Source organism: Cynocephalus volans, chromosome 4, assembly GCF_027409185.1.
Source record: "Cynocephalus volans isolate mCynVol1 chromosome 4, mCynVol1.pri, whole genome shotgun sequence".
Lineage (NCBI taxonomy): Eukaryota > Metazoa > Chordata > Mammalia > Dermoptera > Cynocephalidae > Cynocephalus > Cynocephalus volans.
Window position 1 is genome coordinate 20,120,911 of NC_084463.1, and position 72,089 is coordinate 20,192,999.

Below are 72,089 nucleotides of genomic sequence, written 5' to 3' on the forward strand. Positions count from 1 at the left end.
TGCTGGGGTCTGTGCTGAAGTCTGATGCTCACATTCTTCTCCTTTCCCTACACAGAGAGTATCTCTGTCCTTGCTATGCTGTCTGGGATTGAGAAAGAGGTGACACGAGTAAAGTAAAATTGTCCTTCCTACTCTCTTCTTATTTCTATGCTCCGCCCAGGTGCTGTCACTCAAATTCCTTAGCTCCTGTAAAGGTATTTCTCTGTGTCGATTGATGTTCAGTAACAGGATGAGTGCTAGAAAATCCTATTTTTGCCATCTTGCTGACATTCTCTTTGTATTATTTCTTACAACTACTTGTGAATCTACATTTCTCTAAAAATAAAAGTTTAATATAAAATGAATGTAAAAGTAAGAGTTTTCCAGAAATAACAAAGCCAAAAAAGTTCATTTCCAGAAGAATTTTAGTGCAAGAAGTGTTATAGAAAGTTCTTTAAGACACTGAAAAATATTAGTATACTGAAACCTGTATCTACACAATAGAATAAAGAGTACCAGAAATAGTAACTACAAATAGTACCAGAAGCGGAGACTAGGTAGGTAAATATAAAGCCATTTTCTTATTATTTAATCTCTTTTAAAAATAGTTACCTATTCAGGCCAAAACATAATAACAATGCATTGTGAAGTTTTTAACACAAGTAGAAGTACAGTCTATGACAACAATCACTCTGGTGATTTTTATCAAATATTTGGGGAAGAAATAATGCCAATTCCAGAATGTTGAAGCCTAGAGTACTTATCATTTCCGTTTATAAGGTTAGTATTATTGATACCAAAAGCAGACAAAAAATGCAGTAAATGAAATCCACAAACCAATATTCCTCAACACCATATATTTATAAGCATATGTAACACTTTTAATATATCAAAATCAAGAATATTTAAAAGGATCATACATGGTGATCAATTGGAGTTTATTCCAGGAATGCAAATTGGTTTAACATTGAAAATCAAACACTGTAACTCACTATATAAATGGACTTAAAAAGAAAAATTATATGATCATCTCAGTAGATGAAGAAAAAAACACTGGGCAATATCCAACATCTGTTTCTAGTAAAAACTCTCAACAAATTAGCAATGGAAGGGAATTTACCCCATCGATAAGGAACATCTCTGAAAATCCTACAGCTGACCTCATATTTACACATAAAAGCCTAGATAATTTTTACTAAGGTCAAGAATAAGGCAAAGATAGGAGATGTTGGGATGGAAGATATTGTTATCATCACTTTTGGAAAATCCCATCTGTCTCAATATTTTAGAAGTCAGTAAATTTTTAAGAGAGAGAGAGAGAGAGACAGAGAGAGAGAGAGAGAGAAAGTGTATTGTGTGTACAATAAAGAATGATTTAACTTAAAGGATTCCTGTTCAAAGACTGGAAAATCCTTATCTCAGAGAACCTCTCTTAAAGTGTAGTAAAACTGATTTCTGGGACATTTGACTCCAAAGATTATAAATGTTTACAACATTCCTGGGCAAATATTTCCCCTTTACAGTGTTTTTACAGTTTATAATTCCCTGATTTTTGTGTTTTCAGACATTTATTCTAATTTATATGGCAGAACTATTAGTAATAATTAAAATGGGAGGTGGATGTAAACTTGCCAATAATAATGTTAAGTAACAGAGTATTTGTTTTTTTTTTTTTTTTTATTCTATTTTTTTTTTAATTTTATTTTGTCGATATACATTGTAGCTGATTAATGCTCCCCATCACCAAAACCTCCCTCCCTTCTCTCTCCCCCCTCCCCCCCAACAATGTCCTTTCTGTTTGTTTGTTGTATCAACTTCAAATAATTGTGGTTGTTATATCTTCTTCCCCCCCCCCCCGGTTTGTGTGTGTATGTGTGTATGTGTGTGTGTGAATTTATATATTAATTTTTAGCTCCCTCCAATAAGTGAGAACATGTGGTATTTCTCTTTCTGTGCCTGACTTGTTTCACTTAATATAATTCTCTCAAGGTCCATCCATGTTGTTGCAAATGGCAGTATTTCATTCGTTTTTATAGCTGAGTAGTATTCCATTGTGTAGATGTACCACATTTTCCGTATCCACTCATCTGATGGTGGGCATTTGGGCTGGTTCCAACTCTTGGCTATTGTAAAGAGTGCTGCGATGAACATTGGGGAACAGGTATACCTTCGACTTGATGATTTCCATTCCTCTGGGTATATTCCCAACAGTGGGATGGCTGGGTCGTATGGTAGATCTATTTGCAATTGTTTAAGGAACCTCCATACCATTTTCCATAGAGGCTGCACCATTTTGCAGTCCCACCAACAATGTATGAGAGTTCCTTTTTCTCCGCAGCCTCGCCAGCATTTATCGTTCATAGTCTTTTGGATTTTAGCCATCCTAACTGGGGTTAGATGGTATCTCAATGTGGTTTTGATTTGCATTTCCCGGATGCTGAGTGATGTTGAGCATTTTTTCATATGTCTATTGGCCATTTGGATATCTTCCTTAGAGAAATGCCTACTTAGCTCTTTTGCCCATTTTTTAATTGGGTTGCTTGTTTTCTTCTTGTAAAGTTGTTTGAGTTCCTTATATATTCTGGATATTAATCCTTTGTCAGATGTATATTTTGCAAATATTTTCTCCCACTCTGTTGGTTGTCTTTTAACTCTTTTAATTATTTCTTTTGCTGTGCAGAAGCTTTTTAGTTTGATATAATCCCATTTGTTTATTTTTCCTTTGGTTGCCCGTGCTTTTGGGGTCGTATTCATGAAGTCAGTAACAGAGTATTTGTAAAGAAATGCTATTTATTAAATTCTTGCACTGCCAATGAGGGAAGACACAGTTATACATTTTACAGATTTTAGCATAATTTAAACAATAGCCTGAAATCATAAATCACTTGTATATTCATTATTTAAATGCAGTTGTTAATGTGGCAGTCTTTTATGCTATGAGGATATTTAGTCCCCTTGATTACATCATAATTTTGCATCATAATTGCATTATAATTTCCTTTGTACATTTCACCTTCAAGGGTGTTTTTCCATGCCATAAGATGGCCAATAATAAAAATGTTTAGTCACTCTTGTAGCATGTCCTTCTCTGAAAATTATCCTGTCCAAATAACAGTTTTGTTTCCTGTGCATTTGACATATATTCATCATGAGGAAAATATGAGTTTGTGTACTGTTTGCATTGTAGAGAGACTGGGAAAATTATAAGATTTCATAGCTGTACACGTTTTGTCAAGTGTTTTATATTTTAATTAATAGGAATTAATTCTATGGTCCATCTTCCTTTAAATTTCAAGTAAATCTGTAATCATATAAATACATCAAATCTCCTAAATCTTGAAATCAAAGCCAAGGATAGAAATGTCTGAAAGGAGAAACAATTGGAATTAACTATTTACCTTTCCTCTACAGGATGCAAAACAAATATTCCTACTTGGTAACTTTATTGTGAAGAATGTGCATATGTCTTGTTTTATTTCCAGATCCTGAATACTATATCAACCAAATATTTTACTGTGTTAATATTTTAATGAGTTTCTGTGTTTGGAACACTTAAAAGGTATATAAGGTCTTTGTTCTTAAATTTTTTACAATCTACTTATGCACATGAAATATTTAATAACAATGTTAGGCAGGATATCAACTTGTGCCATGTTAAAGGCCTATCATAAGCCAATGTGATGGAGAATCCATGCTGCAAAAGAGATGGATATGAAGACAGAGGAGCAGAATTCAAGAGAGTGAAGGATTCTTACTGGATAGACAGATTTAAAAGTGTTAAGGCCAAAGTCAGGAAAAAGAGAATAATATAAGACTGGATCTGCATAGACACAATCTTCTTCCACAATTTATCTTTTTATTTCTAGAAAGCAGACACTTGACAAGATTGAGGGATGGTGTAGGACAGGACCATAGCTTGTTTTAGCACTATCTCCCATTGTATATTTGAATCTCCATATATTCTGCCTGTGCTTGAAGCCTACTCTGATGAGGATGAGTTTGCCTGAGTTACGTTTTGCCTTCCTACAGATACGTCAATAACTCTGAGATACTAGAACAAGGGAGAATAGCTCTGAATTCTGGATGAATGTTGCATCTTCACTGCATTTGTTTCACTCTTTTTTCTATGTATTTTTCCTTTCCAGAAATGCCAGGTTCAGGCCCTGTATTTACAGAGGACTAAGCACTATGCAAAGATCAGGGCACCCTTACTTCAAAGAGGACCAACCCTTGGTTAAATATCTAAAACAATATTGAGACCTCTAATACATTTGGAAAAGCAATGGGAATGGGATTTGATAATCTCTGAGGTACCATTGTGTAATTGAAATGTGTGGTCTTTGAAGCCATACAGATTTGAGTTGAAACCCTGGCTTCAACTGTTATTAGGACGGCCTTGTAAAAGTTACTTTATCTTTTTTAGTCTTGGTTCCCTCAGCTGTATAATGTAAATACAAATAAATGTATTGCCTTGAAATGTAGTTCTCAGGAGGATTAATATAGATAAAGCAACTAGCACAGTGCCTTGCATATATGGACATCAAAAATGATTTTAGTTACTATTCCCATTCTATTTGTCTTCCAATTTTTCCCCTTTAAATAACCTCTTATGTAATTATACAAAAAACCTTCCCATCTCCAATGTTATCACCCAAATTTAACAATTTCTTTTCTCACTTATGTCTAAGATGTTATCATTCTACCATCTGTCTCTTTTTCTTTCCCTTCTCTCATTTATCATATGATTTAGCATTTAAAGTAGCTACTCAAGATGTGGGTGTTCCTATAGATCATGAGGAAAAGAAATAAAGAAGAGTGAAGCCTAGGGCATAATCTACATTTTAGTTTGGCCTTCAAGGCCCTTTTCAATGCATAGTGTAGTTTAGAATCATTTATTCATTTTCTTTTTTTTTTTTTTTTTTTTTTGTCGTTTTTTTTTTTTTTTTTCGTGACCGGCACTCAGCCAGTGAGTGCACCGGTCAGTCCTATATAGGATCCGAACCCGCGGCGGGAGCGTCGCCGCGCTCCCAGCGCAGCACTCTACTGAGTGCGCCACGGGCTCGGCCCATTTATTCATTTTCTGAACACAGCATTAGTCCTCCCACTTCCGTGGCAAGCTGCTTCACCTAGATCCTCAAGTCACCTTTTATCTCCTCCAAGTCTTGATTTGTCTTTTTTTTTTCTGTAGTTGCTCTATAAGTGCTTGTTCAAAGAAGACATCAAAACCTTGCCAGTCCTTTAGAGACGGTTGAAACTTCGCATGTATAATAAGCTCTCTCTGATTTCTTTAGCCAGCTTGGTAAGAAACTAGAGCACCTATTTTATATGAGGCACTTAATATAATTATCTCATTTAGTGTTCACAGAATCCTACCAAGTAGTTATTTTTAATCTTACTCTCAAAAGAGGAGACTGGAACTCTAAGTGTGATAATACTTGTACAAAATTCTACATCTGTTGACTGGTGGTCAGAACGAAAATATTGGTAGTTCCAACTGACTCCAAAATTCATGTTATTTCTACCACTCAGTATGTCCTTCGTGATATACTACTTTGAGAGGGAAAGTAAAGATAATGACACTTTCTAAGTGACTTTTGGCAAGTCCCATTTCTCCTCATAGTTGTATTTCATCATTCTGAAAAGTGTGGTTTCTTTTTTTCTATCTGGGTTATATGTATACAAAAGTTCATTTTATTGTTTGTACCTTATATTTTTGTTTACAGTATTCTTTAATGTGTTTTATATATTTAATAAAATTATTTTATAAAAAGTAAAGAAATATATATTTTCAAAATAAATGAGGATATGAATAGCATTTCACATACCTCTGACCATAGAACTTAGATTTTGGAGAAACTCTAGACATCACCTAACCCAGTCCTTTCATTTTATAGATGAAGAGTTTGTGATGGTGACATTGAGGCAGGTCACTTGGCCAAAGGATGGGAACTGCTGGTGGTTGAGCTGAAACTCAAGTTATTCTAACTTCCACTTGCATGATTTTCCCTGCTCATTCTGGAATGTGAATACTTGCATTCCTGGTAAATTAAAAGAGTAGCACCACAGGTTATGGGGGTGGGCTGCCTGCTGGAGCTTCTTGGGAGCCTTGGCACAAAAGCCTCATCAGAGCCCTCTTCACCTCTTTGTTCCGCAGAGTGTAAATGAAAGGGTTGAGCATGGGAGTGACTATTGTGTAGAAGACAGCAGGGGCCCCAGCTCCTGGCCCACTGGAGTGAGGCTGTAGGTAGATACAGACAGGTGGCATGTAGTACAGCAGCACCACCACGAGGTGGGCAGTGCAGGTGGAGAAGGCGCGCTGCCTGCCCTGGGCTGTGCGGATCCGCAGCACAGCTGCCACGATGAAGACATAAGATGTGACGATGAGGACCAGGCAGCCTGCAGCCACAATGCCAATGCTGGCAAGCATGACAAGCTCGTTAATGGTGGTGTCTGCACAGGCTAGCTTCAGCACGGGGGGGATGTCACAGAAGAAGTAGGCGATGTGGTGAGGCCCACAGTAGAGCAGGCGGAAGGTGAGGGAGGTATGGATTGCAGAATGCACGGCACCTATGGCCCAAGTGATCCCAGCCAGCCCTGCACACATCCGCCTGTTCATGGCCACTTGGTAATGCAGGGGTTGACAGATGGCCAGGTAGCGGTCATAGGCCATGACTGTGTACAGAAAGCACTCGGTGCTGGCCAGGAAGTGGAAGCAGCAAAGCTGTACAGCACAGCCCTCAAAGGAGATCACATTCCCATCCAGAGTCACCAGGCCTGCCATGACTTTGGGCACTGTCACTGTGGACAGACATGCATCCAGGAAGGATAGGTGTCCCAGGAAGTGGTACATTGGGGAGTGGAGGTGAAGGTCAGAGCCCACAGTTATGAGAATAAGTAGGTTCCCAGTCATGGTTATGCTATAGATGAGGAGGAAGAGGAGGAAGAAGAGGCTAGAATGTTCAGCTGTGTCCATCAGACCCTGCAGAAAGAAGTGGCTCACCACAGTCTGGTTCGGGTACTTTGTCTCCATGGCTGTCTTCTTGTACAGAGTGGTTAGGTATTCCTTGTGCAACAAAACTGACATTAACAGAGTAAATATCTGTTTCTCTTTCCTGGAATATCATTATGCATTGGGCCACACCATCTTGGTCTTGTCCCATAAGCAAGAGAAAGATATACAAGTTCAATTCCCATTCTTGGTCTGTTCTAGTGTTTTCTGGCTGTTTGTTCCTTCATAATTAATCTTTCAATATGAGATCTGTGGTCTTCATGAGGCACATAAAAGACTGAAAAGATTATTTGCAGAAATCCACTCCCTAAATAATGGCAATATAAATATGGATTATAAATCCTGCTCTCAATGAGTGCATATTTTTTGCTTGTATTCCAGAATTGTGATGCCTCTGCCCTCCTACTTTCCTCTGCCATGCTGAAGATGTGGATAGGCAGGTTCTTATTGCTGTGCATCACCCAGGAATAGCAACCTACCTTCAAGGGAGCCTTTCCCAGAGTTTGGGTGCGATTACATCAGCCAGGAGCACACAGCCCAACCCATTCCTCTCCCAGAGGGAGTTCTTTGAAATTTCAACTACCCGCAACCCTCAAGTGTATGACAATGAGGCCTTGGAGAGTAGACTGAGTAATTATCAGGATGATTTGTTCAGTGTATTTATGCTCCTCCTTAAGCTTTGTCTCCAACTTGTGGGAATTGTTTGCCTATGACTTTCTTATTGAGCCTATCCACTGGGCCAGAATAGAAATTTAAGAGTTCTCTGTGATTCTATCTTTTACCTCTTAAACCTAATTAGATATTGCATTATGCAAAAATTGTCTTTAAACTGCTTTTTTTTTCCTCCTGTTGTCTCTTCAATTCCCATGGGTTTTACCTAACCCTGCCTCTGCACGTCTTTTACCCAGATTTCACAATGGCATTTTATGTCTCAGCTCTCACTTACTCCCTAATACATCAAGTGATTCTGTATCGAATTTCTGTCAGTCTATTTAAGTCAACATATTTAATATATTTCTCTTTTTTACTGTTTCCTATTGTCTAAGAAATAAAATATATTTCTCTCTGATATTCAAAATTATGTGTAAATTGTTTCAAAATCCACTATAAAAACTCCTCTTATCCAAGGTGCGGTTTGCCTCATTTTTTCTTCATTTTGCCATAAACTTTTTCTAATCTCTTCACAGCATTTTATTTTCAAACATGAATGGAATACCTTTAATCTCTACCTCCTCAAATCTATTCTCTATGGTGAAGTTCGAACTTTAATTCCTGTAGGAGCCCCATGTAAATATTTTCTCTCACACTGACATTAATTCCTAACACTTAATTGTATTTATGATAATTATTAATAAATACTTAAGCATGTAATACCTTGGTCTCTTTTAACGATTGATGTGTATATGTCATGTCTCTCTAAGAGGAACACAGGAAAAAATCTCCCACCTTTTCTAGTTTCCCACCAACATTTTTGGGATAGGGCAGTAGAAATAGCAAAAAGCCAAGTTTATTTGGATTCCTACAGACTTAAGTTTAAACCCCTCATCAACCACTTATTAGCTGAGAGATATGGATCATGGTACTTGATTTCTGTTTCTCCATTTCTAACATTTAAAATGTGGATATCATCATTGGTGCTTCATTTAATGTAGCTATTATTTTCCTTTGGATAGAGTGGGGCACATATTGTAAGACCTTAAATTTCTTCATAATCAGTAATTTTTCGATGTAATGATATCTCCTGTGGTGCTCCTGACAAAAATTATAGAATGTCTGCTTGAACAAGTCCTACTTCACAAGAGATCCCAATATATGAAAATGTTATTTACAACAGTTGTATACATGAATCCTGACATGTCAAATAATTAGGTTTAAATTTTCCCTACTCATACCGACTAGAATGAGTACAATTAAAAAAAAAAAAAAAAAGACAAACAGTAAAAAGTATAACCTGAGGAACCGAATCCCCCATACATTGCCAATGGGAATGTAAATTGAACAGCCCACTTAAGATAACATCTTACAGTTTCTTAAAAAGTTAAACGCACACTTACCATATTACCCAGCATTTACGTTCCTAGGACTCAATACAAGAGAAATGAAAACTTCTATAGAACACTTGCATGTGAATGTTCACAGCAGAATTATTCACAATAGCCAAAGCCTGGAAATAACCAGATTTGCTGTTCACCAACTGGTAAATGGATAAGCAAAATGAGAATACCCATGGAGTATCATTCAGCGGTAAGAAGAAACAAAATGTTGATACAGTGTATAAAAAGAATGGACCTTAAAAACATTAAGCTAAGTGAAAGAAGCAAGACAGGAAATATTTATGATATGATTCTATTTTTATGAAATGCCCCGAAAGGTCAAATCTATAAAAAATGATTAGTGTATGCCTGGAACTGGGAGCAAGAACAAGAAATGGCTACAAATATGCATAAGAGATCTTTCTGAATGGATGAAAATGTTCCAAGGTTGGATTGCAGTAATAATTAGACAACTTTTTAAATTTATCAACAAGCAATGAATTGCACACTTTAAACAGATGACTTTTATGGTATACAACTTATATCTTAATAAGCTGTTATAAGAGAAGGAAGGAACGCAACAGAAGGAAAGTCTGTAGAGTGACACATGTTGAAATAAATGAAAAGATATTCCTTGCTCAAAAAATGAGTATGATATTTAACTTTCTTCTAATTAAAAAATCTTTTTCTATTTTGAAATGTTAAACTTACAGAAAAGATTTTAAACAAGATCAGTTCTTATATATACGTTGATCTAACTTCTTCTGTTAACTTTCAAGCCACAGTAAAATTACAGAAATCAGGAAATTGACCTTAGTACCATATTAACTCAACTACAGACTATATTGAAATTTCACCAGTTTTCCCCAATATTTTTTTTCTATTCCAGGGTCTAGTACAGGATCTTACATTGCATTTATTTAAGTTTTCTTAGTCTTCTCCAATCCATGACAGTTCCTTATTCTTTTTTTGTTGTTCATAATCTTTGGCCTTTTGATGAGTCCTGGTCATTAATTTTATAGAATGCCTTTCAATTTGGGTATATATGATGTTTCCTCCTGAGTAGATTGAGATTAGGTATTCGCTAGACCATGGTATAGAAGTAATTCCATGTTTTCTTTTTGTACTTTTATGTTTTCATGTTTTATATTTAGATACCTAATCCATTTGCAGTTTATTCTTGTGTATAGTGGATGAGATATAGATCTAATTTGATCTTTTTCCAAATGGCTATCCAGTTATCCCATCACCATTTATTTTTTATTTTCTTAAATTTTTTTATCCATCACCATTTATTAACAAGCCTATCTTTATCTCACTAATTAATATGACAGAATTGTCATATACTAAATTTCCAAAAGTACTTGGAGCTGTTTTTTGAGTTTCTATTCTATACCACGTCTACTGTGTGTTCATATGAGTACCACACTGCTTCGAGTTAGAGGCTTTATCATGTGTTTTAACGCTTGGTTGGGCAGTCCCCCTTATAGTTTCCTTTTCCAGTATTTTATTGTAAGTTCTTGCATGTTTGTGTTTCCATGTGAACTTTAGTATCAACTCGTCAAACTCCATAAATGACTTGTTATTTTATTAGGATTGTGTCAAATTTATAAATTAATTTAGGGAGAGCTGTAATTTTTATAACTTGAGCTCATACTATTTAAGAACTCAGGATGTCTTTACATTTGTTCATATATATCTTTGTGTGTTTTTAGAAATGTTTTACATTTTTCTTCATATAGGTTTGTGTTTCTTACTCAACTTATTCCTGTGCATCAAATCTTCTTTGTTGCTTGTGTAAATAAAATTTTCTCTACCAACATTTCTTCTCACTCTTTATTGTTTGTGCATACAAGGATTTTGATTTCTGCATCTTAATGTTAAATTCTTCTTCATTAATGGATTCTTTCATTTTTGGGGTTAGCTCTCTGGAATTTTCCAGGTATACTATTATATTATTTGCAAATAAAGATAGTTATAGTTATTCTTTACCAATTCTTATTCCCCTAATTTATTTATCTTGCTTAATTTTATTAGCTAATATTTCCAGTACAATGTTAAAAGGTAACTGGGAGAATGAGCATCCTTGTCTTGCTCCTGTTTATTGAAAATGCCTCTAGTGTCTTTCAATTACATGATACTATTCGTTGTAATACTAATACACATATGTTATCATGTTGAGCATATTATATTACATTAAATATTTCTCATGTTCTATTTTCTTGACTAAAGTTTTATCATAAATGGGAGCTGAGTTTTGTCAAAAGTTTAAACATATCTGTGAAGATAACTATGTAACATTTTATATCTATTAATATGACATATCATGTTAATGGATTAACTAATATTAAACCAGTATTGTATTCCTGCAATACATTCTACTTGGTCATAGTGCATTGTTTTCTTTATGTGGTGTTGGAATCTGTTTGCAAAATTTTTAGTAAGTTTTAATTGACAATTATGAGTAATAATACTCTGTAATTATTCCTTATTTGCACTGTATTTGGTTTAGTGTCCTGTTTTTGTTTTTGTTTTTTTTCTGACCAGTAAGGGGATCGCAACCCTTGTCGTCCACACCACGCTCAACCAGTGAGTGCACCGGCCATCCCTATATAGGATCTGAAACCACAGCCTCTGTGCTACCAGCACTGCACTCTCCCGAGTGAGCCATGGGGCCGGCCCTAGTGTCCTGTTTTTTAATTTCGTTATTTGCTGCCAGGTTTATCAATTATTTTCAGTGTCCTTTAAAGTCCATCTATTAGCTATACAAAAACAAGATTATTTTCCTCCTCCCCTCATTCTCCCCAATCTCTTTTATTTGCATTATTTTACTTTATCACAATATGTAACATTTGTACATTTGTTTTCCATTTTCATCCCATCTTTGTTTTAGTTATATATACATTCATGTAGTTTATAGTGTTCACCACCTGTCTTTTTCCCATTCATCTCTTGGTTGGTTGATGTTTATTAGTTAGTAGATTCCTCATGAAGGGCTGATGAATAAGTTATTCTGTGCTTAACATTGTTTTCACATTGCCTTCATCTTTGAAGGACTGCTTAGCTGAAAAAATCACTGGTCTATATTTTCTTTCACTGAATTTTGTGAAAAATGTTGATCTGTTGTTGCTTTGCTTTGTATGTTGGTTTTAAAATGTCTGATGCCTAGTCTAGTTCATTTGGCTTTGTCAGGCATTTGATCTTTTGGCTGGAGGCTTGATGATTTTATATTTATACTTGAAATATATTAGTTTTACTAAGATATGTCTCAGAGTTGACTTTACAAAATATTTCAGAAATTAGATTTTTAAATTTTATGTTTATAAAATTAACATAATCTTGACATCAATTCAAAATAAAGATACTAACTGAAAATATATAGACAGCATTTATAAATAGAGATGTAAATAATAGAAGCAAGTACATGTCATAATGTAAAAGTATATTTGCTTGTAATATAAAAATACTTTAATACCACAAAACTTTTTATTGTAATTTACCACCTTAAGAAATTAATGAGAGGGGAAATCATCCAATAAATTTAGAAATGCATTAAATGATATTTAACAGTAATTAAGAAAAACATCTTAGTAAAATAATAATTGAAAGAAACTTTAAAAAAACACAACAAAAGAAATGAATCACAACTATTCTAGGGATATCATATTTAATGGTAAAAAATTAGCTGAATTCCCTTAAAGTTAGAGAAAAAACAAGTATGCACATTTTTTTTCAGCATCACCATTTTAACCATTACTACTCAGCATTTTCTGGGTTTACTAGCTGATGTAATAATCTAAGAAAAAGAAAAAATGATTATGTGAAAAAAGCCTTGTTTTGTTTATTGGAAACAAACCAGAGTTGTATCTTGATTAGTTTTAATTGAAAGATAATTGATTATATATATTTGTGGGGTACACAATTGAATTTTAATACATGTATACAATATATGGTGATCAAATCAGGATAATTAGTATACTCATGTTTACAAAATGTAACCAATCTTTGTGACTCAACTAATTTCTCTCTAACCCTCTCCCTCTCCCCTTTTCCCACTTCTAATAACCACCGTCCAGTTCCTTTTTCAATATATTACTGTGATTGTTTCTTTCTTTGTTTCTTTGATTTCTTTTTTTTAAAAATTTTAGCTACTACTGATGAGTGAGGACATGCAGAATTTCTTTTTCTGTGCTTGGCTTATTTCACTTAATATAATATTCTCTAAATTCATCCATGCTTCTGCGAATGACAAGATTTCAGTCTTTTTATGGCAGAGAACTATTCCTTTGAGTAAATATGCCACATTTTCCTTATCCAGTCATCCGTCAATGGACATTAAGGTTGATTCCAACTCTTGGCTATTGTAAATAGAGCTGCAATAAACGGGGGAGTGCAGTTATCCCTTCAATGTGACGATTTCCATTCCTCTGAGTATGTTCACAGCAGTGAGATTGCTGCATTGTATGGCAGTTCTAACTGTAGTTGTTGGAGAAACCTCCATACGCTTTTTCATAATGGCTGCACTAATGTCCAGACCCACGAACAGTGTAGGAAGGCTCCCCTCTCTTCACATCCTCACCAGCAATTGTTATTCTCTGTGTTTTTGATAATGGTCAGTCTAACTGGGGTGAGATGATATCTCAGTGTGGTTTTAGTTTGCATTTCCCTGAGGCTGAGTGATGCTGAGCATTTTTTCATGTGTCTGTTGGCCATTTGTATAACTTCACATAAGCAATATTTATTCAGCTCCCTTGCCCATTTTTGATTGGTTACTTGCTTTCTTACTGTTGAGTTATTCAAGTTATTTCTACATTCTGGATATTAATCCCTTGTGGAATGCATAGTTTGCAAATATTTTCTCCCATTCTGTTTTTTTCTTTTTTCTTTGTTAATTGTTTCTTTTGCTGTGCAGAAGCTTTTGAGGTTGATATAATCCTTTATTTATTTTTCCTTTGTTGTCTGTGCTTTTGAGGTTATATTCATAAAGTCTTTGCCCAGTCTTATATCTTGTATCCTAATTTTAAAAATCAACAGCAGCTTTGAGAACTTTCAAGAAATTTTTTCTACATTAGAATTTTTTTTGTAGTAAATATAAATTTTCCCTATATTTATTAAACAACAAAGAAGGGAGATAAATGGTAAATATAAATACATTGATATAGATTTACAACATACACAAAACATAATAAATATTTAATGAACTAACATTATTTACTGTGAAAAAGGGAAAATTAGAATCCAAGGATTATATCAAGCCTAGAGATTAAAGATACTTTATAGATGTTAGATCTATATAGTATAGGTCCAGTTGGCTAACAATTATCTCTTTAAAGTGAATGAAAGAAAAGTCCAAAGGAGGATATGTAGTATTTACTTTATAGGGCAGGCAATAGTCTAGTTCAATCTCAATAAAATCTGGCATTTGTTGTTTAATTAGATAATCAAAACTCTGTTTAGTTTCAATTTCTTTATAACTGTATCTCATAACACTGTATCTGATTGAAACAAATATTCACAGAGTCAGCAGGACAGTTATTTATGATTGCTGAATAATTATTGTTTTATTTTCAATAAAGACTGCACAAAAGGGAATTTTAAAATATTTATTTTACACTTTCTCTTTTTTAAATTTCAGAAACAATGTTTAAAAATTTTAAAAAAGAGGGTGGCCGGATGGGGGGTAAAAAATAAAAAATAAATAAAACAATAAAAAAAAGAGAACCCACAGGCAAGTGATCATAAGAAACATGATAACTCAGCAAACATTTTGAATATGAGGAAAACATGTAAAACTCAATTACAGACTTCTGCATCTGTCCATGAATAATCAACTGCTACAGGAGAAGGCCTCCACATATAAAAGTCTAGAATACCAGACCAAGATCTATGAATTAACTTTTTTAGTCTTTGGTCAAAAGTCAGTACAGGATTATGATTGCTGAAAGAATGGAAATAAATGAGGTAATTCCTAAGATTGATTGAAATTAGAGGCAGTTTCCAGGTTGCAGCATCCCATAATACCTGGAGCATTAGTCAGAATTTTCAAAGTCATGAAACATATTAGGCCAAGAGTAAAAAACGCCCTATACCTGTCATAAAAATTCAAATTAATATTATATAGTTGAAATATATAATAACTGAAATGAAAAACATATTGAATAAGATTAACAGAAGTTTAGACTTGTGGAAGAAAAGATCAGTGGTCAGAAATTATCAAAATTGAAGAATATAGAAAAAAGCAGAGACTAAAGAGAAGCACAAAACTTTTATCACCTGAGGGACATTTTAAAGCAGTTTATTATGCATGTAATTGGAATACCAGGAAGAGCGGAGAGGGGATAGCAGAAATACTATCTGGAAAATAATGCCCACAACTTTTCGAAATTTTATAAAAACCATAAACCCACAGATAAGAGAAACTCAATAAACATCAAGTAACATAAACATAAATAAAACCACATCAAGGCATATTACCATTAAAATGCTGAAATTCGGTGATGAAGAAAATCTTAAAAGCAAACAAAATTTTTAAAAAACCACTCATTATGTCAAAGAAACAAAGATAATACTGATGTGTCTTAATCACAAAGCTTGAAAGCCAGAAGACAAGGGAACAATATCTTCAAAGCAACTAGAGAAAAAAATATTGCCAACCTAAAATTCCATATGCAGCTAAAAAACACATTATTAAAAGGAAGGTGAAATAAAAACTTTTTTAGAGTCTTTCTCTTAGACCACCAGATAAGAAATTCAACACTTACCTGTCAGTACTTAACAGAAAATGAAGGAAAAAAATCAGTAGAATATAGAAGATGGAACAGTACTATCAACTAATATGAGTAAATTGACAATTTCAGATAATTCCACCAACTCCTGTAACCTAATCGTTTTTACAAGAGCCTTCCCTACAGGAATATTAATAATTTTGAAATATGAAAAAATGGGTGGGATAGGCTGTTCTGATTCTGTCTTTTTTATGTTTATTCACGCTGACTTGTCTCCTACATTCACATTTTCTTCTTATTTTCTAGATTGTCCTTTAGGGTCAAGTATCACTAACTTGCTGTTGAATGTAATATTCAGATAAAATTACACCACGACTGTGTGAATCCTGATTTTCAAGAATTTGTAAATAAAAGACAAAACACACAGTCTGAGAAAAATATTTTCAGTTATATATCCAATAGAGAAATTGTATCCAGGATATATAAACTCTTACAACTCACTAACAGAAGGGCAATAACCCAACTAAACAATAGAAAAAGTGTTGAACAGACATGGCACCAGATGAGACAAATAAATGATGAAATAAGCACAAGAAAAGTAATGCAACACCATCAGTCATTAGGTAAATGCAAATCAAACCACGGTGAGGCACCACTTACATCAAGTAGGACGGCTATAGTAAAAAAGAAAAATGAAAATGGCAAGTGTTAGCAAAGATGTTGAGAAATGCACTGCTGGTAGGAAAGTAACATGGTGCAGACACTGTGCAAAACAGTCTGGCAGTTCCTCAAAAGGTAACAATAAGAGTTAATACAGGACATAGAAATTTCACTTCTAGACATATACCTAAGACAACAGAAAACACATGTTTACACAAAACTTTAATATAAATGTTTGTAGCAGCATTATACATAATAGCCAAAATGTAGAAATTATACAAATGAACATCAACTGGTGAATGTGTAAACAAAATGTGGTACAGGCACATTATGAAATAGTATGCAGCTGTAGGAAAGAATAATTTACTTATATGCTACAATGTGAATAAACCTCTAAGACATGCTAAGTAAATGAAATTAGACACGGAAAACCACACATTTTATGATTATGTGTAGATGAAAAGGATAAATGCAGAAAGTAGATTAGTGGGTGCCTGGAGTTATGGGGGAGAACAGGGACTGACTCGAAATAGGTGACAGAAAAGTTCCAAAATTAGATTGTGGAGAAAGTCGTGACAGGAAAGAATATATTAACCAAAGTGAGACACTCCAGTGAGGTTTGCACCTGAAATCTTGAACAATGGAATAGGCATATCTTGTTCTAAGACAAAAAAATACTGAATATGAGGGTACTTCAAAAAGTTCATAGAAAAATAGAATTAAAAGACAAAGAAATCTTTCCATGAACTGATTGAAGACCCCTAGTATAAAGAGGATGGTAACTATTTTTAAAAGAATTTCTAAATCAGTGTGTACTCAATAAAGATGAAGGAAATGTTTTTGTTTGTTTACTACTTGAAAAAACATTCTTTTTTTATGGAGAATTTTATTTTATTTATTTTTATTTTTATTTTTTGGTGTGGTTAACCATATACACTTCTTCTATTTTCCCTTTATTTTATTTTATTTTATTTTGTCAATATACAATGTGGTTGATTATTGTGGCTCATTACCGAAACCTCCCTCCCTCCTGTCTTTCCCCCTCCCTCCCAGCAACCTCATATCTGTTCACTTGTTGTAACAACTTCAAGGAATTGTAATTGTTGTATCTTCTTCCTCTCCCCCAGTTTGTGTATTTATTTATTTATTTTTAGCTCCCACAAATAAGTGGGAACATGTGTTATTTCTCTTTCTGTGCCTGACTCGTTTCACTTAATATAATTCTCTCTAGGTCCATCCATGTCATTGCAAATGGCAGTATTTCATTCTTTTTCATAGCTGAGTAGTATTCCATTGTGTAGATGTACCACATTTTCCGTATCCACTCATCTGATGATGGACATTTGGGCTGGTTCCAACTCTTGGGTATTGTAAAGAGTGCTGCAGTGAACATTGGGGAACAGGTATCCGTTTGACATGATGATTTCCATTCCTCTGGTTATATTCCCAGCAGTGGGATAGCTGGGTCGTATAATACAACAAAACATTCTGAAATTTACTTAAACAAACAAAAAAGTGAAAATAGCCAGAAATAATCTGAACATGAAAAGAGTAGGAAAATAGCCATACGAGGTATTTAAAGGGATTTTAAAGATTCAGGTATTTAAAAAGTTTGATACTAACAAACATATATTAATGAAATCTGGGTATATATTAAGATATGTATTTGATTTTTAAAATATGAAACCAAAGGTTAGAAAGAAGCCAAAACATACTTAATATTCAAACTATAAACCAGTAGTATGTTCTTAGCTTATATTTTTAAGAGTGGAGTAAGATTCACATAGACTGACCACGTTTTCTGTTCTCCTTTATTTTTTTCTCATTCTCAAAGTTAGAAAACCTCAAAACAAACTTGAAAACAAAATACTTTCAGAGTGTGAGGTGAAGTTGCATAAAAATATTACCCTATGTAGTTCTTTTCGGTGGAGAGTTCAATTTCTGGAGAGAGAAGAGTTCACATATTAGCTCTGCTGCCGTTTAACTGTGAATAGAGAATGAAGTAAAATTTGTTTCTTAGTGTTTTTATGTGGTAGTTTTCTTAACACAAAATAATGAAATGTATTTGTATTTCTCTCTGAAAACTAAAACAACTGATTAAGACAGTTTTTGCTATGTGACCCTTCATTTTTGTGTGTGATGTGTCACTGGCCCTGATGAGAAAGTGATCCTCATGTTTGCTTTAATCTGACTTCCAGGTAGGCTGTTTTTGGGGTCCTGGAGCCTTATTACCTGTGTTATGTCTCCTTATGTGCCAGGGAGTGTGTAGGTGCCTGTGGCACTGCAGTTCTGTATGTTTTCTAAAAAGAATTTTAACTGCCCTGGGCTGTTCTTCCTAAGAGAGTGAATCAAGCTTCTTTAGAACATCCTCCAAGGATTGACCTGAGGAGTTTACGTTGTTTCCATCACAGGAAAAATTCCATCTACTCCTCTCCTCTGACTGACCTTATAAGACCTTCCTACCACGATTATTTTACATTTTCTAGGAAGCCAGCTTTATAAATGCCAGGCCTAATGATCTTTCTATCTCCTTTTCCTAAACAGTATTTATTATACACTGAATCATAACAATCATTTCCTATTTGTTTTCTGGTAGTATATTTTATCTTTCTGCCTCATATATACATACATTTTCTTCCCATAAGATGATGAACTCATTTGGAAGAGAAAACAATGTCACAGTTTTGGAGTTATACTGAATGAATTTGTGTTGAGTGGAATGGAATTGCCTACTCATGCACATTTGATGTTTAACCTTGCATCTCTGTTGCTGTGACAGATGCAGGAAAAGTCACTGATGATTCACATTTCTTTTCAGAAAGTTCCAGTCCATAGAAATCAGTTCTTCTCTGTTATGCTGGCTTATTAACATTCCAAATCGAGTTTGGGGAATATAGTGGTTCTCTTGGGCTGTATTTGTCCACGTACTTTTGAAACACTAACAAAAGCATCTCCAGCACTCAGGGCCTCCTGAGAGTGAAAGACCCCCTCTTAGGTGCTGGCAACATTATTTCAAGAAAGGCCATTAGGATGGGCTTTGGGTCACTATTTACTCATCTACTTGCAAGAAGTTACATGCCGTGTCCCCCCTTCCCCACAATCATACCCAAAAGCTACCTAACCAATGCAGGAGTGTGGTAGCACATACACTTACCTATCATCTCAGATGATCTGCTTCATTAACATCCACAGAAGCACCAGGGAAACCTAACTGTTTGCAGAGGAAGGAAGCTTATGCTTGACACACCTACCTCAGTTTTACCAAAGTGGAGCCCTGCGCCAGCTGAGAAGACTACACTTGCTCATGCCATGGTGCAGTGCACATGAAGTAGCTCCCTCACTCTGATGTGAAACTGTGCCCTCAAGTTCAACTCCAAGGTCATCTCCTATGGTTTTGTCAAGGTAAAAGGCAGAAAGAAGGGAGTTTGGAAAAGCCACTTTCTTCCTTGAACTTCAGTTTCTACCCAGTTACAAGAGAATAATAGTAATACCTAACTCACATAATTGTTGTCAAAGTCAACATAGAATGTCAATTGTAACCTGAAATAGCTGTACACGTACCAATGCAGGGATTAGAAGCAATCACATACATGTAGACAGATGACACAGAGAAACAGGAATTTCATGTGGACATTTTACTTGTCTTGGATCTTAACTGCAGAGTGCCACCTTGCTGAGCTGTTTCGTTGATTTTTGTTGCTACTGAAAGAAGACAGATGGAAAGTCATTTTTGAGAGTAGGTTACAATGTGGAACGTTCCAGCTTCCCACCTCTCTACTTAGGATTCCTCTACTTTCTGCACGGAGCCCTTTCTCTTTCCATCTTAAATCTTCCCAATTACTTGGTGTCCCATGGTGACCGGCATTCTAGTGTCCCCTGCACATCGGTGGTGGTGCAATCAGTGAGGATGCACTTCCTTGTGGCCTCCCAGCCTCCGCAAGGCTGCCTTCATCTCTTTGTTGTGGAGTGTGTAGATGATGGGGTTAAGTAAGGGAGTGACGACCGTGTAGAAGACAGCTACCACCCCATCCAGGGGTTCCTCTGAACCAGGCCGCAGGTAGATGAAGGTGCAGGGCACATAGTAAACGATAACAATGGTGAGGTGGGCAGCACAGGTGGAAAAGGCGTTGTGGCGCCCATCCACCGACTGGATTCTCAGGATGGCAGCCACAATGTATCCGTAGGAAGTGAGGATGAGCACAAAGCAGGTGAGGGCCAGGAAGCCGATGTCCACAAAAGTGACCAGTTCATTGATGGTGGTGTCAGCACAGGCTAGCCGCAACATGGCAGGAATGTCACAGAAGAAGTAGTCGACTCGGTTTGGGCCACAGAAGGGCAGCCGGATAATGAAACTCGTTTGAAAAAGGGAGTGGAGGGTCCCTCCCAGCCAGGTGCCCAGAGCCAGGTAGTTACAGACTCTGTGGGTCATGATGGTAGCATAGTGTAAAGGCTTACAAATGGCCAGGAAACGGTCATAAGCCATGAGTGTGTAAAGGAAGCATTCAGTGCAGCCCAGGAAATGGAAAGAAAAGAGCTGCATTACGCAGCCCCCAAAGGAGATAACCCTACTATCTAAGAGAAAGCCAGCCAGCATCTTGGGGACAATAGCAGAGGAAATGGTCATGTCCAATAAGGAGAGGTGACATAGGAACCAGTACATGGGGCGGTGGAGTTGAATATCCACCAAGACAGTGAGGATGATGAGCCCATTGCCAGAGACAGTGAGGAGGTAGATGACAAGGAAAGCCAGGAAGAATGGCAGCCCCAGCTGTGGTGGGTGGTGCAGGCCCACCAGAATGAAGTGAGACACAGAACTCTGGTTTCTACTTTGCATCATCTTGCTGTTCACTTCTGCCAAAATAAGTAGCAGAACGGAAGGCTCAATACCGCTCTGATATGGATACCATAAAGTTAGTTTGCATCTTATTTATATTTTAGAAACATGAAGGTGAAATTCTATTTCCTAATGTAAGTGCGCCTAATAAAAAACTGGGAAAAGGACAGCTTCTTCAACAAATCGTGCTGGAAATACTGGATATCCACATGCAGAAGATTGGATTAAAGACCTAAACTTCAGACCCCAAACTATGAAACTACTACAAGAAAACATAGGGGTAACACTACATGAAATGGGAGTGGACAGTGCTTTTTCACACAAGAACACAAAGGCACAGCAACTTCAAGCAATAATACACAAATGGGACTATATCAGACTAACAAGCTTCTGCACAGCAGGGGACACTATCAAAAAAGGGAAGAGACAACCTACAGAATGGGAGAAAGTGTTTGCCCAATACATATTAGATAAGCGACTAATATCCAGAATGCATAAGGAATTCAAACAACTCAATAGCAAAAAAACAAACAACCCAATTAAAAAGTAAGCAAAGTACCTGAATAGACATTTCTCAAAACATGGCACAAAGGGACAATAAACACTTGGTACAATGCTCAAAATCACTAATCTTTAGGAATATGCAAATTAAAACCACAATGAGATCTGTCTTGACAACCCCAGCAGGTGCCGAGGTGAGCTGAACCCCATTTGCCACTGGGGGTGCAGACTCCAGCCTTGCAGGGACCCACCCATAGCCTCAGCAGGTGCCAAGGTGAGCGGAATCCCATGTGCGTTTGAGGGCCCAGACTCCAGCCCCAGAAAGCCCTGCTCGCTGGCAGAACAGGAGTCAAGCTGGTGTACCATAGCCACTGCCACAACTACTGTCAGCACAAGGACAGTTCATAACCACAGTAGCAGCCAGGGCCACTCTACAGGCAATCCATCACACACTTAACTACATTGATAAAAGAAGAGTCACAGTGGACTCTGAAAATAGAGGAGGAAATCTTCATCCTCATAGCAAACCCCAGAGTAACGGAAGAAGCAAGTGCTCTAGTGCTCAAGATGACCAAACATCAATAAAAAATACTAGAACTACAAACAAACAAGAAGATATGACACCACCAAAGGAGTAGAGCAATGCTCAAATACCAGACCCCATAGAACAGGAAACCCTTGAAATGTATGAAAAGGAATTCCAAGCAATGATGTTGAGAAAACTCAAAGAGATCAGAGAAGACTCAGTTACACAACACGATGAAAAAAGGAAAAATATCCAGAATATGAAGGAGGAAATTTACAAATGGAGTAAAAAAGAATGTAGCAGAATTCCTAGAAATGAAAGACTCACTCAGTGAAATAAAAAGCATAACAGAGAGCCTGAGTAGGAGGCTAGAGCAAGCAGAAGAAAGAATATCAGATCTTGAAGATGGTCTTTGTGAAATAATTCAGGCAGACAAAAAACATGATAAAAGAATGAAAAATAATGAAGAAAATCTAACAGACCTAGCAGACAACCTCAAATGCTCAAACATCTGAGTCACTGGTATTCCACAAGAGAAGGAGAAAGGAAAAGACATTGAAGACCTATTCAAGGAAATAATAACAGAAAATTTCCCAGGTATAGGGAGAGATACAGACGTTCACATCCAGGAAGCTCAAAGGTCCCTAAACAGATTCAATCCATAAAGATCCTCTCCAAAACACATTATAGTCAAATTTGCAAAGCTCAAAGACAAAGAGATCATTCTGAAAGTAGCCAGAGAAAAGCATCAAGTCACTTATAAGGGAACCCCCATCAGACTAACAGCAGACTTCTCAACTGAAACCCTACAGGCCAGAAGAGAGTGTAATGATATATTCAAAATACTAAAAGAAAAAAATTGCCAACCAGGAATTCTTTACCCAGCAAGGCTCTCCTTCAGAAATGAGGGAGAAATAGTGTATTTCCAGGACAAACAAAAGCATTTGACAAAATTCAACATTCCTTCATGATAAAGACTCTCAACAAATTAGGTACAGAAGGAAAGTATCTAACCACAATAAAAGCCATCTATGACAAGCCCGCCACCAATATCATTCTGAATGGGTAAAAACTGAAGGCTTTTCCCTTCAGAACAGGAACAAGATAAGTAGCATTTAAGTAGAATTTAACATAGTAGCAGAGGTACTAGCCAGAGCAATCAGGTAAGAGAAAGAAATACAGGGCATCCAGATTGGAAAAGATGAAGTCAGACTGTCCCTATTTGCAGATGACATGATACTCTATGTAGAAGAACCTAAAGACTCTATCAAAAAACTCCTAGAGCTGGTTAATAATTTCAGTAACATTGTAGGATACCAAATAAATGCCCCCAAATCAGTTTCACTTATATTCTCCAATAATGAACTAACAGAAAGAGAAAATAAGAAAATAAGTCCATTGACAACAGTCACAAAAAAATAAAATACCTAGGGATCAATTTAACCAAGGAGGTGAAAGATCTTTATAATGAGAGCTACAAACCAGTACTGAAAGAAATTAAAGGCACAAAAAGATGGGAAGTCATTCCATGTTCTCGGATGGGAAGAATTAACATGGTGAAAATGTCCATGCTACCCAAAGTGATCTATAGATTCAATGCAATCCCCATCAAAATACCAATGACATTCTTCACAGAAATGGAAAAATCAATCCTAATGTTCATGTGGAGCAACAAAAGATCCAGAATAGCTAAAGCAACCCTCAGCAAAAAAAATAAAGCCAGAGGCATTACACTACCTGACTTCAAATTATACTACAATCTATAGTAACCAAAACAGCATGGTACTGTCATAAAAATAGGCACTTGGACCAGGCGAGCAGAATAGAGAACCCAGAAATCAACCCTTAGGCTTACAGACATCTGATATTTGACAAAGGCAAAAGAAAACATACATTGGGGAAAGGATTGCCCTTTCAATGAGTGGTGCTGAGAAAATTGGATATCCATATGCAGAAGAATGAATCTAGACATGCAGCTCTCACCATATAAAAAAATCATATCAAAATGGATTAAATACCTAAGTATAAGACCTGAAACTGTAAAGCTACTAAGGGAAAATATATGGGAAACACTTCAGGAACTTGGTCTGGTCATAAATTTTATGAACAAGAGCCCAAAAGGAAAAGCAACAAAAGAAAAAACAAATAAATGGGAGTAAATCAAACTAAAAAGCTTCTTCATAGCAAAGGAAGTGATCAACAGAGAGAAATGACAACCACACAGTGGGAGAAAATTTTTTCAAAGTATACATCCAACAAAGGATTAATATCCAGAATATGTAAGGAACTGAAGCAATTACACAGTAAAAAAATAAATAACCCAATTGAAATATGGGCAAAGGAGCTGAATAGACATTTTTCTAAGGAAGACATGCAAATGGCCAACAGGTACATGAAAAAATGCTCAACATCACTAATTATCAGGTAAATGCGTATTAAAACCATATTGATATATCAACTCACCCCAGTTAGACTGGCTATAATCTAGAAGATGGAGAATAACAAATCCTGGCAAGGATGTAGAGAAAAGGGAATGCTCCTACACTGGTGGTGGGACTGTAAATTAGCACAACTACTATGGAAAACAGTATGGAAGTTTCTTGGACAACTACAGATAGATCTACCATACTATCAAGCAATCCCACTTTGGGGTATATACCCAGAAAAATGGAAATCATAATGTCAAAGCGATACCTGCACTCTCATGTTCATTGAAGCTCTATTTACAATACCCAAGAGATGGAACCAACCTAAATGTCCATCGACATATGACTCGATAAGGAAAATGTGGTATATATACACCATGGAATACTACTCTGACATAAAAAAAGAATGAAATTATGCCATTTGCTACAACATGGATGAGCTTGGGGAAACTTATGTTGAGTGAAATAAGCAACCCACAGAGGGAAAAATACCACATATCCTCAGTTGTACGTGGGACTTAAGAGAGAAAGGAGGAAGGAGAGAAAGACCACAGTGGTCTATTGGACTTGCAGAGGGAGAGAGCATACCTAGAGCTGCAGAATGGGGTCAGGGAAGGAGGAGGAAGATTGAGGTCAGGCATTGATTGGGTGGGGGACATGGGGAATCATCACAATTTGTTGTAATGGGCATCCACCAGTATTGATCTGATTTGGCCACCACATCACGGGCACAAGTGGTGACAGTCAGCTTTGTACCCCATGAATATTCATCACTAAGAAAAAAAAAGAAAAAAAACCCCAAATTGAACATATATACATGTAAGCACAATGAGATATCTTATGCCAGTTACAAAGTTTTTTTTATCAACAAGATAGAAAATGACAAATACTGGTGAGGGTGCAGAGAAAAAAGAACTCTCCTGATTGTTGGTGGTAATGTAAATTAATATAGCCATTGTGAGAAACAAATGTACGGAGGTTCCTCAGAGAACTGAAAACAGATCTACCTTACTATCCCGCTCTCACAATAGTGGGTATATATCCCAAGGAAATGAAATCAGTGTATCAAAAAGACACCTAAACTCCCATGTTCATTGTAACATTATTCACAATAGCAAGAGGCAGAATATATCTAAATGTCCATCAATGAATGAATAGAATAGCCATTCTCCCCAACTCATTTTATCAGGCCCGCATATCCCTGATACCAAAGCCAAATATACAACAACAATAACAACAACAAAAGACAATTTCAGGCCAATATTATTGATGAACATAGATGTAAAAATCCTCAACAAAATATTGGCAACTAGAATACAGCAACACACTGAAAATATTACACATCATGCTCAAGTAGCGTTCATCCCAGGGATGTAAAGTTGGATTAACATGCTCAAGTCAAGGAACATGACACACGACAACAACAAATCCAGGGACAATGAGAAACCAATCTCCAATATCATCCTTAATGGGGAAAAAAAGAAGGCTTTTCAGTTAAGAACAGCAACAAGACAAGGATGTCAACACTCACCACTCCTATTTAACATAGTATTGGAAGTACTAGCCAGAGCAATCAGGGAAGAGAAAGAAATAAAAAGCATACAGATTGGAGAAGACAAAGTCAAACTGTCTTTGTCTGCAGATGACATGATCTTACATATAGAAAAATCTATCGACTCTACCAAATAACTCTTAGGGCTGATTAACAATTTCAGTAATGTTGCAGGATACAAAATCAACAACCAAAAATCAGTAGCATTTTTATACTCCAGTAACAAACTAGCAGAAAATGAATCAAGAAAGCAAGCCTATTTACAATAGCTGCCAAAAAAACAAAACAAAGCAAAAAAGCCTAGGAATCAATTTAACCAAGGAGGTGAAAGATCTCTACAATGAGAATTACAAAACAATATTGAAAGAAATTAAAGAAGACAGAAAAAAGTGGGAAGACATACCATGCTCTTGAATGGGAAGAATTAATATCACGAAAATGTCCATTCTCCCCAAAGCAATCTACAGATACAATGCAATCCCCACCAAAACACCAATGACATTCTTCACAGAAATATAAAAAGCAATCCTAACATTCATATTAAAAACAAAAGACCCCCAAAAGCCATAGCAATTCCGAACATAAATAAATAAAGCTGGAGGCATAACACTATCTGACTTCAAATTATATTACAAATCTATTGTAACCAAAATAGCATGGTACTGGCATAAAAACAGACACTCAGATCAATGGAACAGAGTAGAAAACCCAGGAATCAACCCATACACTTACAAACAACTGATCTGTGCCAAAGGTAACAAGAGCATAAATTGGGCAAAAGACTGCCTCTTCAATAAATGGTGCTGGGAAAATTAGACTTCCATATGCAAAAGAATGAAATTGGACCATGTACCTCTCACCATATATCAAAATCCACTCAAAATGGATTGAAGACCTAAATATTAGACCCAAAACCTTAAAATTCCTTAAGGAGAACATAGGGGAAACACTCCAGGAAGTAGGACTGGGCAAAAACTTTATGAATAAGACCCCTAAAGCACAAGAAACAATAGGAAAAAATAAACAAATGGGATTATATCAAACTAAAAAGCTTCTGCAAAGCAAAGGAAACAATCAACAGAGTGGAAAGACCACCCCTGGAATGGGAGAAAATATTTGCAACCTATATGTCTGACAAGGGTTTAATGTCCAGAATATGCAAAGAACTCAAACAACTACAGAGTAAAAACATAATAATCCAATTAAAAATGGGCAAAGGAGATGAAAAGATATTTTTCAAAGGAAGTAGTACAAATGGCCAACAGGTACCTGAAAAAATGCTCAGCATCAGTAGTCATCAGAGAAATGCAGATCAAAACCATATTGAGATATCATCTCACCCCAGTTAGACTGGCCATTATTAAAAAGAGAATAACAAGTGCTGGTGAGGATGTGGGGAAAGGAGAACTCTTCTACACTGCTGGTGGAACTGTAAATTAGCACAGCCATTATGGAAAACAGTATGGAGGTTTCTCAAACAACTACAGGTAGAACTACCATAGGATCCATCAATCTCACTACTGTGTATATTCCAAAAGGAATGGAAATCATCATGCCAAAGGGATATCTGCACTCCCATGTTCATTGCAGCTCTATTTATAATAGGCACGTTTTGGAACCAACCCAAGTGTTCATTGATGGATGACTGGATAAGGAAAATGTGGTATCTGTACACAGTGGAATGCTACTCAGTCACAAAAAAGAATAAAATTCTACTATTTGCATCAACATGGATGAGTCTGGAGACAATTATGTTAGTGAAATAAGCCAGACAGTGAAAGAGAAATACTGCATTTTCTCTCTCATAACTGGGTGCAAAGGAAGGAAGGAAGAAAGAAAGAAAGAAGGAAAGAAAGAAAGACAAGACCATAATAATATATTGAATTTACAATAGGAGAGAACAAAACTAAGGATACTACAGTTGGGGCGGGAGGGGAGGGGGTTTGGGGAGTGATAGGTTGGGTTAAAGGGCATAAAGAAAAATCATGATTTGTAAAAATGAATGTGCTAATAATAAAAAAAACCTATGTTATATATACACAATGAAATACTATTCAGCTATATAAAGAAAAGATATCCTATCATTTGTAGCAACATGGATAGAACTGGAAACCATCTTGTTAAGTGAAGTAAGTCAAGCACAGAATAGAATAATGGTTTCCAGAGGCTGGGACGGGAGGGGTTGGGGGAAAGGGGTAGACTAATAAGTACAAAACCATGCTGTCTACCCTAAGTGAATCATTGTGTAGTATAAGCATGTATTAAAATAGCACACTGTACTCCAGGAAAATAAATATAAATAAAACTGGAAAAAAAAAAACCGAACTACCCCCATTACAGGTGTTGACAACTTAAGAAAAAAAGCCTGAATATTTAAAAACATACACCACGTGTATTGCACACAGAACCTTATATATTCAGAATCTCTCAAGTCATAATTGACAATATCTATTTTCAAAAATTGCGTATCAAAATTGTACAGGCTATGAAAAATTCTTCATGATCAGGATAGTGAAGTGGTACAATATCCTGCCACAGAGCATCTGATTGTCCTCTTTCCTCTCTACTTCTAGGTAAGTGCAGTCGATCCATCCATCCATCTGTTCATCTATTAAGTATATATTGTATTTTAACAGGATGGCCTATTAAGTCTTGTTGAATTGAAAAATCCTAACCCTTCCACTTACAGTCACTGGTGATCTTGGAAAAGGCATTTCACCCTTTTGCCTGTTTCAACAATTGTGAGGACAATAATAGTGCCTAATTTACAGGTGTGTTGTAAGAACTAAATAAATTAATTTACATAGTTCACAGTAGTACTCAATAAATATTAGCTATTATTTTCCATCAAATATATGTTATGGTCCTATATTGTTGAGCAAATTCAGTCTTTGTATACAAGGGTACTTCAAAAAGTTCATGTAAATATTCATATTATCTTTTAATTCTCTTATATGAGCCTCAGGTCTGACGTTAACCTGTGGTTTCCAGCAAGTTGTTCAATAAAAGATCACGTCCTTCCAAATTTGAAGCAGCCTTACAAAAGCCTCTCCTCCCAGGACTGCTGGTGAATGGCATCAGTCACAGTAAAGGGAGACATCAGGGAAGTGGCTGTGGGCTGCAGAGCTCTCGCAGACCCTGAGGGGCCATGGGAGTATTCTTTTCAGTGTTACCTTCCTTTTGCCAATATTTGCTCTAATTGTCTGTTTACAAACTGGAGGCAAATATCCAAATGGTGAGTCCACTGGGCTTCCAGGGGGACTCCTCAAAGTCAAGGGAAACAGGGTTGCAGCTATGTCTGCCACCTGGATCTTTCTATTCCCCTTCTACACCATGGATTGCTTGTGTATGCATCATTTTAACCTCTCAAACTTTAGTGCTACAGAGACTGTTTTTCTCTATTTGCTTGGGACTGAGTGATTTCTGGAACTTGGGATTTTCTGTGCTAAACCTAGGAGAGTCCCAGTAAACCAAAATGGTTGGTCACCTTAAATAAGGATTTAAATTGCACAGAAACTAAACAATGTCTCAAAATATACCTATAAATCTATTCTGAAACATATGAGACCATTTTTAGTGATGGACTACTTTAATGGTACCACATTGCCCAAAGGGAATGTCCAAACTTACTGGCACTGCCTACAGAAACAGAGAGCCTCAAAATCTGGTGTTGACCTACTTCTCTCCCTCCTCTCAGCACTCCATCCCACACATTGTCCTTTAAGAAAACATTTTTCCTGCTTCTTTGCACACTAGCCGCTTTAATCTGAAGTGGCCTTGCTCCTCTGAACTCTAAAACATCTCCAGTAATCTTTCCAGATCTCTTTCAGATGTTACTTCTCAGAAATCCCTTTCCTCCCCTGCCCCCAAATGCTCACTCGTTCTTCATAGCCTCCACAGCACATCATTCATGTTTCTATGGCAGGCTTCTTGTACACATGTTGCAGCTTTCCCTTTTGTGTGCCTGCTTTCCCCGATAGGCTGTGAGCTCCCACAGGAACTTTGTCTCATTTTCTTTTTCATCCCAAGTTTGTAGCATACCTTTCACAGAAATATTCTCAAATAGTATTAAACAAACGTATTTCCCTCTGTATCCATGTTCTCATTACCTAAACACTGAATCCAGGATGATATCAGTTAGATCTCCGAATCTGGCTCCTGAAATCACAAGAATTTCAGTACTGAGACCATCATTACTTACTAGCTATATTATTTCGGACAACTCTTAAAATTTCTAGTCTCGGTTGCCCTTTTTTAAAAAAAGGGGGTGTAAAAACAATATTGATTTTTGTTTGTTGATTTTGTATCGGGCAACATTACCTGTTTACAATAGTAGCCAAAAAGTAAAATTCCTAGGAATCAATTTAACCAAGTGTGGGGACCTGTGCAGGCCTGACTAGCTTGCGGGGTGCTAAAGAGGGCCTTGAAAGGGGTCTCTCTTGCATATCCTACAAGCAAGTAGGGAGATCTGAAACAATGGTGTCCTTACTAAGGGTCATGCACCGGTCAGGGTATGCGTGCTTCTTGCCTAGAAATACACCTTGAGATTAGATCTGGTATTTGCCATAAACGTCATGTTCCTCAGATGTTTATGAGCCATTGACGTGAGTGCAGGGAACAAGGAAATTCCAAGGCCATCTCTATTGTTTTTTTTTTTAAAAAAAAAGCTTGTTTGTTACATTCCTTCACGTAGACCTCAGCTAGAAGGATATAAATAAGATTGTGACCAGAATAAACTTGCTAGTGAGCAGCATCCCTGCTCTTAGCCCCCTCGATCCCCGCTTTTCTCTGTCTTTATTTCCCAGCGGTCTTCTACTTTCAGGTTACCTTTGTTCTCGTCGGAGCCGGCCTCTGACAACCAAGGAAGTGAAAGATTGCTACAATGAGAAACAAAACACTATTGAAGGTAATTAAAGAGAACACAAAAAGATGGAAAGACATACCATGCTCTTGGATGAGAAGAAGTGACATCATGAAAATGTCCATTCTACTCAAAGCAATCTACAGATTCAATGCAATCCCCATCAAAATGACATTCACAGAAATAGAAAAAGCAATCCTAACATTCATATGGAACAAAAAAAGACCCTGAATAGCCAAAGAAATCCCAAGCAAATAAATATATAAATAAATAAAGCTGGAGATATAACACTACCTGACTTCAAATTATATTAAAAAGCTATTGTAGGGCCGAGCCCGTGGCGCACTTGGTAGAATGCTGCGCTGGGAGCGCGGCAACGCTCCCGCCGCGGGTTCGGATCCTATATAGGACTGACCAGTGCACTCACTGGCTGAGTGCCGGTCACGAAAAAACGACAAAAAAAAAAAAAAAAAAAAAAAAAAAGCTATTGTAACCAAAACAGAATGGCACTGGCATAAAAACAGACACTTGGATCAATGGAACAGAACAGAAAACCTGTGAATCAACCCACATACTTACAGCCAACTAATCTTTGACAAAGGCAACAAGAACTACATTGGGAAAAAGACTGCCTGTCCAATAAATGGTGCTGGGAAAATTGAACATCCATATGCAGAAGAATGAAATCGAGCAAATCTCTTAAAATTCCTAGTCTCAGTTTTGCTTTTGTAAAAAAAGGAGTTAGGGAGGTGCGGATTCTCACCAAAATTGAAATACCAATCTCTTCTGCATCTATATGAATTCACTTTTAAAATTTAGTTCTCATACAAGAAAATTAATTTTTTCTAGTTCTAATTCTCTTCTGTACCATAATTTTTTCCCATTGCCTCCCTGTTCTATCTACATCTCTCATTTACTTTCATAATTTACTATTCATTCTACAGACAGATAATATTTTCCCCCAGGGAAGACTGAATAATATCTCTGGTTTACACACCACCAACAAAAACTGCTCCAGTTATGTGGTGTATGCATTTTAGTCAGTACCACATTATATTATCAATACATATTCATTTGTGTAATGAGAAAAGAAGCACTGTCACAAGAAGACTCAAGGAAAAGGACATTAGTACCCATATACTAGCTTCATCTGGCCCTTCCAGGCCATGTCTGAACTGAACTAGGCTTAAGGTTGACCTTGAAACTCATGTGGGTCAGAAAACTCCAAGAGGTGGTTCGGCCTTTGGTGAGCAGAGTTAAAGACTTCCCACCCCACGACCTATTAACTGTAAAGTGTGGTGCTATTAGGAGGACCCAGCTGCCTTCTCCAGCCTAAAATCTCTAACACACTTTCAATAAATACATATCTCAGAAGAGTTTCCATTACTACACCTCTACCTCCCTTTCTGAGAGTCTGCTGGTGACCACTACCTGGGTGTGGATCTGCTGTGTGGACATTGCTGGCTGCCTGCCTCAGCTGCTTCTTGCCCTTCACTGTTCCTTGTGGAGGCCCCTTTTTCAGCTCAACAGGTTTCTTGGTGTCCGTGTTTGACATGCCCCTTCTGACTTGTGTCACTGTGCTCTTTCTGTACACTTCCCAGCACACACCCTTCCCCTTTTCAACCTTTTCAAATTGTCAGCAATGGTGTTGGTGTCCCTAGGCTTTGGCCTCCAGAGTCCTACTTTCTGGCAAGCAGCTTCTTCTTTCCTAATCCCCATGGGGTAGCAGATATGGGGGGGGGGGTCAGGGGAGATGACAAGTACCTCAGGGACAACTGAGGTACTTGGAAATAAGTTGCAGTGGGCCTTGTTAGCCAAACCTGAACCATGGCTATTCTAGGAAGTTTACATAGTTGCTACTTAGAGTCCCTGTAACACAGGATCCTGCTAAGAGCATGCTCTTGATCAATAATCAGGGGGCCCTTTCCATTTCTCTGGGTTTCAGTTTTCTTGCCTATAAATTGGAGAAAATTTTGCCTTTCCACTAATTCCATAAATGTAAGGGGATGGAATTTGAATGAACTTTAAAGCCAAGGGTATTATACGAATGCCATATTTTAATTACTTTAGAAGTACCCTCTGATTTTAACTCAGATTGAAGAAATAAATTACTAGGACACTGCATTAGAATATGCTATGCTATTTCAGACAGAACTGTCCAGATCACCCAAATAAGAAAAGTTACATAAAATATGAAAAATATGGCAATTCCTTAAAAGTGAAACACTTAGGTTAGAGCTAGAAAGCCCTTTAGAGAAATAACCCAGAGCACAGCCCCATTTTACACTTGAAAAGAAAACTGAATTCTTCAAACAATGAGGACTTTTTCAAAAGTAAAAAGCCATACTGCTTAGTTAATGAATAAAATCTCATATGAAACTTTGCAAATAAACGATATAAATTCACCTGACTGTGATAATAGAGGAGCTTGTAGTTCTAACCTAAAGCTGGGCAAACTATAGATCAATAAATATTTGTTAAACATACCTTTTGTTTTCTGCTTAGTATGTTTTAAATATTTACATTGAGCCATTGTTGGTGTTACAATGTTTAAGTAACATATTGTGAAACACAACACTGCACTTGGTCTGTATTTTGAATGAGCTCGTCTCCACTTAGAGAATCATATAAAGTCAGCAACAATTCTTCCAGTTTGTACTTATTAGTACATTTCCCTATTGCAAGAACATAATTTCCCAGTTTTTCTGTACTTCCTCATGGTACTGAATTGAAATAAGATTTACAGTTTTGCTAATAAGATACTTCTACCCACAGAAAGGAAGAGAGAAAGGGCTGAAGACTTGAAACTCTGATCATCCCCTGTCAGGGAGAGCTCTCCTGTTCTGTGATATCCCTGATGGGAATATACACTTACATAGAATAATAGGAGGCAAAGGAATATTTGATTACAAACTTGGGCTTTGGTTCCAAGTTCCAATGTGGGTCTTTGGCCTTAGGAAGTTAGGAAAGACCTTTTAATCTATATTAGGAAGCCTAAGTGGTTGTTTTTCACCCTAGACATCCCTTTGATTCCCATTTGATTTTCTACATGAATAGGGACATGGAGAAGGGTAGGAAAACATTCCAAGGAGGTACTGTCATAAGAAGATAACTCATACTTTTGGAGTTGAAGGGGAAAAGACAGGAGATAAATAAAGTAAAACAGAAAAGGCCCAGCCTTATCCAATGGGGGCAGATCCAGTTTTCCTGCTCTGTCAGGCTGAGTAGGAGCAGTAAGGAAAAAGAGACCACCCGTCACTGGGATCAAAAGTTTGATTAATTCCTTTGCCCAAAATAGTAAACTTGACAATACCTGTGAATGGGGCAATAAAATGTCCTGAAACCTGATGAAAACTTTGGTAGTTTCTCCACTGGGGCAAAGTGTATGTGTGTGGGGGGGGGGGGACAAGAGAGGTTGTGGGGGAGGATATCTCTCCCCCAAAAGGCAATTCTACAGCTAGCTTTAGTGCCAGAAGCTTTAGGGTCCAGCACAAAAACTGGGAGTGAGGGCTATAGTTAGTACGTAACATACCACAGTGTCTGGAAAATGATAATAAGCTATTAGTGTGTTTTAGATAGAGTGATTGATGAGAGGAAGGAAGGAAGGAAGGAAGGAAGGAAGGAAGGAAGGAAGGAAGGAAGGAAGGAAGGAAGGAAGGAAGGAAGGAAGGAAGGAAGGAAGGAAGGGTGGAAACGAGGAAGAAAGAAAGGAAGGAAGGAAAGAGGTAGAGAGAGGAAAGAACACCTGAAACTTAACGAGATTCAGAGGAGTCTCAGAGTTGGAAGGAGAATGATCCAATCAACAGGGCAGTGGGTAAGCTCTTCTGGGAGGAATAAAGGGGTTTGATTGGGTATATGGGAGTGGGTGGAGGCATTGTTAAGGGTTAAAAACTGGAGAATGAAACTCAAGGTCACCAGAAACCTACCAAAAGAGGGAGATGACAGGGAAGAAATTGATAATGATGTAATATTGATCTAAGGTTGAGGTTATGCCAGGTAGAAAGGTGATTGGAGATATCTGGCTAAATGATACCAGAAACTTTGTCTCAAAGGTGGATTCATAGAGAGGCAGTGAAGGTGGGAGTGGGCATGTAGGAGAATGATCACAGGATTGTCAAAGTTAGTACACGAAAGTACACACAGCATGTGGAGAAAAACATAGTGACAGATATGAGGTAACCTGTGAATTTCCCTAGAACCGGTCTCATTCTTTGGTACTGGATCTGCTCCATCTTACCCAACTCAAAGCACAGGACAGGCAGGAGGATTGAAGCAGGGGAGCAGAGGAAGAGACAGTGAGAGCATGGGGTCAAAATGTCACAAGAACCAGTGGAGGGTCATGGAAGGCATTTCAAGGTCCAGAGAGTGGAGACACTGACCATATGCATTTTATCATTTGGGAGGTGATTTGGACCAGAAGTGGCTTCAGGTGACAGAGTCTGGAGGAAATAATAGAGCTTTGACCGACTTGGGAGGATCTGATGCTGAGGATCGGAATACAAGTTGATGAAGGGTTATTGGTGGCCCATGACACATGGTGTCCAGTGTCAAAAGAGTTATGTATTAATTATAGCCAACTGAAATGAAGGCATTTTTGGTAGGAAGGTTTCTGCTCTGGGTGACTGCTGTCATAGGTCATTTGGAAGAACACATGGAACACAAGGAGTGCTGGGGTGCTGACGGCTTCTCTGTACTGAAGAACTTACACTCAGGTTTTAAATTCCTAACAATACATGGACAGAAAACCAGATTATTTTCATTAACATTGTAACAGAATCTATTATCTCTTATAGAATCAGGGATAATATAGATAAAAATCAGATAAGAGTCTAACACTACTGACTGATTAATTACAACATGTATTTAATACACCTGTTTATTAAGGCTCTTATGTGATAGCTAAAACACTTACTGCTCGAGAAGGGTAGGATGTTGACAACTGCAGTGGGAATTGGTCCTCTACCTTCTCTGGTGATTTTGTGTATCATGTTAGTGAATTGATTTTCTGCTTACACCCAAAGACAAAAAAAATTTAAGGTCTCTGAAAGTAGACTGTAATTTTTAGTGTAAGGAACAACTCACATGGAGAATTTGAGAATCTCAAAGATGCACGCTCTCAAAAACTTTTGTTGTGTCCACTGGGCTGAAAGAGAAAAACAACAAAACACATGTTTTGAATGCACATTTTCAATTACAATGCCAAATGAACTTATTTTTTCCAGGGTTCTCATGTAAGTTTAGGAAATGTGCAGGACAAAAAACAGGGCTGTAAGTAACGGAAAGGAGAAAAATGGAAGGATTTGGATGCTAAAATTCACAACCCCACACTGAATCTCCCAAGCCATAAAAATTAGCCCCTTCGCCCCTGTCGGATGAGGCTGTTCTTGTCTTGCTTGAAGATCTAAAATACCTGTTCTAAAAAGATGATTGTTTTCCAGTTACGCACTTCAAGTGCCCTCCATGTCTCTCTAGTTTATCCCCTCCCCACGTTAGTTTTAGTCAGATGAAAATGAACTCTGAACAAGTTTGGCCAAAGAGAAAATAATGTCCTTGAATATGTGTATAAATTATGAGTGTGAACATGCTTTTCAGAAGTTCTGCATCCAATGTGCCAGCTTGATCAGATGACAGTCTTACACTGTCTACTTACTGATTGATTGATTGGTACTTGGACTCAACAGTGGATTACCCTACATAAAGTTAAGATGTAGGGAAAGGAATCCAATGACTTGGGAAACTGGGAATGTGGAAGTGGATTTCTTATGTGAAATCTGCCCACTCATGCACAAACCATGTCCTGTGAAAGGGCCAGGAAGTTACCTTCACCAGGGCTCTAAGGAATACACTGAGAAAGGACAACATTAGGGTCAGGAGTACTGTTTGAAATTGATGCAGTGGAAATGAGCTTCTTGATTTTAATATTGACTTAATGAGGATCATGAAGAGTAGGATTTAACCACCAGAGAAGAGGTGGGGAAAGGTATCAGAATGCGCAATAAGAGCACCGTGGTAGGCTGAATGGACCAACCAGCAAAGAATTTTGGCAAACAAGAAAGTCCTTCCTTCTTCTCTAATGTAACAGAATTCCATCAGGTCTCATAAATAGAAGCCAAAATTGAGCCACCATCAGTGTCACTGCCATTAACCAATTCCCTGGTCGTGTAGGTTCACTGACTCAGTGTCCCTTTAAAGAAGGAGAGGTCAGGTGTGATAACAACACAAGCACGTGTGGTGAAAGTTCTTCCTGGCCTTCCTCAGATGGACCTGTGTTCCTTCCATGGAGTCACCAGTCAAGGAAAATATCAAGACCATTGATAACTTATTGAATCCTGACTATACCACAGAATACATGTAGTATTTAAAAACTCTTCATTATTTGAGCGTCAAATTACCCTGCAATTATTTCCTAGTTCAGGAGTGTGGAGTTAGAATTGATGTTCTCAGCAACTTAGAAAATCTCCACATTGGCTCCCCGAACCTAAGAAAATGTAGGCTATTTAGATAGGGAGACCATCTGGAAGCCTCTGGGATTCTCATTTCTAGTAAGAGTCAAAACCATGTACTGCATCATGGGGAATAGTACACTATTAACAACTTAAAAGATTCAGGATGAACACATATCACATTTTCATTGAACTCTGCAGTTTGACTGCTGAGGAATGACAAGGAACAGGGGGCTTAATCAAGTAGTTATTAATATCATCGCTCCTGATCTAGAAGTGGTCTTATTAAAATATATTATTATGGCCATTTAGCACAGTGATATCCACATACAAATGCTTTTAACTGGTCAAGTTTTCAAATGCAAACAACGTCATGCTTAAAAATTTCCACATGCATGCATATACATACATATGAATGCGTGGGTACATGCATGTATATAAATATATAAAACAAAATGCAGTAGTCTCCCCTTATCCACAGTTTTGCTTTCTGTGATTTCACTTACCTGAGGTCAATAGTGGTCCAAAAATGTTAAATGGAAAATTCCAGAAATAAACAATTCATAATTTTTCAATTGCATACCAATCTGAGTAGTGTGATGAAATCTTGCATATCCAGCTTTGTCCTGCCTGGGATATAAGTCAACCCTTTGTCCAACATATCCACACTGTATACATGACCTTTGGTCACTTAGCAGCCTTCTGTGTTATCAGATTGACTGTCATGGTATTGCAGTGCTTGTGCTCAAGTCACCCTTACTTTACTTAATAGTGGCCCCAAAGCACAAGAGTAGCGATGCTGGTGTAATGTTGTAATTGTTCTACTTTATCACTAGTTATTGTTGTTAATCTCTTACTGTGCCTAATTTATAAATTAAACTTTATCATAGATATATACACATAGAAAAAAAAAGCACAGTGTGCTCAGGGTTCGGTACTACCTGCAGTTTCAGGCATCTACTAGGGGTCTTCAAACATATCACCTGAGGATGGAGGGGAACTGTTGTATTTGTAACCATGATCCTAATTAAAAATAAAGTGTTATAAAAACCACTGGAGTATCCTTTGTGACTTTTTCCTATGGCATACTCTTCTCTCCCTACCAAACATAACTATCTTGACATTTCTGTTGACCCCTCCCTTGATTTCCTTTATATGTTTACCAACTATCTGCTCATTCCTGTCTTTGAACTTCGTATACATGTAGTAACGAATGAGTCCCACAGGATTCCACTTCACCATCAACCAACATGTGAGAGAGTGACTTCGGGGAATCTCTGACCTGTGTGGGTCGCAGTGCTCTCCATTTTAGGATTGCCGATCACACTTGACAGAGAGAACTTACAGGAAAGCCTTTTTATTTTGGAAGACATCAACCAGGAGACAGAGGGTGAAGTGCCAACTGGCTCCCCAATCAACTGAGGGCTGGGGTTTATATAGGTAAATGTATCAGGGGAAACAGGATGCTTTGAGAGACATATACAGGTGGTTCAAATGTGATGGACAACTGCTTCCTGCTTTGAGAGCTCTAGAGGGCAAGACAGGATGCTTTGAGATGTATTAAAGGAGACAGGATGTCTGTTTTTGATACAATCTTAGTTAACTATTAAGGGTGAGCTACAAAGGATAAACAAAATTAGTTCTGCAGTGTATAACTGAGTGTGTGGGGGGATTTCTACATTTACAAATGCAGTGTTTTTACCTAAAAAATACATTTTTAAAACTCATGATTTTGATTTCTATAGCTGTAGTTTATTTGTTTTCTTACCTACTTCTGTAGTATCTGTTCAATAAAACATATTTTTTCTCTTTTATTCTCTCTTTGTTCACATTGTTCTCTCTTTCATCCACACAACTTTCAGATGTTAACAGTTTTCTGCTATACACAACTACAGCTACTAAAGATATTTTTAAACATGTACAAAGTGCATATCTGCAAAATATATGTAGGTTCCTGAAAAGGAACTGCTGGACTGCAGGGTATACACATCTGTTTCTGTGTTGAAGATACGGTGTTTGTTCCATTTTCACATAAACTAGGAGGATAAGACAGCTCTTTTGATCCACATCTTTGTCAACACTTGTTATATTCAGATTTTACAATTTTCCCCCAATCAGGAAAGTATAAATTTTATCTTGTTGCAGTTTTAGCATACATTTCCATGATTATTAATGAAATTGAACACACTTTTTTGAGTGCTAGCCACACGTGTTTTCTCTTCTCTGAAAAGTCTTTATGTCACTTTCATGTATTATTTTTATTTTTTATTTTTCTTGATTTATGTAGTTCTATCTATATTCCAGCGAACAGTCCTTTTTTTTTTCTGTAGATAATTTGTGGGAAATATCTTCTCTCCGTGTGTAAATTGTCTTTTCTCTATGATGCCTTTTGATGAAGAGAAATTATAAATTTTAATGTAGTTGAATTCATCAACCTTTTCAGTAACCGTTTATATTTTTTAAGTCTTTTAAAGAGCAACCCCTTTCTACACCTTGTATGAATTTACTCAAAGATAATTTATTATCAGCTTCCATATTCCAGGTTCTGTTTGGGGGTATTTGTTTGGGGGAGGGATGTTTATTTGGATGGGTATTTATTTATTTGTATATTTTGGCTGTATATCTTTTAAACTCTTCTCGTAAGTAGGAATGCCTTCTGCTACAGAAACCAAATTATTACTTATTCCTCATTCTTTGTAGCAAATAGACCACGCGGGGGGGGGGGGGGATCCAGGTAGGTTGGGCCAATAAGATACATCAACCTTGACACTGAATCTTATGCAAGGGGCAAAAACGCACATATAAGAGAGAATCAACACAGATGACAGCAGAGACAACATTTTTCAGGACTTTATGCCCAAGGTGATGGCAGGCACTCTGCAGTGTTGAGCATGCCATGGAAACCATACAGGAACCCTCACCAGGTATTAATCAGGCATCATTTTACAATAAGGCTGCCAGGTCTTTTTTGCTTCTGTTTCTTTTACAGGTTTGGTTCGTTGGCTTTTGGGGTTTGCTTATCACATGGGGGTGGGGAAGTGACAGGGGAGTATTTTAACTGAAATATACATTTTTGCTTAGCTTTTCCTTTCAATTAAAATATACGTGATGGACATGCCTATACACCAGTAGATTAATGTCCTTTATTCTTTTATTTCCTGATTTCTTCATGCATGCACTAAAACAAAGAATTTTAAAGTAATTAGATTATATGTGCTACATTCTTATTTTAAACTTTAAAAAATTTCTTGACTGTTTCCCATCACCACTACCCCTCAACCCCAGACTAATAACCTGATTTGTCATCGTCTTCCCCTTTTTTCTATGCTCATATAATATGCAAATTGTCATTGTTTGTCATAGAAAAATGGCACAATGTCAACAACACTTCTGTGCTATTTTTCCATATCCCGTGAAAACATCTCATCCCTCAAAGTTAACTGATGGAGTTATAATTCAATCTCTACTGAACAGCTGCTTAATATATCATGATGTAGCAGAACTGCTATTTATTCATCCATTTCTCTTTAGGATTATTGACTTGTTTTCGGTCGTTTTGCCGCTGTAAACCATGTATCAACACAAACAGTTGAATAAACACACTTACGTACTGGTGCTTTTATTTTAATAGCATAGATTACTGGAGTGGAGTTACTGGATCTAAGAGTATCTATATTTTTAAATTCAAGGGAGAAAATAAATAAACAAACAAAGAAAAGAAAGATACAACAATCACAACAATACATTGAACTTTCAAAAGGACAAAACAGAACTGAGGTTACCACAGATGGGAAAGGGGGTGTAGAGGGGTAAGGAAGGAATTGGTAAAGGGCCGTAAAAAACCATTACATTGTATAATGTTGAATGTACTAATCATTCTGATTCGAACATCACCTATTGCAAACAGGTGTTGATATTCATCTCTGTACCGCATAAATATGTGCAATCAACTAAGTTTCAATAAAATTTTTTTTAATTAAAAAAAAATTCAACTTGCATTTCTGAAGAAGTTCTAACTATTCACATTAATACCAATAGAGAGGAATGAAGCTTTTAACTTCATCCAAGACAGCAATGTTTTCACTATTTGTCAATCTGATGAGTAAGAATTGGTAACTTGTTACTGTTATTTTGCAGTTCGCTGACTAGCTATGAATTTAAGCATCTTTTTTCATGGTCATTTGCATTTCCTCTACTGCAAACTGTTGATCCATATTCTTTGTCCAATTTTCCAATTTGGGGGGAAGGGGGTTGTCTATTTCCTACTGATTTGTAGAGACAATTTATTTTAAATCCGAGTCCTTTGTCAAATATAGGTACTGCAAATATTCTCATACTGAAAATTGCCTTTTACTTTTTAAGTATTGCTTTGTAGTGAACAAAAGGATAAATTTAAGAGTGAAAAATAACAATGAGGTTTCAAAAAGGATAACATACACCACAGTATCCAAACACTCAAATAGTTAAAGGATGGTCAACTTCATTATTTATAAAGAAAATACAAATTTTAAAATCACAATAAGATACTACCACACACGCACTGAAAGAACTAAGATAAAAAAGACTGTGATGTCCATATGTGGAACAACCGGAAACTTCAAATGCTGCTACTTGAAGTATAAGTTGGTCCTGTTGGGCCGTGCATTCCCCCCCGCTCCCTGCCATACGGGTCTGGAGCCGCGACCCGCCAAGCGCTACGGGGGCGCTGCTCGGGAGCGTGTCCCGGGCAAGACAGCGCTGGTCTCGCAGTTTGCGAGCGGCCGCTTCCCGGAGCAGCGCGGTCCGTGGAGGAGCTCGTCAGCAAAGTGATCGAGGGGTGATCATGGACACGGTGGGCGCCGAGCACCTGGTCCCCCTCAAGGACGTCTACATCAAGAACAGCGACGGCTTCGTGGTGCTCTACAGCTGTGGAGCTAGGCCTCCTTCAAGGCCGTGTGGCCGCTGAGCGAGCGTGTGTGCCGGAGGTGGGAGCCCAAGGCTGTCGGGCTGATGCTGGTGGGCACCAAGGTCGAGTGCCAGGTCACGGCCAAGAGCAAACTGATGGTGGACCAGGTGTTCACACAGGTGGTGCACGAGATGGAGTCCCCAGCCCTACTTGGGGCAGAGCTTTTGGACATCCACTCTTCCTCATGCCCAAGATAAGTAGCCATCCAAAGGATTCACTGGCTAATATGCACGGGTTAACACGTTCTACACTTTTTCTGATTTCTCAAGCTCAGTATTCCTACCCAGTGCCTTTTTAAAGAAAGTTATTGACCCCAAATCAAGTGGTTACTTCTGTATGTTAACTCAAACCAGTGCTTCAAGCTGTCTCCAGATCACTCAACAATTGGTGAAAACTTTGCAACTTTGTTTACTTCTGATAGTGCTATAAGAAGAAACCCAAAATAGTATTCTTTTTTCCTTTATGGAGAGACTGATGAGCTTTTCTTCAACTGGCATCTGTTAAGGGATTGTGTGTGTGTGTGTGCGTGTGTGTGGTAATTAACACCCTCTGAGTGTCATCTAATACTTGAATTGACTGAGGAGCACAAACTAAAGAGTTTAAACTTTGACTCCATGAGGTTTCCACGTATTTCTGTCTTCTTCATTGCATTGAATTGCAGCAGTAATATTTTCCTCTCTGTATTTCGAAATATAGTGATGACATACATAGGGTTGGTTTGAAAGGGAGCACTGTATACACAAGGAGAAGAAAAAAACAACTGTGTGCTTACACAAAGATGGTTTACCTCTGCCATCTTGTAATAGACATCTAGTCGATTTCTGCATCTGTAAATTGAGTGAAAATAAAATTACAAGTGAAAGTAAATAAATAAATTGGTAATGTAAAACTGTGTTATAGTATCTACTAAAACTAATCATATGAATTCCTTATAACCTAGAGATTCCACCCACATATATTCATATACACACACGTCTGTCTCATATATGGGTTTGCAAATGTATATCCAAAAGAAAGGTGTATCATATATAATACGTGTTTGCCAAAGGAAATTCTGTAAACATATGACACATACATCTATATCCAAAAACATGTATTTTAGAAATTTATTACAACACTATTTTTAACAGGCAAAAATTGGAAACTATTCAAATACCTATCAACTGTTGAATAAAAATAAATTTTGGTGTATTCACACAATATCTTGCTGGACAACAATGATAATGTATGATCTACAACTACAAGTAAAATGGTTTATGCACTTATTTGTGCCCATTTATTTATATTTGTTTAAGTTCAATATAAAAATTAAATACATACTAAATATTTAGATCAGTGGCTCTCAACTGGGGGTAATTTTGCACCACCAGAGTCATTTGGTAATGCCTAGAGAGATTGTTGAGTGTCACAGGTACTGGCATCTAGTGATAAAGATCACAGATGCTACTAAACATCTCACCACAGACAGGACAACGGGACGCTGTTCTTTTGTGTGGTTGTTGTTGTTTTGCCCAAATGTCAGTAGTGCTGAAGTCAGGAAATTATGACCTGAATATGAATGTAAGTATAGATGTGTAAGACCACACCAGTAGAAATTATAAAATATGTTCAAGAAAAATGTCAGAGTTGCTGAAGAAATAAAGGATTGTACTGTGCCCATAAAATGGAAGACAAAAGTTTAAAGATGACAAGTTCTCCTCAAACTGCTGTATGCAATTCTAAATAAAATCCCAACATTCTGTTCTGGGGATATGGACACATGGATCCTGAAGTGTATATTAACACGCAATAGGTACCAAAAAGAACAAGGTAATTTTAAAGAAATAAAACAAAACTGGAAGATTCACAACACCAAATATCAAAACTTATAATGAAGCTACAGCAATTTGGACAGTGTAGTATTTGCATAAAAATAGAGAAACAGAGAAATGATTAGAGAGTAAAGGAATAGACTGATACCTATTAATATAACAAAGATAATAATGAAGCATACTAGAGAAAGACTGGCTTTGTTAATAAATCATTTGGGGTTAAATGGGTATCCTGGTGTGAAAAATGAATCTTGACCCTGTCTTTCAATGCACACATCAAAAATCAATTACAGCTGAATTTTAGATATAAATGTGGTAGCCATTATGACATTTGCTAAAGTGAAGATATTTTAGAGAAAATTAACAGACAAAACATGCTAAACGTAAAAATGATACATTGGACTGTGTTGCAGTGAGTTACTGTGAACTCACAGGGAGAGGCAGGAAACACTGAGGCTTGAAACAAGAAACAGAGTTTATTGATATACTGGCATTAGCTCAGTGGACTATAGTCACAATGGCTGAGCCCTGAACACAGTGGGGCCTCTGTTTTTATATTATAGCATTTCCGGGTTTTTGTAACAGAGCAAGAGAAGTGATCATATGATCTTATGTGGTTATGACTTTGTCTCAGGGTGGAAAATTGCGAACAGAGAGAAGCAGAAGCAGGGTGGTAAAATTCTGTTATAGCAGTCTGTGACAACTGCAGTGTGGGAAAAGGCAGGGCTGCATCTGCAGCTGGATCTGTATGTCACCTGGGCAGAGGTCCTGGCTACAGCATGGCATGGCACAGCGTGGGTGCCTAACGGCTATAGCCAGGTGGGACACAGCTGGGTAAGTACAAGTGCCTCAGATTGCAATTATTACACTTTAAAATAAAAATTTTGTGGCTCATTTTCTTTGATTATAATGTAATAAAGCTAGAGCATAGTGACCAAATTATATTAAAAAAAACCAAAACAGTTGGGAATTCAATGAAATTTCCAAATAATGCTTTAGTTAATAAGGTAATTCCAAGTACAATCTCAAATTATGTGAAATATGAAAACATACTTATATCACACCTAAAATAAAATTAATTCCAAATGAAGTAAAGATTTAACTGAAGAAAAATTAAAAGCATTAGAAATTATTTAAGTGATAAATGTTGAATATAAGGAAAACCTCTTAAAAGCAAATACCAACAACAGAAACTGTATTGGAACCAATTGCTAAAACTCTCTAGAACATTTAAAAGTATCTATACAAACAAAAATATTTAAACATATTTAGAATATATTTAAATGTGAAAATATTTAAATATATTTAAAATATTTAAGACAAAATTAAAAGCACATTTTACCTTATAATAAAGCAATGAATTAATGTTCTTAATTCATAAATGTTCAGACGATCAATGAGAAAAAGATGGTTACCACAACAGAGAGAAATAAATATAGTAAATGAAGAGTTTTATGTAAAAGGAGATAACACTAATGAAATATCACGTATTCATTCATGTTTGTAAAGCAATAAAATCTAATTATTAATTATATACTTGGAAAATAATTACATTTTCATAGATATTTCTTTGGGAAAATGCCCCTCTAAAATTCTAAACAACAAAGTTGGGGGGAATCTGGATGTTTTAAACCACAATGAAGAGATGGTGACAGGATGACATTGAGCTGAGGAGCCCAACAAGTGATGACCAGTTATGGATTCTGGACAATTTTAAGTTGGAGCAAGCTGTTGTGAGTGTCTCCCAACTACTGGTGAGGGAAAATGGTCACTAAGTCCTCCTTCTTTCCTCCTAGGTGTACATATCAGTTCCAGGGAGACATGGGCTCTTCTCAGGAGGGTTCAGTCATAAACACATAGGGAAACATGTGCATGCTTACGAAAAACCTTTCAGTCATCTCTTGGTGTTGTTTTTGTGCTCATCCAGGGAACCTGAGAGCCCAAGAGCAATCCCATCCCCTGAGACACCAAATTGAGTTAAGTTCCTACCCACCTAGCCATTTGAGTTTCCATTCCCTGTACCTCACCTAATTTGGTCCTTGAATAGTAATGGGACACTCTCAGCATGGTGTATATGTTCTTTCAGTGATATCTTGAAAACTAATATCTCTACAGAGCATGTGAAATCTGAACAATTTGGGAAAATAACTCAGTGGAATTTCACTACTGAAATGAATCACGTACTGTAAGGTGAGTTCTTAGAAAGATAGTTTTCTTTTACTTTCCCACGCTTTCTTTCTTTCCTTTATCTTAAATGTCCATTCATAGCTAAGATACTTGGGAATTGTTAGACTTTATTCTAAAATCGGTTAGCTAATCTCTCAATAGATATAGAGACAATAAATGAGGGGCTACAAATAGAGAATAAAAGCTACACCATGGACATTCAAGTCAACTGATGACTTCTCCTGTTGCAAGTCCTGCCTTATGTCTCAGGTTACCTTAGATTTCACCTGTTGAAGATTTTCATATTTCATGAAATCTAAATGTGAGATTACACTGGGGATTGAGTCTTGCTGACTCAAAATTTCAGCTATATTTTTTTTCCATTTTGGAGTTCTTACATCCAGGTTGGTGAATACAATTATTCTGTCTCTCCTATTTATCCTCATATTTGAAAAAATTTTAGCCTAAACCATATTCCCTAGAGATAAGACACATTTTATCTGGGCTCTGCTAATAGCAGAGATCCTGGTTTCTCATCTATTGGTCAATCATTTTCACAGGCTTTCCCCACAGAACAATTAATAACTATCTTGCACTTGACAGTATTTTTTAGTAAGTTAAAAGTCACATTTTTGCCTCAATTTCAAATGTACAGAATCCCAACGTCCCTTGACATCAAGCCTCGTCACTGGTTCCACTTGTCCTGTCTCAAGTCAAGAGTGCTAAATAAGAAACGTAGACTTGATGGCGTTGTCTTCTACAATGAGGGCATTGTCTGGGTTCTTGAGTGTAAGGAGTAGGAGAAGATGGTGGGGAGAAAAACATGATCTTTAGAAAAGCCAATATTGGAAAATAATTAGATACCACGTAGAGAAGGACGTATGACAGAAACCTGGCCCCTCCCCAGCAGACTGTGGCTGGGAGGACTCCTATGATCTTCATGTTCCTCGAGCACCATAAGGGATGGTCAAGTGTAAGAGAAGCAGGGGCAGCACGCATGAGGCTTGGTGTTCTCAGGATCGTGCGGGAGGTTGCAGAGAGTCCCACTGTGCAGTTTTGCTGAGATTCTTACCTGCTCTGGAAGACCCAAAAGAAGTGCATTTAAAAGCAGGTAGTAGTGGGGGTACCAGTAAGACTTCCAGCGATGAAATATTCCACAAAGATCAGGCTTTGAGATAGAGAAGAAGCCTCTAGAAACACGAAGAGAATTTACTTATTCTCTCTCTCTCTGTACCATGAAAAAAGGCAATTCTGTAAAAGTCTGCAAGGCACACTCTTGTGTGATTCACTATCATTTATTGAGCCGTTATCACATGCTCAGCACTGTGCTACATACTTTACATGTATATCTCATTTAGTACTTATAACTTCTCAGTGAGCAGGTGATGTTAGCAATGTCAAGTAACACACGAGGAAGTTGGAGAATGACGTTGGTGCACGGTGGACTTTTGAAACACAGTCGGCCCTCTGTATCCATGGGTTCCACATGCAGGTATTCAAACAATAGGGGATCAAACATATATGAAGCAACAATAAAAAATAATACAAATAAAAAGTACAGTATCATAACTATTTACGTAAAACTTACATTGTATTAGGTACTATAAGTAATCTAGAGATGATTTAATGTATATATAAGGACATGTGTAGATTATGCAAGTACTATGCCATTTTTATAAGGAACTTGAGCATCTACAGATTTCAGTATCCCTGGGGGCCCTGCAACTTATCCTCCATGAATACTGAGAGATGACTACCAGCATTCATTGCTACCAGCAATTAAATTCTTGGAATTAATATAATGTGCTAGATAGAATTCCAAATATTCTCCAAGATTTCCCCTACCCGTGTACGTGCCCTGTATAATCACCTCCCCTTGAGTGTTGGTGGGAGCTGTGAATATGATGGGACATTACTCACTTGATTACATTGTCAACACATAATACTTTGTCACAGCAAACTGGAGATTCTCCTGATGGCTTTGAAGAAGTGAGCTGCTATGCTGTGAGAAGGCCAGGTGGCTGGGACTAGACAGTGGGTTCTACAAGGTGAGAGTGATAACCCCTGCCAATGACCAGCAAGAAAACACAAATGTCAGTCCTGTGACCGCAAGAATCGGAATTCTGCCAACAACCTTAATAAGCATAGCAGAGGGTCCTGAGCCTCAGATGAGACTGCAGCCTCAGTTGACAGCTTATTTAACCTGGTGAGACCTTGAGCAGCGGGCCCAGCTGACCTGACCCACAGAAAAGCTGAGATAATAAATTTGCCTATTTTGTGCCATGAAGTTTATGGTAATTTACAATACACCAATAGAAAGCTATTACAATAGGTTTCTCCTACTTTCTTCAGCATATACACGTGTATGTCTATTTGTGTACGTGTGTGTGTGTGTGACAGACAGAGACAGAGAGAGAGATGCTGAAATCACTTCACACCCTATGCTAAAGAAGCTTACAAATATAACCATGGATGATGCAGTTGCCACACAGAGAAGGAATTTGAAATTCTCAACTAAATGTTAAATGCCGGCTGCTTTTATATCCCCATAGGGAGAGGGACCAAGGTTGAAAAGAATGACAAATGGGAGCCTCGTGACAACGTTCTTCCTCATGGGCCTTCCCCATGCACCAGCGCTGGACACCCCCCTCTTTGGGATCTTCCTGGTGATTTATGTGCTCACCGTGCTGGGGAACCTCCTCATCCTGCTGCTGATCAGGGTGGATTCTCACCTCCACACCCCCATGTACTACTTCCTCGCCAACCTCTCCTTCATTGACATGTGGTTCTCCACTGTCACAGTACCCAAAATGCTGATGACCTTGGTGTCCCCTGAGGGCAGGGCCATCTCCTTTCACAGTTGCATAGCCCAGCTTTATTGCTTCCACTTTCTGGGGAGCAGCGAGTGTTTCCTCTACACAGTCATGGCCTATGACCGCTACCTGGCCATCAGTTACCCGCTCAGGTACACCAGCATGATGAGTGGGAGAACCTGTGCCCTCCTGGCCACTAGCACTTGGCTCAGTGGCTCTCTGCACTCTGCTCTGCAGACCACATTGACCTTCCATCTGTCCTACTGTGGGCCCAACCAGATCCAGCACTACTTCTGTGATGCACCACCCATCCTCAAGCTGGCCTGTGCAGACACCTTGGCCAACGAGATGGTCATCTTTGTCAACATTGGTGTGGTGGCCTCAGGTTGCTTTCTCCTGATAGTGCTGTCCTATGTGTCCATCGTCTGCTCCATCCTGAAGATCCGCACCTCAGAGGGGAGACGCAGGGCCTCCCAGACCTGTGCCTCCCACTGTATCGTGGTCCTTTGTTTCTTTGGTCCTGGTCTGTTCATTTACCTGAGGCCAGGCTCCAAGGACACTGTGGATGGGGTTGTGGCAGTTTTCTACACTGTGCTGACCCCCCTTCTCAACCCTGCTGTGTACACACTGAGGAACAAGGAGGTGCAGAAAGCTCTGTTGAAACTTAAAGACAAAGTAGCATATTCTCAGGGCAAATAAACACCATGAAGTAGATATGCTTATTTTTTCAAAATTGGTAATAACATTTAGTTATTTAGTTATTAACATGAAATTTATTACAGGTATAGTTCCCAGTACTAAACATTATTCAAAACCACCTACTCAGAAATATTTCTCTCACGTATTTTTTTAAGAAATGTGGGTACTAGAAGTGGGAATGGGAGAGGGCAGATGGTGAGAAAGAGGTTATTGGACACAAAACACCTAGTTAGGAAAGATAAATTCCTTTTGGTGTACAGTTGAGCTAAGCATCTAGAATTAACTGTAATTGCTGCATGTTATCAACTGGCTAGAAGAGTGGAGATTGAATGTTCTCATAAGAAAGAAATGATTAAGTTTTGTGATGTGAGTATGCTATTTATCACACATTGTATACAGGTTTAGATATTCAAATCTGTACCCCACAAATATGTATAATCCATTATGTTCAATAAAAATAAATAATTGTTCAATTGAAAAAATTAAACTTACAATTAGATTTTTTAAATTTATGAATGAGCTGATATTCTGATCTACTGACTTATTTCTTTGCCATAGGTTTGTTTTACATTTTGAAAAAATAAATATTCTAGTTGTATCTCAGAAACAGAGTGTTAAGTTGTTTATATAAGGAAGGTGACAATAAGCTTTTTCTGTTTATTTCATGTGCATACAAGCTTCAAGAGCTACAATCATGGAAATAGTGTTCAAGGACAGCAACAAATATCAGAGGTCATTTATTCTTGGCTGCAGCTGTGCAGATGCCTTCTTCACTCTTATAGTGGCTGCATGGGTGTGTATGTATGTGTATCTATGTGAAGGTTTCAAGGTGGCTAATCCTCCTCCCCGGTTAATCTTGGTCCTATTAATTATTCCCACGTTGGAAAAAGTCCTGTTTTTCTCTCCTGCAGTCTATTATCTCTCTGCCCAGGACTGTGAGGACCAGCTCTTGAATGAGTCTGCAAATTTTTTAGGTAGGTTAGTGAGCTCAGGAAGAAGTTAACAGTAGACACCTCTACTTTCTATCATATACTCTGACATTGAATTCCCTGTTCTATCTAACCAGATGCCTACATTTAGCAAAGAACAGGACTTCCCTGGATCCTTTTTCTATAGATGGTGGTGGCTGGTTGTGCTGTCCAGATAACGCCTTCCGCTACCATCTTGCAGTCCTGGAAACTGAGCTACACCAAACTACAACCTGCTCCAGGGCAGGGATGGCCACTGCCAGGTGAAGCCAATGGCGTTTTCAATTTAGAAAGTAAAAATATGGAAATATAATTAGGTAACTTGTTATCATGGGATTTCAACAGATTTCTTTCACAAATTAGAAAAATAAGGCCTAAAACACCCTAAAAAACATAACACATAACACATGGCTACATAGCCAATACACACTCCATACCTGTGATCATCTACATGTAATGAACTAGAAGTGATAGACTTGCATGCAAACAATACAAATATTCCTTTAAAAAATTTTTTAAAAAATTATTATTATTACTTTTGTGTGTGACCGGTAAGGTGATTGCAACCCTTGGCTTGGTGTCGCCTGCACCGTGCTCAGCCACCGGCCATCCCTATATAGGATCCAAACGCGTGGCCTCGGCATTCCCAACGCCACACTCTTCCGAGTGAGCCACGGGGTCAGCCCCAAACAATACAAATATTCTTTTGGATAAGTTTAGAAATCATTTCATGTCCTGTACCTCAATTTCCCACCTGTCCAAGATCCTCTTTCAAAATACTCTTATGAGGATTAAATGAGTTAATAGAAGTTGACAAGTGCTCTGAGTGATGCTGATTCATAATATATTCTCGATAAACATTAAAAAAATTCAAACTTGGGGCCACCTGCCAGATAGCCTGATTGCAAGAATCATCATCTTTACAAATTAATGGTTTTCTTAAAAAGCGCATTGTAATTTTATTTATTTTTTTCCACTTTATTGACATGATTGACAAATAAAAATGTATATATTTATTGTTTACAATGAGTTGTTTTATTATATATATTTTGAAATGATTACTGTAATTAAGCTATCGTAGATATCCATCACCTCACACAGTTACCTTTGTGTGTTACAAACCGTCAAATTTTTATTGATAGCAAAAGTCAAGCATAGAGGACATTTTAATTCAAAATAATCACCGTGCTGTACGTGAGGTCTCCAGAGAGTATTCATCCTGTAACTACAATTTTACACGCTTTGACCAATATCTCCTACTTTTCTCCAACCTCAACCCCCTGGTAACCAACATTTTATTCTATTAACATGAGTTCAACTTTGCGTTTCCTTGATAAATAGTTATGTTGAGCATATTTTCATATACCTATCGGCCCTTTGTACGTCTTCTTCGGAAAATGTCTATTCAGGTCCTTTGCTCATATTTTGCTTAGATCATTATCATTATTATTATTATTTGCTATTGAGTTACATAAGTTTCTTACATATTTTGAATATTAACCCTTTATCAGGTGTATGGTTTGCAAATATTTTCTCCCCTTCAGTAGGTTGCCTTTTCATTTTGCTGATTGTTTCCTCTGATGTGCAGAAACTTTTCAGTTTGATGTAGTCTCACTTGTTTACTTTTGCTTTTGTTGCTTATGTTACACTGTATTTTTGAAGATAGATAAGTGTAGTTTTCTTTAAATCACTGATAATAAATTACTTTAGCAATTAATACCATTATTGGCAATGTGATCATTCTTCTGTCAAATAACTATTTTGGTAAATTTTGTATTTCCATACTTATTAATTTTTAAAGAATTGAACCATAATAAAATACATGAAACATTCAAATCATGCTAAATTAAATTATTCTGGAATAATTCAGAGGTAAAAACAGTAAATATTATTGAGGTTGTGACACACTAGACATTTTGTAAGGATTATCTCAGTTTAATCATTGTAAGAACCCTGTGAGATGGGTACTGTTCTCCAAATTCACACAATTAATAAGGAATATAGTCAAGATTTAATCCCAGACTATTTGGCATACAGGTGTCAACCTTTATGCTACATTCTTTTCACAAAAATTTAGGAAACTTTTATGTCTTTGGCAGGCAAGATATTATCAATAATTGTTGAAATAACAAAGCACATATTTTTGGATAGTCATATGTGTTTTATATATCAACGTAGGATTTTTTTTTAAGAAAACCACATTTTCCATAGAACATGAGAAGCATCTCATCCACTCTTCTGTCTCCACCTGATTAAGATTCTAAACACAGTACTTCGTCAGACTATCAGCCCATCTGTTTACTTATGTGCTCCACATTGCACTGTTTTTCAAAAGGGGAAAACAAAAAAAAGAATAAAAAATACCAAAATTTATGTTTGTATTCTACATGGGGAATGATGAAACCTTAGCAAATCTTTCAACACATTATAGCATATTTTGATCTACTCTCTTGGGTTTCTCCTTGAAATAGCATCTCTGGAGTTTAGAAGTGAGATGCTGTCCACAGGGGCTCATTATTAGTGCTGTCATTTCCCTCTTAACCTGCAGTTTAAAAACATTGTATGGCTATGGTCATGATGTATCTGATGGATTCTCTGAAAGCTATATTTTCTGACTTAACTAGTAGCTGGGAAGGGTTTTAAATAACGAGAAGAGAATAGTTAAAACATAGCTGGTTCAAATTTTGAATAAATAGGATACATTCTATAATATTCCCAATGCTGATACTTGTACATAAGTTAAGTTCTGCATTCTTTTTAATCAACGCAAAATTCCTTCAACCATTTTAATTAAGTGATTATTATATTTCAGGTGCAGAAGATACAGAGTTTCAAGACAGACAGTGTTAATGTTCCAGAACTTCAGAGTTCAGTGGGAAACACATAAGTAAACAGATGGACTTTAGAGTGTCCTAAACTACATCTGAAGTGCCATGGTAAACCACATGGCATCTAACACAGATTAGGTAGTGGAGCAAATGACCATCTGAAGGTAAAGAGAATTACACATATAAATGAAAAGGTATGCTCTAACTATATAATTCATAATAATTCATATGTAAAACGTGAATAATATAAAGTTCATTACTGTTCATGTGTTTTGGGGTGTGCCTCAAATTCACAAAGCTTCCATTTTCCATGCCAAATCATACTGTATTTTGACTCTTAATTCTGATGAGAGAAACACTGGTACAAGAGATTAAAACCAAAGCATTTTACATTTCCTTTCTTTCCTTAATAACCTCAATATCTGGATCATGCATATGTGTGGAGCAGGAACTGCACCCACCCATCCACAAGGTCAGAAAGTGCAATTCCACCTTCTCCCTGTAGGTGGAGAGGAGAGAGTTTTAGGTGGACTGCATGAAGGTGTTTACTCAAAAAGTTTGCATTGTGAATCAAGTTTTCTCACACTGTGGGAAAAATTATTGACAATAGGTTATCTCCTTCCCCTCTTTGTCAGAATTTAGGGACATTTTCAAAACGGGTGTTCACAGTTAACATTGGCAAAATATTTTTAAAAAATTTTATGATTTTGAAAATTCTATCACAAAGTGACCAGGGGACATGCCTATTCATCAAAAAGGGCATTTGTGAAGCCCTAAAGTTTCAGTATCACCTTATTCATCCAATTAATCCCCAGTTAGCAGAAGCAATGGACAGCTGTAATATGTTTGAGATGTGTGCAGCAAGTCTGGAGTGGTCAGATGTTCTAATGACAGCACTAAGGGTCAGTAGATATAAATGGATGACAGAAATTATTGATAAGGCATGAGACTTTCTATTACTCCTCTAAAGGCAGCCCACTGACCATATACCCACATGTTAGATAATGTGGTATAAGAGTATTTCAAAACTTTAATGAAGTGTGCCAACCAGGTCACAGGTGGGAAAAGCTCTAAAAATCAACACAGAAGATCAATGCCATAACAGGGAGCCTGCTGTATGGTAATTAAGCATCACTGATGGGAGCCATACGAAGTTCTGAGCAGCACTAAGAGTGCAGCAGGGATTACTGCTACACTTTCCTTGTGATGTTCATGGGAGACTGCAAGGATTGTTTGCCATTCTAAGTCCAGTTCTGTCCCGCTGACATGACTTTAAACTGAACTGAGACATGTCGTAAAATAGCACAAATCTTGAGCTCATGAAGGCATTCTTCATTTCCATTACAGTGTTTTCAATTCTTAGGATTTCCTTTGGATTCTTGGTTTCTTTTATTTATTTATTTTATTAGCATATTTATTACTACAAATCATAAACATTCTTTATGCCACTGTATGCAACCAATCACTCCCCAGCCAGCCCCCCCTCTTCTTTTCCCCCATCTACCGTATTCTTAGGTTTGTTCTCTCGTTTTGGAAGTTCAACATATTTTGTGCTCTTTTCTTTCTTTTCTCTTTCTTCCTTTCTTTTTTTCTTTCTTAGCACACAGTTATGAGTGAGGACATGCTGTCTTTCTTTTTGTGTCTGGCTTATTTCACTTAAAATAATTTTCTCCATGCTCATCCATGTTGCTGCAAATGGAAGATTTTCTTTCTTTTTCATGGCTGACTAGCATTCCATTCTTTTTATATACTGCATTTTCTTAATCCAGTCATCCGTCAATGGACATTCAGGTTGGTTCCATAGTTTGAATACTGTAAATAGAGCTGCAATGAACATGGGAGTGCAGGTATCCCTTAGGCATGATGATTTCCATTCCTTTCAATATACACCTGGTAGTGGGATTGCTGGATCATATGGTAGTTCTATCTGTAGTTGTTTGAGAAACATCCATACTGTTTTCCATAATGGTTGTACTAATTTATAGTCCCTCCAACAGTGTAGAAGAGTTCCCCTTTCCCTGCATCCTCACCAGCATTTGTTATTCTTGGTCTTTTTAATAAAGGCCAATCTAACTGGGGTGAGATGCTATCTCAGTGTGGTTTTGATTTGCATTTCTCTGATGACTATTGATGCTGAGCATTTTTCCATGTACCTGTTGACCATTTTTGTGTCTTCCATTGAAAAAAGTCGATTTATCTCCTTTGCCTATTTTTTAATTGGATTGTTTGGTTTTTTTACTGTGTAGTTTTTTGAGTTACTTAAATATTCTGGTTATTAATCCATTGTGAGATGTTTAGTATGCAAATATTTTCTCCTATTTTTGTAGGTTGTCATTCCACTTTGTTGATTGTTTCCTTTGCTGTGCAGAACCTTTTTAGTTTGATATAATCCCATTTGTTTATTGTTATCTTTTGTTGTCTGTGCTTTTGGGGTCTTATTCATAAAGAATAAGTTGCCCAGTCCTACTCCCTGTAGGGTTTCCCTTATGTTTTCTTTTAGTAATTTTATTGTTTCAGTCTTATATTTAAGTCTTTAATCCATTTTGAATTTATTTTGGTATACGGTGAGAGGTACAGGCCAAGTTTCATTCTTCTGCATATGAATGTTCAGTTTTTACATCACCACTTATTGAAGAGGCAGTCTTTTCCACAATTTATGTTCTTGTTGCCTTTGTCAAGGATCAGTTGGCTGTAAGCATGTGGGTTGATTCCTGGGTTTTTTATTCTGTTCCATTGGTATGAGTGTCTGGTTTTATATCATTATCATGCTGTTTTGGTTACAATAGCTTTGTAATACTTTTGAAGTCAGGTAGTATAATGTGTCAGGGTTTGTTTGTTTATTTATTTGTTTGTTTGTTTTACTCAGGATTGCTTTAGCTCTTCGGGGTCTTTTGTTGTTCCACATGAATGTTAGGATTGTTTTTTTTTTCAGTTTCCATGAAGAATGTCTTTGATATTTTGATGGGGATTGCATTGAATCTGTAGATCGCTTTGGGTAGTATGGACATTTTCACAATGTTAATTCTTCCAATCCATGAGCATGGTTTGTCTTTCCACCTTTCTATGTCTTCTTTAATTTCTTTTAGTAGCGGTTTGTAGTTCTCATTGTAGAGATTTTTCAACTCCTTGGTGAAATTGATTACTGGGTATTTTATTTTGGGGGCAACAATTGTAAATGGGCTTGCTTTCTTGATTTCTTTTTCTGCTAGGTAAATATTGGAGTATAAAAATGCTACTAATTTTTGGGTGTTGATTTTGTGTACCCTGAAATATTTCTGAAATTGTTCTCTAAGAGTTTTCTGGTAGAGCCTTTAGGTTCTTCTCTATGTAAAATCATGACATCTGCAAACAGGGACAGTTTGTCTTTAACTTTTCCAGTTTGGATGTTCTTTATTTCTTTCTTTTGCCTAACTGCTTTGGCTAGTACTTCAAATATTATGTTAAATAGGAGTGGTGAAAGTGGACATCCTTATATATTTTTTCCTCTTCTAAATATCAGAATCCTATCATTCAGAATGATATTGACAGTTGATTTGACATATATGGGTCTTATTGCATTGAGATAATTACCTTCTATACCTTATTTGCTGAAAGTTTCCTTTCTCATTTCTGATTTTTGTTATTTGGGTCTTCTCTCTTCTTCTTGTTCTTTTTTTTTGTTTGTTTGTTTGTTTTGGTAATCTAACTAATGGTTTGTCTATATTATTTATCTTTTCAAAAAACCAGCAACCAATTTTTTGTTTCATTGATCTTTTTGTATGGTCTTTTTTGGTCTCTATTTCATTTCATTCTCCTCTGATCTTAATGATCTCTTTCCATCTACTACTTTTAGGATTGGATTGTGGTTGTTTTTCTAGTTCGTTGAGGCATAGCATTAGTTCATTTATTTGAAGAGTTTCTATTCTTTTGATGTAAACATTGCAATAAACTTCCCTCTTACTACTACATTTGCAATATTCCACAGGTTTTTGAATGATGTATCTTTATTTTTGTTAGGTTCAAAAACTTTTTTTGATTTTTTATTTAATTTCTTCTTGGAGCCATAGGTCATTCAGTAGCCTATTGTTTAGGTTCCATGCATTTGTATAGTTACCAGAGTTTCACTTGTTTTTCACCTACAGTATTAATCCATTGTGCTTTGAAAAAGATACTTGAAATGATTTTGAATTTTAAAAATTTGCTGACACTTAATTTGTGACCTAACATGTGGTCTGTCTCAGAGAAAGTTCCTTGTGCTAATGAGAAGAATGTATATTCTGCAGTTGTTGAGTGAAATGTTCTGTAGATACATGCCAGGTCCACTTTGTCTAAGGTGTAGTTTAAATCCTGTGTTTCTCTGTTGATCTGTTGCCTAGGTCAAATGTCCAATGCTGAGAGAGGTGTGTTCAGTTCACCCACTATTATCATATTACGGTCTATCTCTTCTCTTTAGATCTAAGAGTGTTTACTTTATATGTATGGGTGCTCCAGTGTTGGGTGCATACATATTTATGATTTTTTTGTCTTCTAGCTGGATAGATCCCTTTATAATTAATTATATAGTGGCTTTATTTGTCTCTTTTTATCATATTTGTTTTAAAGTCTATTTTATTTGATACTAGAATAGATGCTCCTGCTAGTTTGTGGATTCCATTTGCATGGCATATCTTTTTCCATCCCTTCGCTTTTAGTCTGCATGTGTCTTTACAGTTGAGGTGAGTCTCTTAAAGACAGCATATACTGGGGTCTAACTTTTTAATCCAATCAGTCAGTCTCTGTCTTTTGAATGGGGAGTTTAATCCATGTACATTTAGGGTTGTTATTGACAGGTGTTGTTTCACTCCTGTCAGTGTTTTGCTTTTTGTTTAGACGTTTTAAATATCTTTTGTTCCTTTCTTCCTCTTTTATTTTTCATCTTCAATGTTAGTTGGAAATTTCAGTGGCATGTTTTGGCTTCTTTCTCTTTCTTGTTTGCATTTTTGTTTTAATGGCAGGTTTTGTTCTTTCTTATCTGCGATAGTGATTATCATTTTTCAGATGCTAGATGCATGAGTCCTTTGAATGTTTCTTGCAGAACTGGTTGTGTGTTGGTGAATTCCCACAATTTTTATTTGTCTTGGAAATACACTATTTCTCCCTCAATTTTGAAGGACAGACTTACTGAGTATTGAATTCTTGGCTGGCAATTTTCTTCTCTTACTATTTTGAACAATTCTTCTGTCCTGTAAGGTTTCAGTTGAGAAGCATGCTTTTAGACTGATAGGGATTCCCATATAGGTGACTTGATGCTTTTCTCTTGCTGCTTTTAGAATTCTGTCTTTGTCTTTGAGCTTTGCAAATTTCACTATAATGTGTCTTGAAGAGGATCCTTTTGGATTCAATCTGTTTGGGGGATCAATGGGCTTCCTGGACCTGAAAGTCTGCATCTGTCCCTAGACCTGGTAAGTTTTCTGCTATTTTTTCCTTAAAGAGGTTTTCAATGCCTTTTCTTTTCTCCTCCCCTTTTGGAATGCCCGTGACTCAGATGTTTGAGTTTTCAAGTTGTCTGCCTGCTCTCTTAAGTTTTCTTCATTTGTTTAAAAGTTCTTTTTTCTTGTTTTTTTCTGCCTGGGTTATTTCAAAAACACCATCTTTGAGGTCTGAAATTCTTCTTCCACTTGCTCTAGCCTGCTGTTCAAGCTCTCTGTTGGGTTTTTTATTTTAATGAATGAATCCTTCAGTTGAAGGTGTTTTGCTACATTCTTTTTTAGGAATTAATCTCATTGTAAATTTCCTCCTTCATATCCTGGATATTTTTTCTCAATTCATTTTGTTCTCTAATTGAGTCTTCTCATCTTTTTAGTTTTCTTAAGATTGCTGCTTATAACTCCTTTTCAAACTTTTCAAGGGTTTCCTACTATATGGGGTCTATATTTGAGAATTACTGAATTCTTTGGTGAAGTCATGTCTACTTGTTTATTTGTAGTTCTAGTATTTTTTGTAGCTGATGTTCGGTTACCTGGAAGAGTATTTATTTCTTCTCTTACTCTGGAGTTGACTATGAAGAGAAACACTTCCTCCTCTATTTGCAGGCTCCACTACATTGAATCAACGTAGTCAAGTGTGTGATGAGCTGCCTCTAGGGTGGATCTGGCTGCTACTGTGGTGCTGAGCCATCCTTGTGGTGGCAGTACGTGTGGCGTTGATTGTGGTAGTCCACCTTGGGTCCTGCTTGTGTGGTGGTGGGGCTTTCCAGGGCTTGAGTCTGTGCCTGGTGGGGCTTTCCAGGGCCTGGTGGGGCTTTCCAGGGCCTGAGTCTGTGCCTCTGGTAGCACAGAGGGTTCAGCTCACCTCATCTCCTGCTTGGATTGTGGGTGGGGCTCTCTGTGGCTTGAATCGGGGCCCCTGGTGGTACATGGGGCTTGGCTCACCTCAGCTCCTGCTTGGGGTCCTTTCTTAGAATTTTGATCTCTCTGCTCACATTAACTATCTGTTCTTTCTTGTTGTCTATTTTTTCTATTAGAGTTCTTAGCACAGTTCTTCTAAATTCCCACTCTCATAATTCCAACATCTCTGTTGGAATCATATCTGGGAATTATTCTGATTGCTTTATCTCTTTTGACTGTGCTTTTTCTCTTGCCTTTTAGCATACCTTGTAATGTTTTTGTTGTATGAAGGGAATGTTGTACCAAGTGACCGGAACTAACACAAATAGGCCACTAGTATGAAGGTTTACAGTAAACTGGCTAGAAGTTGGACTGTGTTTAATGCTTGTAGTAGTTGTAGGTGCCAGAGGTTTCAAATATCTCTAGCATCCCCACCTTGCCTGTTTACTTTAGGCATCTGTAAGCACTATTTCTCAGAGAGTTGTGTTTTGCACCTCTTTCAGCTATCATCTACTGTTATCATCTATTGTCAATGTGCGGGTAACGTTTGAGGGAAGAATATTATCCTATAATATTTGGATTCAGTGCCTGTGTTTTTGGTGGGTTTGTGTCATTGGGGCTGTGGCTTTCCCAATTGTTTCCCTAGGTTCTCGCCCCATCTTCCCTTTCCCCCCTACTCCCTTCCTAGCTGAGGAAGGATGACACCATCCCCAATCTAATTCCATGTAGGACTGACCCCTGTTGGCTATGATTTGCAACTTTAAGTAAAACAGGAAGGCTAGAGGGGTCACACTCTGAAGTGGTAGAAAAGCCTTTCCTGCATTTGGGATGAAGATCTGGCAAAGTCTCTTGCTACTGAGAGCAGGTCTTTGTTATGGAAAAGGCTCTGGGTATATTTCACAATGATTACTTCTGCCTGAGCCCTTCCAGAGCCAAGAGGGGAATTTTCTTGGCCCTTCACCATGGAAAATTGGTGGGGTTCCTGGAGGTCAGTAAAACCCATGAATGTGTCAGAGCACATCTAAAGATAGATTGACTCTTTTATCATTGTAAAATGCCCTTTATATCTCTCATGATACTTCCTACTTGAAAGTCCATGATATCTGGTATTAATAAAGCCATGTCAGTTTTCTTTTTTCTAGTGTTTTCTACGAATAAATTTTCAACACTTTTACTATGTTTTCCTTTCTATGTGTCATCGTATTTAGTGTAGTTTCTTAGAAACCAGGGTTAAACAAAAATTATGGGAGGCCATTATTTTGAGCTGAGTTCCTGCAGTAAGCTCCCCAACAGACCAGACCAAACCAAACCAAAATGGAGTCACTCATGCTAAATGCCACATAATGAAACTGAAACTTTAAGGAAACACATAGATCCCCAAATAGATCAGTTTTTCTGGAAAACAGCAGGTTCTAGTTTACCTGAGTTAGAGTAATAAGGAAGTCCTCTCTGCTTTAACTCATTCAAAAGTAACCTGAAGTAACCTGATGTTAACCAATCATGTTCTTTTCTAGTTCTGTTTCGTTGTTCCTACTTTACAAAATCCAATATTCTGCCATTACACAGTGGGCACGCTCATTCTAATTTGTAGAATGGGCTTCCCTGAGTGAAGAATTGTAAACAAAAGATAATTACCGTAAATAGATAACTAAATTTGTTTTAATTTTGTCTATTGACACCAGATGTAATTAAGGGTTGATTTTTCTTAGGATGCCTGCCAATATATATTTTTATTTGTAGTGGATTTACTGTATATGTAATAGTCTAACATTTCACTATTTCCTTCCAATTCTTACCTTAAATTTTTTCCTTTATTTCTTTCTTTTCTTTTGTATTAATCAAAATATTTAACATATAATTTGCATTATCTTATTTGCTTTTTTCATTACTTTTAACTATTTTCTGTTATTAATATTCTGTTATATTTTTGTGATATCCAATAGCATTTTAATGAATTATAATCTACTTACATTTGTATTTTTCCCATATCCTGAATAATTCAAGAACCTTTCAGCCATTTGATTTTTTTACATTTTTTATATTTTTATCATATATTTAATTTCTAAGTATGTTATAAGCTCCATAAGATATTACTGTGGATTATTTAAACAGTTAACTGAATTTTACGTTGTGTATATGTTAACCCTTTACCAGTATTACATATTGCTTCTTGTGCTTCCATCCTTCCTTCTAGAATCATTTCATTCAGTGTTAGAATTTGCTTTCATAATTTTTATAGTGTAGGACTACATTTTATGCAGGTTTATATGTTTTTAAAAGAAAGTTGTAGGGGATTGAATTCTGTTCCCCCAAAACTCTGAAGCTTGAATTGTATCCCCCATGTTTTATGTATTAGAAACTTAGCCCTCACTGTGACTGTTAAGAGGGTGGGAAATCCTATTATGATAACTGAGAAATGGAGAGTTAAAGAGGTGATTGGATTGTAGGACCGTGCAGTAGTGAATGGATTAAAAACGGTGGTCAGGGGCATGGTTCTGAGGGCTTTAAAAGAAGACGAGAGTCTGTTTTTCACTCTATCTTTCTCTCACTGCTTCCACCATCTTGAAATGTGAGACCCCTGGGTCACTGTCACCACCACCAGATGAACTTTGGACTTCCCAGACTCAGAAACTATAAGCAATACATTTTGTTTTCTTTATAAATCACCCGGTTTCAGGTATTTTGTTATAATCAATATAAATGGACTAATACAAAAGTTAAATTTGATACCAGCTACTTTGCTGTGGTTATTTAGAAACCACAGTTTTCCTTTTCTGTTTTTAATTTGCAATTTGAGTTTTCTTTTTGCCTGTTTTAAAAAACCTTATGGAAGACATAATTTCCATTCACTAAACTGCAAAATTTTAACTAAGTATAATTTGCAAACATTTTTGGTGCACAGTTCGCTGTGTTTTGACACATGTGTGTGTCTGGGTATCTTCCACCACAATCAAGATAGAAAGCCTTTCCATTACCACAACAGAATACCTTGTGGCACTTCTCAGTCAGTCCTCCACAACCCTGAACCCCAGACAGCTACTGACCTGCTTCTCTCACTATGGACTGGATTTGCCCCTTTAGAGTTTCCTGTAAGTGGAATCGTGTAGTATGTGCTCTCCTGTATCTCAGTTCTTTTGCTCATCTTAATATTTTTGATACTTATTTATGTGTGTGTGCATATCAGTAATTCATTTGTCACTGAATGATAGTCTACTGTATAACTATGCCATAATGCATCAACTATTGCTTCCAGTTTGGAGATATTATTAATAAATAATGTAGATTCATTTGCAAATATTTGTTAGACATGTTATTTCAATTCTCTTGAGCAAAGTAGAATTGCTAACTGAAACGGTAAGTCAAATTAAAGGTGTGTATTTAAAGAAACTGGTTTTTCGTTCATCTGGTTGTCCGTTTTATATACCCACTAGCGATGTATAAGAGTTCTTATTGCTCCACATTCTCACTAATAGTGATGTTACCTTTTTAAATTTTAGTCATTTGATTGTGTGTTTAATTTACATTTCACTGATGATTAATAATGTTGGTGAGTTTTTTATTTTCCGGTGGACATTCACATATCGTCCTTTGAAAACTGTGTGTTGGAATCTTTTGCCTATTTCTCATAGGGTGGCTGGTTTTACTTATTGAATTGTATACTACCTTTTAAAATTCTTTATTGGATATGTGCATTCCAAATATTGATATCTACTGTGTTTCTTGTCTACTCATTTAGTTATTTATATCATTCGAAGAGCACAGGTTTCTAATTTTGGTGAACTCCAATTTTTGATTGGTTCCTGTGATTTATGCTTTTTTTGTTATAAGAAATCTATAACTACCCCAAGTTTATAACAGTTTTTCTCCTACTTCTTTTCCTATACATTTATGTTTTAGCTCTTTCATTTAGAGCAATAATCCAATTCAAGTTAATTTTGTACTCAGAGAGGTAATAGTCAAAGGTCAGGTTTTACTTAGGGATGACCAACTTTTTCAGCATCATTTGTTGAAAACACTATACTTTCTCCTTGAAAATGCCTTAGCACTCTTATTAAAAATCAACTGACTGGTATGTGTCGTTCTATTTCTGGACTCCATTGTCTGCTCCATTTACCCATGTGTCAGTACTTATGCCAGTTCTGTACACTCTTGATTACTATGATTTACAGCACTTATCTCCTTCTTTAAACACACAAGTAGCATCGTTTTGTGTGTACTATGTGCACTATGTGCCTACTATGCGCACCTTCATTCCCGTAGCCCTCTAGCTGCCCCTTTATTACTTAAATTAATGCTTTTGACACCTCACTTCTTTTTAATCCCCTTCCAGGATTCCCTCAATGCTATGACAGCCTGATCTCTGCAGCAGAAGAGTTAATAGCATTAGGGAACAGGAAGAGCAACAGTGGTGGCCCTTCCACCTGTGGGATCTCCCAGGACCATGCCATCGAGAAGCAGCTGCTTTTAGAAGTGGTATCTCTGGGCCTCTGTGAATTTACAATCTCTGTAAATGTCTTTAGGTGTTATGGTGAGAAACAGTTTTGTAAGGAAATGTCTAGTAACAGACCTGTACAGATCTCCAGAAGGCTCCCTTTCTTGGGCTTACTTGGGAAATGTAGGAGGGGTGGTGGTTACCCTTTCCTGATCTGGCCTCTCTTTATGGTACTATCAAATGAGAGAAGTTTTCTACTCCACGTTTAGGACATAGATGTTCAACATCCAGCACAAACCAAAGAACATGGTGACCAGTCTTCTTGATTACTGAACTTTGTGGGTTCAGCTGCTTCATCTCCGGAGCTACACCCTCAACCAGAGTATTTTTCCTGAAACTTCAACGGTACTCAACCCCAACATTTCCAAAGTTAGACATTTCATTCTACCTTAACGACATAACCCTGCTTTGTCCTTATTTTGGCAAGTTATATCACAACTACCAAAGCACATAAACTTCTCCTTCAGCTCCTTTGCCGATTCTTAAATTGGATTATTTGGATTTTTTACCGCATACTTGAGTTCTTTGTATATTCTGGATATCCATCCCTTGTGAGATGTATAGTTTGCAAGTATTTTCTCCCATTCTATAGTTTGTCTTTCCTCTTTGTTGTTTCCTTTGCTGTGCAGAAAGAAAGATGTACAAATGGCCGACAGGTACATGCAAATATGCTCAGCATCAATAGTCACCAGAGAAATGCAAATCAAACCACATTGAGATATCATCTCACCCCAGTTAGACTGGCCATTATTTAAAAGACTAAGAATTACAAATGCTGGTGAGGATGCTGAGAAAGGGGAATGCTTTTACACTGTTGATGGGACCATAACTTAGCACATCCATTATGGAAAACAGTATGAAGGTTTCTCAAACAAGTACAGATAGAGCTACCATATGATCCAGCAAACCTACTGCTGGGTTTATACCCAAAGGAATGGAAATCATCATGTTGAAGGGATACCCACACTTGCATGTTCATTGCAGCTCTACTTACAATAGCCAGAATATGGATCCAACCTAAGTGTCCATTGATGGATGACTGGATAAAGAAAATGTGGTATATATACTCAACAGAATACTATGAAGCTTTAAAAAGGAAAGAAATTCTGACATTTGCAGCAACGTGGGTGAGTCTGGAGACAGTTGTGTTAAGTGAAATAAGCCAGACAAAGAAACAAAAATACCACATGTTCTCACTCATAACTGGCTGCCTGGAAAGGAAGGCAGGAGGGAGGGAGGGGGGCAGAATAGGAGGAAAGAAGGAAGGAATGAAGAAAAGAAGGAAAGAAAAGACCACAGCAATATGTTGAACTTTCAGAAGGAGAGAGCAAACGTAAGGATACTAGAGATGGGGGGCAGGGATTGAGCAGGATTGGGAAGTGATAGGTCGGGTGAAGGGCATAAACAAATATCAGGACTTGTAAGAATGAATATGCTAATAATAAATTTAAAAACTTAATTTAAAAAACTTAAAAAGAAACTTTTCCATCAAGTTTACCTCCTCACACAGTGGGCTACTGTTCGTCATCCATTTCACCACTGAATTCCCACTGCTGCTGCTTCAACTTGGATTATCATGTTTTTTTTAACCTGACACAGAATTGATAAAGCTCTTTAGCTGATATTGCTGTCCTAAAGTTTAGCTTCCTCCAATTTTCCATGTTGCTTCCAGTTATGTTTCTAAACAAAAATGCTATTGTATTACTGTTACATCTTGTCGTATTTAATAACCCCCCCAAACTTGCAAGATAAACATCCTTCTTCCTGGTGCTGTATACAAGTTTCTTCCTCATTTGTCTAATTTTTATGTCTCATCTTCTTATAAGCCCTATCTATGCTTCTTTTTATATTGAGACTACAGGCTCTTTAAACAGAGCTCTATGTCTGTTGAATCTTTGTACTCATAGTGCATAGCACATAATAACTACTTAATGCATATTTATTTACTGAAGGGATAAGTAGGTGGATTCAGGCATGAAAACACCCTTTCTGAAGGAGAAAAAAAAGAACATAAAAAATGTAAACAAAAAAATCAAACAAATTTAATTCAAAGTTGGTTTATCTAACTCTCTAGTAAACAAAATTCTAATATTTGACGGCTTTATATAGTGGCCAATGTTCATATTAGTTAAAAAAGCATCATGCAAGAGAAACTTAAAGTCTTAGAACTGTTCAATAGCTTGATTATGCTCATGAATATATATACCTAAGCTGGTGTTAAAAATGTGCAGTACTTAGCACACACACAAACACACACACACACAAGAACAAGTAAAAATGGGGAAATCTGAACAAGATCTGTGGATTATACAAATGTCAATATCCTAGTTATGATATTACACTATAGTTTTGCAAATTGTTACCACTGGGGAAAACTGGAAAAGTTTAGAAAGACTGTATTATTTCTTACAACTTAATATGTTTTTACAATTATCTCAATAACATTTTTATTTTAATAGAGATATTGATATTTACTTTATATATCTTCACTAAAAATGTAAATTACTTTCAGTGTGGTTTTGTGTAATACATAATTTTATAGTATTTTTAATTTTTTAAATTTAAATATTGACTACACATACTTTGGAGGTAGTGTGGACTACCACCACTTATGTACAACATGTGTTGATCAAATCAATGTTATGAGCATAGATGTTATTACAAATTATAATTATTCTTTATGCTACTTACCTGATCTCTCTCCAACTCCCCTCTCCCTCCCCTTCACCTCTAGTAACCACAGATTTGTTCTGTCTTTCTGAAAGATCAGTGTATTATTTTGGGCTTTTCTTTCTTGCTTTCTTAGCACCCACTTATGAGTGAGGACATGAGATATTTCTCTTTATGTGTCTGGCTTATTTCACTTAACATAATTCTTATAGTATTTTGAATCTCCCAGCATATTCTCAATTTAAAACTAATAATGGATCTCTCCTCAGGCACCCATTACACTACCACGGTGTACATTAGATGGTGCTATACTTGTTTTATTCTTGCCAGACAATGACCTTGATGAATGCAGAGATCTTGTCTGTTGCATATATATTGTTTATCACGTGCCTTAACGTTAAATAAATGTCCAATAACATTTTCTATAATTGTGAGTTAAGTAAAATAGTGCGATGTTACAAGGAATTGAAAAGAATCAAAGTGAAATCAGTGTCTAAATAATTTTGGCCTCTCTGTAACTCAGTTTTCTCCTTTGCAAAATGGGTTGGGTTATATAATGGGCCTTTACAAATTTGGCTTATTGGAGTGAACGCCAATAATTAATCTCCTACATAGATCACTGTTTGACAGTTTATGTTGGTCATCCTTTCACATGTGATATGAGTATCCTTCTCAACATAGCTTCCCAGCTTACTTAGAGCAATCTAGCCCAGAAAAGATGTTCTTGCTAAACCATCTCTGCAGTGCAGTTACTGTAAACCTGAGGAGTTTAAAAGTGTTCCTCGAATCTAGCAGCTACCTCGCTCTTTGTTGCTTCTTGGTCTGCTAGGCAGAGTTAGCACGTATTGCATTAGCAAATACATGTGACATTTAAAGTAAACATTTATTTTGACAGAAATTACTTTACACTTTCAATATATGTATGTATTTGGATGACTGATTGTGAGGTTCATGGCCCAAACCTCTCCAGATGGGATCCAAAATTTACTCAATATTTCAAGCCAAAAAAATGTAACTTACAGCCATAATGTAATCACATGGGAAGTATTGCCTAGTACATTGTTCCAAATTGGGGATACCCTCAATATTTTTTGACTATATATTTTTGTCTCTAATGCTCTTTGCTTATTCTTTTTATATTTATTGTTTGTCCCCTGTTTACTGACAAAAATTATTTTAAGATTGCTGAAAATAGGAGCTTTGTATTTAGGATAAGAAATCAGGAGCTCTGTAAATGTGGAAGGGAAGTCTAGATAGTTGTTGTTGGTGAGCAATACAATGTGTAAAGGGGCAAATGTTTACTTTCAAAAATCTTGGAGTGTAAAATAAATAAAGATAAAAGAGTTACACAGTTTTCATTAGCTCATGAGTGTAAATAAAGCCATTATTCAGAATGAAACATGTTTTCTCCAGTATTTTCTAAAGTAAAAATTTCATCATATGGATGCTATATTATACAATGGATTATGAATAGTATAAGTGCCTTTTTTAATTTAAAAAGTATAAAACGTAGGCAAAATATTTTTATAAACTTCGACTCAAGTTGCAGTAAATAAATTATAACAACATTGTAATGGATAGTAATTCTGGAAAGTATTTGTATAAATAGTAAAAATAAACTACTGTTCTGATGATTTACTCAATGAAACATAGCAAGAAGAATAGACTATTATCCTTACTCTTAGAATATCAACATTAGGGCCGGCCCCGTGGCTCACTCGGGAGAGTGCGGCGCTGTGGTAACGCCGAGGCTGTGGGTTCAGATCCTATAGAGGGATGGCTGGTGCGCTCACTGTCTGAGCGTGGTGCGGACCACACCGTGCCAAGGGTTGCAATCCCCTTACCAGTCGGGGAAAAAGAAAAAAAACAAAACAAAACAGAATATCAACATTAAATGGCTACATTAACTGGAATTCTGCCAAACACCCAAGAGGGAAAAAAATAAAATTAAAATTTTATTAACCGTTCCATTATTTATTCCATTTTTTCATTCCATGAAAAAATTAAGATTGACTAACTGAAATGCTCCTTCCAAGAGAAATTATCATTTTGAAGGTTTATTTTAATTATAAATAAAATAAAGAAGTTAGGCATATCTGGAATTTCTTGATTACTTACCCTGAGTGAATACTGACCCACTTTTCAGTTTCAACAGAGCTTTCTGCACCTCCTTGTTCCTCAGTGTGTACACAGCAGGGTTGAGAAGTGGGGTCAGCACAGTGGAGAAAACTGCCACAACCCCATCCACAGCCTGCTTGGAGCCTGGCCTCAGGTAAATGAACAGACCAGGACCAAAGAAACAAAGGACCACGATACAGTGAGAGGCACAGGTCTGGGAGGCCCTGCGTCTCCCCTCTGAGGTGCGGATCTTCAGGATGGAGCAGACGATGGACACATAGGACAGCACTATCAGGACAAAGCAGCCTGAGGCCACCACACCAATGTTGACAAAGATGACCATCTCGTTGGCCGAGGTGTCTGCACAGGCCAGCTTGAGGATGGGTGGTGCATCACAGAAGTAGTGCTGGATCTGGTTGGGCCCACAGTAGGACAAACGGAAGGTCAATGTGGTCTGCAGAGCAGAGTGCAGAGAGCCACTGAGCCAAGTGCTAGTGGCCAGGAGGGCACAGGTTCTCCCACTCATCATGCTGGTGTACCTGAGCGGGTAACTGATGGCCAGGTAGCGGTCATAGGCCATGACTGTGTAGAGGAAACACTCGCTGCTCCCCAGCACGTGGAAGCAATAAAGCTGGGCTATGCAACTGTGAAAGGAGATGGCCCTGCCCTCAGGGGACACCAAGGTCATCAGCATTTTGGGCACTGTGACAGTGGAGAACCACATATCAATGAAGGCGAGGTTGGCGAGGAAGTAGTACATGGGGGTGTGAAGGTGAGAATCCACCCTGATCAGCAGCAGGATGAGGAGGTTCCCCAGCACAGTGAGCCCATAAATCACCAGGAAGATCCCAAAGAGGGGGGTGTCCAGCGCTGGTGCATGGGGAAGGCCCGTGAGGAAGAACGTTGTCACGAGGCTCACGTTTGTCATTTCTTCTTATATATAAGGCTCTGTTCCTATGGGAAGGAAGGCAAATCTAGCAGTTATTGAGAACGTATTTTGTTTGAAATGTATCAACTACATTTTCTTTGATGGAGAACACAAGGACTAAATTGTCTTTTTGCTTCAAAGTGGGGCTTTGAAGGGAAATGATTGCTTTCTTATTCTGGTACTGAAATCAGCCAAATGGAAAAGAGGAGTGAATTCATATAAAATCAGGCAAATTCTAAACGCGAGAGTAAAGTTTGTATTTGTTGACTGTAGAGTCAGGAAATACATACCCAAAGTTGCAACGGTCCAGTATTGGCAAGCTTTCCCCATGGATAAGTCTTTATTCAAGTGCCTCTTCCTCTTGCTTTATCTAAGACACACATATATATAGATACACACACGCTGTCTCTCTCACATCCACACACAAACACAAACACACACACTTTCAAACATGCAGATTCAGTCTGTTTGATCATCAGAGAATCTGTGTTATAAATACAAATTTCTACAGCAGTCTTCATCCTCGATGGCTGAGAGAAAAACTGCCTTTCTCTGGTCAGCAGCAGAAGTAACAAGGCAGGAGCCCAGCAATGGTCTAGAATTACTGGGAGCCTGTCTTCCCTTCCTCTCTCCTACCCTAGACCATACCTTCCCGGTCATGTGCAAAACCTAACCCTACACTAACGCAGTCACTGTCACAGTGCCATCGATTTCCTCAACTCCTTTTACATTGTGTCTATTTCCATTTATAAATTTCTATTATTTCTCCCTCCAGGATTTTAAGCAACCAGTTTTCCTCCCTGGAAAGCATGGTCAAATCTTCTCACGATATATTTTGAGATGCCCAAGAATTAGATCTGCTTAAGTAGTCAAGAAGACTAAACTATCCCTGGTGCTGAGTCTCAGGACTGAATTAAATGTAGTAATATAGTTGTTATAAAACAAACACAAACATGCTTCTAAAAATAAAGAAAAAACACTTAGTTTAAAATTATTTTTATTGTTTCTAGAATGTTTATTACTCCAGAGTTTGACTTAAAGTTCTTTTTTCTTTTCTTTAAAGAGTGGGCTGGATGTCCCAGAAACTACGTATACAAAGAGAAAAGAAATGAAAAGATATAAAGAAGCTCAGAGTCATAAATCTGTTTACAGAGAAAGCATTTTATTAATTTAAGGTTTTGCATGATGTTGAGTCTTTTATAAAACAATGCAAAGTTAGCTCTGTAAATTGTGACTAAGGCAACCTGAGCCGAAGCTGAAGAAGAATGAATAAAACAAAACTATGACCGTAAATACATGGTAATCACCCCAAAGTGTCCCACAATGAGAAATGCAAAGGTTTTGCCAATTTTTGCTACTTACCAGTTTTGCAGCTAGATTTTAGATCATAAGGCAAAATTCAAAGTTTAAAGAAACCCTCACTCCTTGATGAATAGTATAATTCTTCTTCTTGCATAGACGAAACCACAGAAGCAAATATTATAGAAACAAACTTTTTTAAAAATAGAGCTTAAAACTGGCTTATTATCTCAGGAGGTACTTACTGCCTTGGCCCTAGATTTCTCATGGATGAGAATACGTTTCAACGTGAGGATAAACAAAATTTAATCCAAATCCATCTGTTACAGTTGGTTCTGCATTTTATGGGTCATCATTTCATATGCCATTTTATTTAGGCAAAAATTAATTTTCAAAATAAATAAGCATGACACTGTGGGTTTGAAGAGTCCTTGTGGAGGAAACAATTTTTTCAATGAC

The 72,089-nt window shown here is 37.1% G+C and overlaps 4 protein-coding genes and 1 pseudogene across 4 annotated transcripts; 2 read left to right on the forward strand and 3 right to left on the reverse strand.

Moving 5' to 3' along the window:
• Positions 1 to 6,046: 6,046 nt before the first annotated feature.
• Positions 6,047 to 13,534, reverse strand: LOC134377151 (olfactory receptor 10S1-like). Its single transcript, XM_063095767.1, has 2 exons — positions 13,517 to 13,534; positions 6,047 to 6,997 (listed from the first exon to the last, which is right to left on the reverse strand). Exons 1-2 carry the CDS (start codon positions 13,532 to 13,534, stop codon positions 6,047 to 6,049), a joined length of 969 nt encoding a protein of 322 aa, XP_062951837.1.
• A 6,770-nt stretch (positions 13,535 to 20,304) lies between these two features.
• LOC134377145 (olfactory receptor 10G6-like) lies at positions 20,305 to 21,288 on the reverse strand. The gene has a single exon (XM_063095761.1). The coding sequence runs from the start codon at positions 21,241 to 21,243 to the stop codon at positions 20,305 to 20,307; it is 939 nt and encodes a 312-aa protein (XP_062951831.1). The 5' UTR covers positions 21,244 to 21,288.
• A 20,830-nt stretch (positions 21,289 to 42,118) lies between these two features.
• On the forward strand, positions 42,119 to 42,691 carry LOC134375881 (ras-related protein Rap-2c-like; annotated as a pseudogene).
• A 6,353-nt stretch (positions 42,692 to 49,044) lies between these two features.
• LOC134377119 (olfactory receptor 10G9-like) lies at positions 49,045 to 49,983 on the forward strand. Its single transcript, XM_063095735.1, has one exon. It carries the CDS (start codon positions 49,048 to 49,050, stop codon positions 49,981 to 49,983), a length of 936 nt encoding a protein of 311 aa, XP_062951805.1. The 5' UTR covers positions 49,045 to 49,047.
• Positions 49,984 to 69,395: 19,412 nt separating this feature from the next.
• On the reverse strand, positions 69,396 to 70,331 carry LOC134377137 (olfactory receptor 10G7-like). The gene has a single exon (XM_063095755.1). It carries the CDS (start codon positions 70,329 to 70,331, stop codon positions 69,396 to 69,398), a length of 936 nt encoding a protein of 311 aa, XP_062951825.1.
• Positions 70,332 to 72,089: the final 1,758 nt, after the last annotated feature.

Coding starts and splice junctions, on each gene's coding strand:
- LOC134377145 (XM_063095761.1), bottom strand. CDS start 21,243: ATGATGCAAAGTAGAAACCAGAGTTCTGTGTCTCACTTCATTCTGGTG.
- LOC134377119 (XM_063095735.1), top strand. CDS start 49,048: ATGACAAATGGGAGCCTCGTGACAACGTTCTTCCTCATGGGCCTTCCC.
- LOC134377137 (XM_063095755.1), bottom strand. CDS start 70,331: ATGACAAACGTGAGCCTCGTGACAACGTTCTTCCTCACGGGCCTTCCC.